Source organism: Akebia trifoliata, chromosome 8 (assembly GCF_017979445.1).
Source record: "Akebia trifoliata isolate Shusen 1 chromosome 8, ASM1797944v1, whole genome shotgun sequence".
Taxonomy (NCBI): Eukaryota; Viridiplantae; Streptophyta; class Magnoliopsida; order Ranunculales; family Lardizabalaceae; genus Akebia; species Akebia trifoliata.
Genome location: NC_141382.1, coordinates 47639273 through 47691665, shown reverse-complemented (window position 1 = coordinate 47691665; position 52393 = coordinate 47639273). Strand labels below are relative to the sequence as shown.

The 52393-nt window shown below is 33.2% G+C and overlaps 3 protein-coding genes and 2 pseudogenes across 4 annotated transcripts; 3 read left to right on the top strand and 2 right to left on the bottom strand.

Annotated features, from left to right (window-relative positions):
• Nucleotides 1-6953: 6953 nt before the first annotated feature.
• On the top strand, nt 6954-14903 carry LOC147397331 (two-component response regulator ORR24-like; annotated as a pseudogene). Its single transcript, XR_015181214.1, has 7 exons — nt 6954-7067; nt 7693-7843; nt 8162-8558; nt 8669-8745; nt 11180-12449; nt 14311-14540; nt 14683-14903. The product of XR_015181214.1 is annotated as a two-component response regulator ORR24-like (transcript).
• Nucleotides 14904-21913: 7010 nt separating this feature from the next.
• Nucleotides 21914-22054, bottom strand: LOC147397330 (U2 spliceosomal RNA; annotated as a pseudogene).
• A 3496-nt stretch (nt 22055-25550) lies between these two features.
• On the top strand, nt 25551-26429 carry LOC147397329 (zinc finger protein 1-like). The gene has a single exon (XM_086451410.1). It carries the CDS (start codon nt 25731-25733, stop codon nt 26427-26429), a length of 699 nt encoding a protein of 232 aa, XP_086307536.1. The 5' UTR covers nt 25551-25730.
• A 13164-nt stretch (nt 26430-39593) lies between these two features.
• LOC147397328 (deSI-like protein At4g17486) lies at nt 39594-41194 on the top strand. The gene is made up of 3 exons (XM_086452904.1): nt 39594-39960; nt 40224-40511; nt 40604-41194. Exons 1-3 carry the CDS (start codon nt 39828-39830, stop codon nt 40849-40851), a joined length of 669 nt encoding a protein of 222 aa, XP_086309030.1. The 5' UTR covers nt 39594-39827; the 3' UTR covers nt 40852-41194.
• Nucleotides 41195-50697: 9503 nt separating this feature from the next.
• Nucleotides 50698-52099, bottom strand: LOC147397327 (uncharacterized). The gene has a single exon (XM_086452903.1). It carries the CDS (start codon nt 51974-51976, stop codon nt 50942-50944), a length of 1035 nt encoding a protein of 344 aa, XP_086309029.1. The 5' UTR covers nt 51977-52099; the 3' UTR covers nt 50698-50941.
• Nucleotides 52100-52393: the final 294 nt, after the last annotated feature.

Here is a 52393-nt window from a genome sequence, read left to right as displayed (position 1 = left end):
TACAAGTTGAAAAATCGTGGACCGTCCATTTTTTGTAAACCATTTTTGATGGGTTAGAAGTTTTGGAATGGGCTGATTTTTGGTGAGGATGATCTCCTCACCGTAGAGATCATCCTCACCAAAAATCAGCCCATTCCAAAACCTCTAACCCATATTTTGAAAAATGTTTTGCCAAAATGTTTGTTGCTGAACATTTCCCATATATATATATGGGAAATGTTCAGCACCCTAAGTTTTACCACACACTTTAACAAACATTTTTTGTCCTACATGGGTTAGAAGTTTTGGAATGAGCTGATTTTTGGTGAGGATGATCTCTATGATTAGAAGATCATCCTCCCCAAAAATCAGCCCATTCCGAAATGTTTAGCCCCATGTTTACACGTTGAAAAATCGTGGACCGTCCATTTTTTGTAAATCAATTTTGATGGGGTTAGAAGTTTTGAAATGAGCTGATTTTTGGTGAGGATGATCTCCTCACCATAGAGATCATCCTCACCAAAAAACAGCTCATTCCGAAACTTCTAACCCATGTAAGACAAAACGCGTTTGTTAAAGTGTGTGGTAAAACTAAGGGTGGCGAACGGGACCCTATATATATATATATATATATATATATATATATATATATGGGTCCCTTTCAGCAACAAACATTTTAGCAAACATTTTGGCAAAACATTTTTCAAAACATGGGTTAGAGGTTTTGGAATGGGCTGATTTTTGGTGAGGATGATCTCTACGGTGAGGAGATCATCCTCACCAAAAATAAGCCCATTCCAAAACTTCTAACCCCATGTTTACAAGTTGAAAAATCATGGACCGTCCATTTTTTGTAAACCATTTTTGATAGGTTAGAGGTTTTGGAATGGGCTGATTTTTGGTGGGGATGATCTCCTAGAAGTTTTGGAATGGGCTGATTTTTGGTGATGATGATCTCCTCACCGTAGAGATCATCCCCACCAAAAATCAGCCCATTCCAAAACCTCTAACCCATATTTTGAAAAATGTTTTGCCAAAATGTTTGTTGTTGAACATTTCCCTATATATATATATGGGTCCCTTTCAGCAACAAACATTTTGACAAACATTTTGGCAAAACATTTTTCAAAACATGGGTTAGAGGTTTTGGAATGGGCTGATTTTTGGTGAGGATGATCTCTACGGTGAGGAGATCATCCTCATCAAAAATCAGCCCATTCCAAAACTTCTAGCCCCATGTTAACAGGTTGAAAAATTGTGAACCGTCCATTTTTTGTAAACCATTTTTGATGGGTTAGAAGTTTTGGAATGGGCTGATTTTTGGTGATGATGATCTATTCCCTGTAGAGATCATCCTCACCAAAAATCAGCCCATTCCAAAACCTGTAACCCATATTTTCAAAAATGTTTTGCCAAAATGTTTGTCAAAATGTTTGTTGCTGAACATTTCCCTATATATATATAGGTCCCGTTCCCCACCCTAAGCTTTACCCTACACTTTAACAAACGTGTTTTGTCCTACATGGGTTAGAAGTTTTGGAATGGACTGATTTTTGGTGAGGATGATCTTTATGGTAAGGAGATCATCCTCATAAAAAATCAGCTCATTCCAAAACTTCTAATCCCATAAAAATTAGTTTACAAAAAATGGACGATCCAAGATTTTTCAACTTGTAAACATGGGGCTAAAAATTTCGGAATGGGCTGATTTTTGGTGAGGATGATCTTCTAATCATAGAGATCATCCTCATCAAAAATCAGCCCATTCCAAAACTTCTAACCCATGTAGGACAAAACACGTTTATTAAAGTGTAGGGTAAAGCTTAGGGTGTTGAACATTTCCATATATATATATATATATATATGGGTCAGGTTCAAACAACAACCATTTCAACACACATATAGACAACGTGTTTGTCTTATATGGGAAAAAATGTTTGGAATGGGCTGATTTTTTGTGAGGATGATCTCTGTGGTGAGGAGATCATCCTTGCCAAAAATCAGTTCATTATGAAACTTCTAGACCGTCCAATTTTTGTTGAAAAATTATAGACCGTCCTATTTTTGTAAATCAATTTTGATGGGGTTGCAAGTTTTGGAATGGGATGATTTTTGCCAGGATGATCCCCTCATCACAAAGATCATCCTCACAAAAAATCAGCCCATTCCAAACATTTTTGCCCATATAAGACAAACACGTTGTCTATATGTGTGTTGCAGGAACACGTTGTCTATATATATATATATATGGGAAATGTTCAGCAACAAACATTTTGACAAACATTTTGGCAAAACATTTTTCAAAATATGGGTTAGAGGTTTTGGAATGGGCTGATTTTTGGTGAGGATGATCTCTACGGTGAGGAGATCATCATCACCAAAAATCAGCCCATTCCAAAACATCTAACCCATCAAAAATGATTTACAAAAAATGGACGGTCCACAATTTTTCAACTTGTAAACATGGGGCTAGAAGTTTTGGAATGGGCTGATATTTGATGAGGATGATCTCCTCACCATAGAGATCATCCTCACCAAAAATCAGCCCAATCCAAAACCTCTAACCCATGTTTTGAAAAATGTTTTGCCAAAATGTTTGCCAAAATGTTTGTTGCTGAAAGAGACCCTATATATATATATGGGGGGCGTTCAATGGCCAACTTTTTGGCAAAACATTTTTCAAAACATGAGTTAGAGGTTTTGGAATGGGCTGATTTTTGGTGAGAATGATCTCTACGGTGAGGAGATCATCCTCACCAAAAATCAGCCCATTCCAAAACTTCTAACCCATGTTTACAAGTTAAAAAATCGTGGACCGTCCATTTTTTGTAAACTGTTTTTGATGGGTTAGAAGTTTTGGAATGGGCTGATTTTTGGTGATGATGATCTCCTCACCATAAAGATCATCCTCACCAAAAATCAGCCCATTCCAAAACCTCTAACTCAAGTTTTGAAAAATGTTTTGCCAAAAAGTTTGCTAAAAAGTTTGCCCTTGAACGCTACCCTATATATATATATAGGGTCGGGTTCCTGCAACACACATTGCGACACACATATAGACAACGTGTTTGTCTTATATGGGCAAAAATGTTTGGAATGGGCTGATTTTTAGTGAGGATGATCTTTGTGATGAGGGGATCATCCTGGCAAAAAATCATCCCATTCCAAAACTTGCAACCCCATCAAAATTGATTTACAAAAATTGGACGATCTATAATTTTTCAACAAAAATTGGACGGTTTAGAAGTTTCATAATGAGCTGATTTTTGGCAAGGATGATCTCCTCACCACAGAGATCATCCTCACAAAAAATCATCCCATTCCAAACATTTTTGCCCATATAAGACAAAACACGTTGTCTATATGTGTGTTGAAATGGTTGTCGTTTGAACCAGACCCATATATATATATATATATATATATATGGAAATGTTCAGCACCCTAAGTTTTACCACACACTTTAACAAACGTTTTTTGTCCTACATGGGTTAGAAGTTTTGGAATGAGCTGATTTTTGGTGAGGATGATCTCTATGATTAGAAGATCATCCTCTCCAAAAATCAGCCCATTCCGAAATGTTTAGCCCCATGTTTACACGTTGAAAAATCGTGGACCGTCCATTTTTTGTAAATCAATTTTGATGGGGTTAGAAGTTTTGGAATGAGCTGATTTTTGGTGAGGATGATCTCCTCACCATAGAGATCATCCTCACCAAAAATCAGCTCATTCCGAAACTTCTAACCCCATCAAAATTGATTTACAAAAAATGGACGGTCCACGATTTTTCAACGTGTAAACATGGGTCCCGTTCGCCACCCTTAGTTTTACCACACACTTTAACAAACGCGTTTTGTCTTACATGGGTTAGAAGTTTCGGAATGAGCTGATTTTTGGTGAGGATGATCTCTATGGTGAGGAGATCATCCTCACCAAAAATCAGCTCATTCCAAAACTTCTAACCCCATCAAAATTGATTTACAAAAAATGGACGGTCCACGATTTTTCAACGTGTAAACATGGGGCTAAACATTTTGGAATGGGCTGATTTTTGGGGAGGATGATCTTCTAATCATAGAGATCATCCTCACCAAAAATCAGCTCATTCCAAAACTTCTAACCCATGTAGGACAAAAAACGTTTGTTAAAATGTGTGGTAAAACTTAGGGTGCTGAACATTTCCCTATATATATAGGGGGGCGTTCAATGGCCAACTTTTTAGCAAACTTTTTGGCAAAACATTTTTCAAAACATGAGTTAGAGGTTTTGGAATGGGTTGATTTTTGGTGAGGATGATCTCTATGGTGAGGAGATCATCATCACCAAAAATCAGCCCATTCCAAAACTTCTAACCCCATCAAAAACAGTTTACAAAAAATGGACAGTCCACGATTTTTCAGCTGGTAAACATGGTTTAGAAGTTTTGGAATGGGCTGATTTTTGGTGAGGATGATCTACTCACCATAGAGATTATCCTCACCAAAAATCAGCCCATTCCAAAACCTCTAACCCATGTTTTGAAAAATGTTTTGCCAAAAAGTTTGCCCTTGAACGCTATCCATATATATATATATAGGGTCCCGTTCGCCACCCTTAGTTTTACCACACACTTTAACAAACGCGTTTTGTCTTACATGGGTTAGAAGTTTCGGAATGAGCTGATTTTTGGTGAGGATGATCTCTATGGTGAGGAGATCATCCTCACCAAAAATCAGCCCATCCAAAACTTCTAACCCCATCAAAATTGATTTACAAAAAATGGACGGTCCACGATTTTTCAACGTGTAAACATGGGGCTAAACATTTCGGAATGGGCTGATTTTTGGGGAGGATGATCTTCTAATTATAAAGATCATCCTCACCAAAAATCAACTCATGCCAAAACTTCTAACCCATGTAGGAAAAAAAACGTTTGTTAAAGTGTGTGGTAAAACTTAGGGTGCTGAACATTTCCCATATATATATATATATATGGGTTCCTTTCAGCAACAAACATTTTGACAAACATTTTGGCAAAACATTTTTTAAAACATGGGTTAGAGGTTTTGGAATGGGCTGATTTTTGGTGAGGATGATCTCTATGGTGAGGAGATCATCCTCATCAAAAATCAGCCCATTCCAAAACTTCTAGCCCCATGTTTACAAGTTGGGAAATCGTGGACCGTCCATTTTTTGTAAGCCATTTTTGATGGGTAAGAGGTTTTGGAATGGGCTGATTTTTGGTGATGATGATCTCCTCACCGTAGAGATCATCCTCACCAAAAATCAGCCCATTCCAAAACCTCTAACCCATATTTTGAAAAATGTTTTGCCAAAATGTTTGTCAAAATGTTTGTTGCTGAACATTTCCCTATATATATATGGGTAGCGTTCAAGGGCAAACTTTTTAGCAAACTTTTTGGCAAAACATTTTTCAAAACATGGGTTAGATGTTTTGGAATGGGCTGATTTTTGGTGAGGATGATCTCTACGGTGAGTAGATCATCCTCACCAAAAATCAGCCCATCCAAAACTTCTAACCCATGTTTACCAATTGAAAAATCATGGACCGTCCATTTTTTGTAAACTGTTTTTGATGGGGTTAGAAGTTTTGGAATGGGCTGATTTTTGGTGATGATGATCTCCTCACCATAGAGATCATCCTCACCAAAAATCAGCCCATTCCAAAACCTCTAACTCATGTGTTTGAAAAATGTTTTGCCAAAAAGTTTGCTAAAAAGTTGGCCATTGAACGTCCCCCCCTATATATATATGGGTCCCGTTCGCCACCCTTAGTTTTACCACACACTTTAACAAACGCGTTTTGTCTTACATGGGTTAGAAGTTTCGGAATGAGCTGATTTTTGGTGAGGATGATCTCTATGGTGAGGAGATCATCCTCACCAAAAATCAGCTCATTCCAAAACTTCTAACCCCATCAAAATTGATTTACAAAAAATGGACGGTCCACGATTTTTCAACGTGTAAACATGGGGCTAAACATTTCGGAATGGGCTGATTTTTGGGGAGGATGATCTTCTAATCATAGAGATCATCCTCACCAAAAATCAGCTCATTCCAAAACTTCTAACCCATGTAGGACAAAAAACGTTTGTTAAAGTGTGTGGTAAAACTTAGGGTGCTGAACATTTCCCTATATATATATATATATATATATATATATATATGGGTCCCGTTCGCCACCCTTAGTTTTACCACACACTTTAACAAACGCGTTTTGTCTTACATGGGTTAGAAGTTTCAGAATGAGCTGATTTTTGGTGAGGATGATCTCTATGGTGAGGAGATCATCCTCACCAAAAATCAGCTCATTCCAAAACTTCTAACCCCATCAAAATTGATTTACAAAAAATAGACGGTCCACAATTTTTCAACGTGTAAACATGGGGCTAAACATTTCGGAATGGGCTGATTTTTGGGGAGGATGATCTTCTAATCATAGAGATCATCCTCACAAAAAATCAGCTCATTCCAAAACTTCTAACCCATGTAGGACAAAAAACGTTTTTTAAAGTGTGTGGTAAAACTTAGGGTGCTGAACATTTCCCTATATATATATATGGGTCCCGTTCGGCACCCTAAGTTTTACCACACACTTTAACAACGCGTTTTGTCTTACATGGGTTAGAAGTTTTGGAATGAGCTGATTTTTGGTGAGGATGATCTCTATGGTGAGGAGATCATCCTCACCAAAAATCAGTTCATTCCAAAACTTCTAACCCCATCAAAATTGATTTACAAAAAATGGACGGTCCACGATTTTTCAACATGTAAACATGGGGCTAAACATTTCGGAATGGGCTGATTTTTGGGGAGGATGATCTTCTAATCATAGAGATCATCCTCACCAAAAATCAGTTCATTCCAAAACATCTAACCCATGTAGGACAAAAAACGTTTGTTAAAGTGTGTGGTAAAACTTAGGGTGCTGAACATTTCCCTATATATATATATATATATGTGTGTGTGTGTTTTTTTTTTCCTCTCTGTTGGGTTGTTAATTATGGTAGGTATGCGTGTTCTAACAGTTGATGACGATCTCACTTGCTTGCGCGTGTTGGAGACTCTGCTCCGCCAGTGCAACTATCATGGTTTGTTTGATTCCTTCTACTCTTACTGGGTTTTGTTTGTGTTTTTTGGGAGATGGGTTTTTTATTTTTGTCATTTTAGATTTTTTAGATTCTCCCAATAATTTCTCCATATGGGTTATCATGTTTTCTTTATTTTCAACTCAGATAGTTTTATTTTTTTTATTATTTTTGATTGCATTTGTTTTTGTTGATTTGATTGGATTTTGTCTTAGTTTTTACCGTTTTAGATCAAAAGTAGAATTTCTCCAAAGGAGCTTTCTATGTTTCCTTCATTTTCAGCTCAGTTGCTCGTCTTAGTTTTTCTATTCTGGGGTTCTATTTTTGTTATTTCATAGCTAGAATTTATTTTCTATTTAATCAGATTAATTTTTTTTTTTAAATTATAGCATAGAAGATAATTTATCCAACTGGGGTTTTCATGATATCCTTATTCATAATTCAGGCAGATTTATCTTCATCTTTTCCATGAATTCATAGAGGTTAATTTCATACTGACTTTTACCTTTTATTGTTTCATGACCCCATATTAGGATTTTGATTTTGGGCTATGTTTTGATTTGATCCTTTTGGATCATGGAAAGATTTCAAAGTCGAGTTTTTGTCAATTTGATTATGTTTTTTGCAGTTACAACGACAACCCAAGCCGTTAATGCCCTAAACATGTTGAGAGAGAATAAACAAGTTCAACTGGGTCATCATCGATGTTCATATGCCCAACATGGATGGATTTAAGCTTCTTGAGCTTGTGGGGCTTGAGATGGACCTACCTGTCATAAGTGAGCAAGGAATCCTCTCTCAGATTTTCTATATGTAATAATGGTCTTTTTTTCTTCCTTTCTTTCTTTCTTGGGATGGTTAATTATATGATGATGTTTATTGCAGTTTATCCAATTTGTTACTCAAGATGAATTGTAGATTTACGCAGAAGTAATCCCAATTTAGCTTCAAGCCTATATTTCTTTGTGTCTAATTCTAGAAATTTTACTAAAGTAATTTGTAATTTTCTATAGAAACTAAGGAACGGATCAGCTTCTACGAAATGCAATTACTTGACGAGATGTAACGTTGGCTTTTAATCTTTTAAATGATCTTACTGTTGTCGGGAAATGGAGACGCAAAGCTTGAGATGAAGGGGATTACCCATGGTGCTTGTGACTATTTGCTGAAACCCGTTGGAATTGAGGAGCTCTGGAACATATGGCAACATGTAATCAGGAGAAGGAAGTTTGATTCAAAGGATTCGTATAATTCAGAGAAGCTTCATGAGGGTATGGGTGAAGGTGGACAAAGACCTGTTGTGGCTGGACAAGCCGATCAAAATGGGAAACTCAATTGGAAAAGAAAGTACCAGAATGAAGACGATGATGAGGAATTTGAGGAAAATGGGAAAGAAAATGAGGACCTGCTAGCACAGAAGAAGCCTAGGGTTGTTTGGTCTTGTAGAGCTACACTGCAAGTTTGTTGCAGCCATTAATCATTTGGGCGTCGACAGTGGGTCCTTCTCCCATCATCAGTAATGCATTTTTGGAGCTTTTCACGCCATAATTTCAATTGCTTTTTTTTTTTTTTTTGGGGGGGGGGGGGGGGGGGGTTCTTAACAGAGGCTTTACGTAAGAAGATACTAGATTTGATGAACGTAGACAATATTACTCGAGAAAATGTGGCAAGCCATCTTCAGGCACAAACCATTCTCTTTTCTTGCTTACATTCATACTTATGTTTCATTTTTTTTATTTCGTTAAAGCTTAGGGTCCATTTGGATTGACTTCTCTAAGTGCTTCTGACTCTTGCAGGGAGTCAGAAGCACTTACTCTATCGTTTGGACATCCGATGCTTTGAAAGAGCAACTTTTTAAAAGAGTCAAAATAGTACTTTATGAGAAGTATCGAAATTGGTACTTCTCAATTTCGTTTTTGCGGAGAACAGTTTTCCCATCAAAAATTTCTGCACGATTCCAATTTTACCCTCTCGTTTTTTATCCTAACCTAACGAAGCGTAAAAGAATGCGTAAAACAGATCATCGACTCCACACCACATCGCAAAGCAGATCAAGAGGAAACTCGTTTGACAGAGCCCTTGAGAGTGATCTATCTCCCTCCGACGATTACAGTGGCTGGTTCTCCATCAACGGAAACCCTCAAAGAAACCTCGATAGAACTCTCAAAGGTGGCGAGATCATTCTGATCCTTGAAACCCTCGATAGAACCCTCAACAGAGAGAAAGATAACCCTCGTCTGAAGTTCTTCTTATTCTCTTTTTGGTTTTTTAATTCCACTTTGAAATTCTTGACTGAAAACACAACAGAGAGAGGTAACCCTCGTCTGTTCTTCAATGGATTGAGTTCAATTTTCTTCTATAACCGATTTATTGACTGAACCTCGACAGAGAGAGGTAACTCTCATTTGAAATTTTTTGAAATTTTCGACTGAATCTCGACAGAGAGGGTAAACTTTCTGTTTTGTAAAAAGTTGAAAGATCTTGAAATCTATCTGTTCTTCAATGAATTGAGTCCAATTTTGTTGGGTTTTTCTTTTATAACTGTTTCTCTAACCATTCTTGAACACTTTTAAGGATCTGTGTTTTTTAGTTTGGAATCAGATTCATTGATCTGGTTTCTTTGATTTCCAATCCCTTTTTGTTGATGGAAATCTCCCTATTTCTGCTAAGTAATGCATGGTGATACTCACTCAATGAGCATTTAGGATTTGTTTTGTTTTCTTGTGAAGTGTTTTTGTTTTTTTAATGTTTTGATGTGAAGTAGGTTCCTGCTTTGTAGTTCATTACTTGCATGGTTTAGCTGATATGTTGTGTAACTAATTAGAGTGGTTGAATATTGCTTGCTCATGGATGAGATTGAATTTACTTGTTTAATTTTTGGTTGTTTTTGAGTCAATCTAAAGCCTCCTTTGGGAATTTCAGCAAGGGTTTTTGTTTTAAAGTTGAAATGCGAACGTCTATTTTGAGTGATTTGAATCTTCTATTGTAAGAGCATGTTTTCGAAAAAGGCACTTGTACAGAATTGAAGTTGCAACTCCCCATTTTGTTGTTCAATTACAGCCTCTCAAATATCTACAACTTTCAAATATAATTTTGGGTGATTTTTAATATCTTTATCTATCTATTTAGTAACTAAAATACCCCATACTTGAATTCTAGGTATATAGAAGAACCTCAAAATTAAATTTTGTGAGCAATGCTGGAGTTATATATAAGACTCGTGAGATCGGAGTTGTCCTTTCAAGTCCATAACCCTTGCAAATGCCCTTCAAACAAGAAATCTTGGTATGGAGACTTCTAAATCATATAGATTTAGAAGTTTTCCAATGATTCTCGATTCAATCCAATCCTTAATTGTCCTAAATGAAGATTGCTTGATGAATTGGGTTAAGATTCAATACCAAGCAATGGTTAGAATGCACCAAATTTAACCCTTGATCTCAAGGTTGCATTGCGATATATCAACAAACCAAGCTATGGCTCTAAGCCTATTATTATTTAGCCAAAGATTAGTGAAAAACAAACCAAAAATATGTATAAAATGGAGAAAAATGTTTTAAACTGTAATCTACCAGCATTAATATATAATCTTAGATGCATAATTGTGACATGAGATCCTATAATGGATGCATTCACCTCTATCATATATGCAAATAAAGCTAATTCAAAACGCAACTTGATAATCATTGATTGGAAGTCCAAGTACCTAAACATATATGAACATCTTTGTTTATTGGTATGATGATCACATATAAATTTTGTTTATGAATGTTTTCTTTTCATTTTACATATGTTGGTTTGATTATTACATATGGTTTTATGTATGATGATACAGGTTTTATTATATGATAGTTGTCATATTTTTATACAGATGTTATTTTTCATATGTCCAATATTTAGGGGAGGTTCTGTCGAATTTAAAAATAAAATAAGAATAAGTATATTTTGAGCAAGTGTTGTTGAGTTATAATGTTAAAGACAGTAATTATTACATATAAGGGTATTCTGGTCATTTTAACAGAATCCAAAATAGTTTCCAAACACAAAACTCTGTAAGAAGTACTTCTGGCTCCTGTATCCACACGGGCCCTTACTTTCCCACTTTTTTATTGCAGAAATATAGGCTTTACTTGAAAAGGATCAGCTGTGTGGCGAGCCAGCAAGCTAACTTGGTTGCTGCTTTGGGTAGTAGAGATCCGTCCTATTTGCGCATGCGTTCATTGGACGGACTTGGAGATTTTCATTCCTTGACAGGATCAGGGAACCTTTCAAATCTGTCACTGGCATCGTTCCCCCCAGGTGGGATGCTTGGTAGATTGAACACCCCTACTGCTTTGGGCCTGCACAGGGTTGATTCTCCCGGAATGATCCAATTGGGTTGTGCCCAAAACTCCATCAATAATCTCGGGTACCAAAATGGGAATTTACTTACTGCCCACATCATTTGAAATTGATCAATTGCAACAAAATAAGTGCATATCTCACATTGGAGAATTTTCTGTTCCCAATGATAACTTGACAATTTTTCCACTTACTAATGGCTTTCTGGACACCATGGTGAACATTGGTAGTTCAAGCAACTCTTTACTCAATGCGTCAAACAATCAATTCTTGTCACAAGGAAACCCACAACAGGCACGAAGTCAGGGAGGTTTGGGGAATCAATCTTCTGTTATAATGCCATCGTTTAACTTGGAAACTTTTGAGATTGGTGTTGGGGTTTCTTCTCATTTACCTAATCAGGGTCAATGCAATGACAACTGGCAAGGTGGGTTTCCATCAAACTCTTCGTTATTGAGCAACTCTTTTAATCATGTTGACCAGTCTCCTGGTAACTTGAGAGAGAATATTTCTTCAATGGCTCCACATATTGGGAGTCGCTCGCTTGATGTTCCCCCCACCAATGTGGTATCTTTGCCTCTCCAAGATTTAAGGAGAGATGCACATGGCCAAGGTGGCTCAATTGGCATTAGTTTTCAGCATAACTTGAAGATCTTGAACTTGGGTGGCAAGGTTGGCCAGGATGTGAGCTATGCTCCACGTCAAAAGGGGGGAGAGAATAAACAGAATTACACACACAATTCAAATCTTATCTTCAGTTCTTTTAACACATCACTGCCCGTCCATGGTGTTATGGGTTCCTTAGGCCAGAATTCAGGTCAAGAGAATGCAGTTTGCAGTAGAAAGATGGATTTGACTATTATTAGCCAGTCATATTGTAGTAATCCATTTCTCATGCAGCAGAATTGGGCTGAGAGGTCAGATACGGGGACGATGATAAGGTTGAAGGAAGATTATCTTTTGGAGCAAACCAAGTCAAAAGGTGGGTTCATGCCTAATAGTTGCGGTTCATTGGAAGATCTAATGAACACAATGATTAAACAGGTAAATTCACTATTTTGTTTTGCTATATGTATTTTCGTTAAGTATGTCTTTCGTATATATTTGAAATATCATATTTTGGTTATGATACACAGGCTCAAACCCATTAATGAAAAGAATCCGTGTTACTGATTTAATGGTCTGTAACTTTGTATGCTGAAAATATTATTAGGGGGAGTTGGTCTTGTAATGCGACCTAGTGGCATAAAGTTCGTCTTGTGTCTGATGATGTGTTGATCTTGCTTCAAGAAACCATAGATAGTCCGTTCAGTTTATTGATTTTAAGTTGGAACATTGTATGAGATGGTTATAAATGCTAGAAACAGGATGATTTTATTGATATGCATTTACTCCTGTCCTGCTTATCCTTGGTTCAAACACTTAGTTCTATAATCAGATAAACACAACTAAAAAATTCTAGAATTGGTGGATTCCCTAATATGGCTTAATGTTATATTATGATCTATGTTGCAGGTAGGCTTATGTCCTTACACCTTTGGTCTTCAATTACTAGTAGGGCTATTAATGGTACAAGTCTTGGTGGGGTAGGGTAGACGTGGACTTCATAATTCTTTACCATACTCAAATCATTAATGGTCAGACCTGTCCTGATTTTGAGTCAAAACCTTCTCACTTACTAAATGGGCTGAATTAAAATGAACTCTGTACATGTTGGAAAAACATGATTCTCTTTGATGAGCCAGTCAGTTTGGTGGGTATTGCATGAAACAAAAATATCCCTTTCCTAGGGATTAGCAAAATTACTAAATCAAGGCAATCATATCCGTTCTAATCCAACCCAATCTGTAAACCCGGTTCGAAATGTAAGCGGATCAGCTTCTTTAGCTGATCCACCCCTCTCTCTCTCTCTTGCTCCCTCAAAGTGGTTTGGCCACCTTGGCCTATCCCCTTTCTTTTTCATCCAAAGGAGGTTCAGCCTCCTCAAGGAGTTGACTCGTTACTATTTGCATCCAAATAGTTAGTTCATTTGTTATTTCTGTTACAAACAACCTGAAATAGTTAGTTGTTGGAGTTAGTTAATTAGTATTGTTAGTTTTTCTTTAGTTTTCTTTTGTTGTTTTATGTGTTCATGTAAGGGTAGTGTAATAATTTCATTTGGGTGGTTATGTTTCTGTTTTGCCTATAAATAGGCCATCGACTGTAGTTGTAAATCAGTTTTTTTAGTTGAATGAAATAGATTTAAAAGAGAGTTTTCTCTTCCAACTCAACTTCTCTTGAAGTTTTCACACAAATTAATCTAAATTTCCATATCTGATTGCATCACATTTACCCTTGTTTGCCTAACAAAAAATAAAAATGTAGAGCGCTGGTGAGGATTATTTTGGTGTAAGTTGATGGCTCTAAAAAAGCGAGAAAAAGGTTGAATATGACTTCTTTTTTTATGATGGGGGTGTCTGGACCTGTAGGCCAGACTAGTAGAGGCAAGGCAACTGGCCTCTTAGAGCCCCTTATCTCACCCAAATCTCCTAGGTACATGTAATACCCCACAAATCACACATACCAAGCAAGCCAGGATAAATCCTTGTGGGTCGCCAACATGGGGTGGGGGTTTGAACTCATGACTTCTCCCTTTTTGGAGGTAGGCCCTGGAGTGGCCACTACTCCCAACATTTGTTGGTTTAGGTTGAATATGACTTGGATTGAGATAGTAAGAACAAATTGAAGACAAGGGCCTTGATTGAAGATATTACTATGCATAGAGTTGAATGGTGAAGTACGATTCAAGTTTCCAACACCGATATTTGGCAAAAACTTTCTGCTAGTTTTATATGTTCTTGTGTTTCTACGTGTTTACAAAGTTTGATGCTGCAATCCTTTATTTGTTTTTCCTACTTGGGTGCAGGCAAGGATATACTTGAAGCACAGTTGGATGAGCAGATAAATTCATACCTTAAATTGGTTTCCACAAAAGTTGATGGTTCCTAAAAGGATCTTGAATCTGGGATAGAAAGACTACTTAAACAGCTACAGCAAGTAAATTCGCAGATGCAAGTGCAGTTATTGTCAGGCGGATCAGAAATTTTTTCTCACACTTTGTTTTGACATCAAGAAATTCTACAGGATCTTACTCAGGTATTAGTTTTCTAGTAACCACTACTGAAAATCTTACAGTGAAGATTAAATCAAGCTTCATTTTACCATAATTCTTCAGATGTTTTACAAGGAGATGATAACTGCCGAGTGCTAATCTAGTTTTAAAATGATTCAAGTGCAGGAATTTCACTGGCTTCGTTCTAGTCTTACGGCTAAACGAGAAGATGCTTCACTCCTTCAGGACTTCATGGAGTTCGATCGAACAAAATTAGACTTGGAAGATGGCAATGGTTCTGTATACCAGGCCCTCCTTAAGGAAAATGCTTCTATCAGCAGAAGCACATGACTGGTATGGAACATAGTGACAAATTTTGGGTTCAAGAATAATTCAGCAAAGAAAAACTTGGAAAAGGCCAGCAGAAATTGGATATATATATATATATATATATATATAAATTTCATATATTTAAACAAAATTTAAAACAAGTTTGGGCTTAGACCTATAGCTCAGTTAGACGCATTGCAAAAAACTTTGAGGTCGTGGGTTCAAGTCCAGCTGATCAGAGATTATTTATGGTCAAAATTTTGTCTAAAACCAAATCCATACAAAAGCCTCAACTCTCAACTCTAGCTGGGATATGTTTGACCTAAATAGACTCTAATCTAAGACACCAATTCTTCCCTAAGGTTTGGGGCGCAAATATCCCATCCAAGGTGGCGTTTCTTTTATGGATTGCTTACTTTGATAAGGTTATGACAGTGGATCACCCGATTTCAAAGAAAAAGCTAGTAGTCAACTGTTTTTTTGTTATGTTCTTTAGCAATTGGAGAACAAATTCTTTTTCTTCTGGGATCCTGGTTTTTTGGTCCATACTTCTTTTTGTGCTTGTTGGGTTATTTGAAAAGAAGAAAGGAAAAGCCACAAATTTTAGGGTAATGAAGAGGAATTTAAGAAGATCCATCCTTAAGATTAAAGCTACTCTCTTTCAGTGGTCCTCAACTATAAGGAATGTAGCTAGTGTTCTTTTTGGTAATCTTCATTTATTTGTTTATATGTTATTGTATAGCCTTTGAGGAACATATTTTCTTTCTAGGTTTGAGATTCATCACCTTTCAGTCATATTCTTACTTTGAGAAAAAGATCATAGACTTGGGTTGGGTACCTTTTTTCATTGTTGTGAAGAGGGGCTTATGAAGCTCAAAAAGGGTAGTCCTGTGAGATAAGAAATTAAACAGCTTTAGTTCATAACAACAAATAATACAAAATGAACAAAAAACAATGATTAATAACTCCTATGACCTAAATTTGTTATCTTTTATCTTCTTTTGAGAAATTTCTCAAACCTCATGAGAAAATGATTTGAACATTATTGTTTTATTCTTGGGGATTGGGGTATAAACTGAACCAAGGTACCCTATTTCTGCAGACACTTGTTAATGGGGGCTTATAACGCTAGTTCTATTTTCTTGGTTTGATACAATTTAAGTGTACCCAACCAACCAGAGTTCCTTCAACTACTTCCCTCAATCCTTGGGATTCGTTTTCAATGATAATAAATATGAACAACTTTCTTAAGATCAGACAAACGGCAAACAGGGCTGTACATGTACAACCTCAGGTAAGGACTTGGTTATAGTACATGTTCTGAGCCCAAACTCTTACCTTATAAATGGTTTCCAATCATCTGAACCATTTCGAGTGGGCAATAATCTAAATTAAAGTAAATCCATATGATTACACTTAGAAAATCACTCCATTTTTTTTTTTTTTTTTCAGAATTTATCAAGGACATGAATCATAGAGGGACGAGAGGTTGGCTCTCTCAATTGTGGAAAAAAATGCTACAGTAAAAGCACACTACATTGAATCTGCTCCCAAAAATTGATTTCTCTACTCTTTGTACATGTGGTATGTATGATGCCAGCTTAGCGTAACATTTTTTTATTATTTTAAATTGTAATTTCTATTTTAATTTAGTGGTTAACTTTTAGGGTTTTTAGTGATTCAGGTTTTTAATTTTCACAAGTTAGGAGTTTAGGCTTCATTTCTTTTGAATTGGGAGTTTACCCTCACATCTTACCAAAAGACCGAAACACCTTTCAACTTTGTCAGATTTATTTTTGGAGTTGTTACTCAGACCTGAAATTTAGTACGTCGCAGATGGTATGGATAGTTTTATATAAAAATACTCATTGAAGCTTGTTTCGTCATTTTTATATGCATCTTCCTCTATAAATTTTTAATATTTTTCTCTTTGTTTTATTTTTACACCTTTAAGCTATTGGTATATTGGTCGTTCTTCCATTTTACACGATTAACACCAATTAAATTTCATTATTAAGTAAAGAAATTTCATTTTTGTGTAACAAAATTTCTGGTATTAGCTTCAGTCTCTATATTTTACATCTATTTGTCTTATTTTTTTCATAATAAAAAAATATAAAAATAAATAAGATTATAGAATACATGACGTTTTAGTATGAATGATATACACATAACGCCTTTATAAAATTTGATATCATTAGATAATATGATGTGTTACAAATAAATTACGTCCCAATACAAAGGTAATACAATTTAGTATAAAGGTGTTTTTATGTTTTAATTACATCTTCTTTTTTGTATTTGTATTTTTCATCATCTTTTAAAATCTCTTCTCTACATAGATATTCTTTTTTTCAATGAAAATTTTAATAAAAATAATAAGAAAATAAAAAAAATATTATATTATTAACAAAGAACAACAGCAGCACGTTTAACGTAAGATCAGGATAAAGGATATTTTGAATCTGAAAAGAGACTTTTTCATAAGAGATGAGACCGACCAAGTTAGGAGTCGAATCACTTTAAAAAAAAAAAAAAAAAAAAAAACCTTATAACTATTCAAATTAACCCCGACGTGACGTGACGTGAAAGTGTAATTATCTTCCAAGCCTTGTCTTAAAAAGTGAAAATAAACAGAGATTCTGAAATGGCTTGATTAGATGATAACACACCCCATCCCATCCCATCACAGATGCTGTGCATGTGTACGTGTACGTGTCTGACACAACATTCATACATCATCCTTTGCTTCTCTCTCTCTCTGCAGGTAAAATTTGTTCTTATTTATGGTAGAGAATGATTGATAGTATGTCAACTTCAAAACACTTTATGCCGAAAGGTATAAAGGTGTAGGCGATAGGAATCATCAGGCGTAAGCTTAGTCATTGATTGGTTCTTATTGTGCCGCATGACATTTTCGACTATGTCTCATGGGCAAAAATCATGCACACTTGAGAGTAACTGCATTGTTTGACCCTACCACCCTCATAATGCTACTTATTAAGCACGATTGTTGAGTCAAATATGATTATTTGATTGCCCTTCATCTATTAACATACTGAGTGAAAAATATTGGAGGGATGAATGATATATGACATAATATTTAATATATTGGCCTTAACTCATTGAACCTATTGGCCTAAATATTATGTCATATTTCATTCTATTTTTTTTTATTTTTATAACAAGGGTGTTTGGACTTATATCCAATTAGGCATATGGGTCCTTCTCCTAGGCATGTGCAACACCCACACCCAATACCCAGTATGAGCAATATTTCCTCGGGGGGCCACCTGCGAGGGCATTCCCTTACTTGTATGCCTTGACTCATTTGGACACCCTCATGTATTCCATCAAATTAAAAATAATTTACTTTTTTTTTTCTAGTCAAAATTAAAAATAATTGTTCATATTTCAAAGCAGTCCAGAACTTCTTGTTTCAGAGGGTGAATCCATCAAGCTTGATCAACCATTAACGAGTAATCCCAATGTGGGTGGATTTGGTCAGGGAGATGCAGAAATAGTACTTCAAGATCCATTACGTGTCCAAGGCCTTTTTTTCTTCTTGGCATAAATTTTTTTGATTTATAAAAATAAATAATTTGAGAAGGTTCAATTGTCCGAAATAAATTTCTAGATTCATGGATTTATAAATATCAAGTTGGTAAAAAGGCCAAATTCTTGTTGTGTTTATTGATGCAATTATGTATGGGTATGGTAAAAAATAATAACAATGAAAAGCCTTTTGTTTATTTTGTTTATATTATTTTTCTGCAAGATATAATAATAATAGTAATAATAATAATAAAGTCAATGCAAAATTAGAAGTGTAGTACAAAATTAGGCTTTCCTACCTCTCCTCTCTATTTCTTTTAAGAGAACTAAGCAAACTTGAAAAACTTTATTGGATTGCTTAGCTAAGAACCTTAGGAGTGCTCAACCTCGGTGTTTTGGGGGTTTGGATTGGCTTAGGTTGCATCCAAACCAACCTCGACCCTTCCCTAAAAAGAAAGTTTCACCAGTTGATAAGATACAAAGCTTGGAGGGAAGAATAGTCACAAAAGCTTTTATAATAAGATCAAGAAATATAATAATGGCCCCTCTCGTCTTCTCTAAAAGTGCAATTGTGAATCAAAATTCAAAAGAGAATGATCCCAAGAGATAGTGAAAACCCTGAGAGTTGTATCATTAGAGGAAAATCATACAAAATACATATTTGCATTTTATTTCATGTTAGGACCAAGAACAATTTTTGTTTGTTTCTCATCCAAAAGTATTTTGGAGGTTGTTTTTTTTAGTTATTTCACACTTTTAAAATATTGTAAATTTTTATGAATATATATTAATAACCTATGATACCATGTTTTTCCCAAAAAATTCTTAAAATGTCCCATTTTTTGTTTTCTAACAGTGAAAAAATGATTATTTTTTTTATAATGTCATCTTTTTAAATAAATTTTTGAGGCTTTGCGATATTTACGAAAAATTCCATTATATAATGAATAATGGGTTTATGTCTCCCCCCCCCCCCACAGGACATACTCAAAATACTCTCCTGACGTGGCATGTGCTAGAATCATAGATCTTTTCGCCTTGGGATACACACAACTACACATATTTACAGGGATGTGCATAAGTGTGTATCAGGCAAAATCTATGATTCTAGCACATGCCATGTCTGGAGAGTATTTTGAGTATGTCATGTGGGGGAGTCAGATTATCACAACTCTTATATAATAACAATGACAAAACTCTAACGTTTTCCACTAAAAGATTTAAAAAAAAAAAAAAAATTGTTTTGAGAATTTTTATGGAACAACGGCTATTAAAGATGTTAAAAGGGCATCACAAAGAACAAAAAAACGTGGCTCTCAAGACATAATTGAACAGAAGTGCTAACATTGGACGTTAGTATTCCCCCTTTATTTATGTACCTAAAAATTATAAAAATTCAAATCTCAAACAAATGTATGGCTGAGATTGAAAGATATTCTAAATAGATCTCTAGAAAAAAAAAAATCTGTACCATCTCCTACACGTTTGGTTGGAGAGATTCCAAAAGAAAATCATGTTGTGGTCTTTGTTTGTGGGAGTGGTGAACCAAAAAAAAAAAAAAGGGGTCCAGAAACCAAAATATTAAATATGTGAGTGCTCCACGGCTCCAGCATGATTCGAAGCAAACATAACTTTTTAATATTTAAGATAAATAATTGGTCTAACATGTGTCGCATGTGCAACTTGCATTACTAAAAAAATATTGGACATAAAAGGCTGGAGTTTGATTTTGGAGGAAGTAAGTTGTCCTCTTTTGAGAAGTTACTTTATGTTTATGTCAAAGAGTGGGAGCCCATGGAAGCCTCTTTTAGCTTTTCATACATGGTTTTACTTTTTGCATAGACAGAGATATCTGATGAAGGATTTGGTCCAATTTGATTAGACAAGCAAAGACAATTACTAGACATAGTGCACTTATATCCAATTATTTGTTGGGTATGAAACTTTCTTTTCAATTTATTTTTTTATTTTTATTTTTGTGATTTAAAAATACCCCCTCATGGTTTTAATTTGATAAATATTTGAGATGCTTCCATGTGTTTTCAAATTGATGATATGCGTGCACTCTTAATTTTGTAATTGAGAGACTATCATATATCATAAAATGACTTAAATATCATTTTCTTCATACTTCTTGCCAAAACCATTGGGTTAAGGAATTTAGAGTTTGATTGCATATTGGAAAATGTTAAAAAGAGAATTAATTTTTAATTCTAAGTACAGACGTAACCAAGGGTGGAGTCAGGATTTTCTTGTAGTAGGGGCAAACTACTTTGGTTTTTTATTAAAAGTCGAAGAAAATGATAGTTAATTTATTTTCAATTAATCTATGAGATAAGGTCCGATCAAGAGGCAATGTCATCATCAAAAAAGTTGAGAGGGGGGGGGGGGGGGCAAATGGGCAGGGAAGTGACGGAGTAGGGACAAATGGGACTTGTAATTAGTTGAAAGTATAGGGGTTTCTTAAAGTTCTATGAGGGCAATTTCTTAAACTCCTTACTAGCTCCACCCTTGGATGTAATCCTGAGAAAATGGCATCAGGAAATGGAAAAAATCATTTTCCTAAGGGATCATAGGGAAATATATTTTGTAAAAAAAGAAAATTATTTTTTAAGAAAAGGACTTTCAATTCCTGTGAAATACATAATTATAAATCTACAAATTGCATTTCACGGGAAAACCATTGTTTAATCGATTTTCCTCTTCAATCATACAACATATCGTTAGTCTTCTTCAATCTTAGTTTTTGGTGACATGCTTATTTCTTGTTCAAGGTACAATTTGATTAATTACTCATTTTTCTCTATTATTTTTTCTTTTAAATCAATGAGAAGAAAAATAAATCTAAGTTTTCATCTAAAAGGACTTTGTCAAATAAATTAAGGGTTGAAGAAATGGATTTTAGGGAAAAAAAAAAAAAATTTTAAGGGGGTAGAAGATCTAGTGTTGCTAAATGAATCTAAGAATTTAGGCTAAAGGTTGAAGAGTTTGAAGAGGATTGTTCTTGGAAAGAGATTGAAGATGAGGGTATTTCAGCCATTTTTGTAGTCTCTTTTAGAAGACCACAGTCAAGAGGAAGCCCATTAAAATAAAATAAAAATACCAAAACCTAAAGAAATAATCACTTTTAAAATTTTTCAAACTGTGGGCCTGACTTTGTGTTAAACTAAATCATACTCATCTCAAGAGCTTACTTTGAGGATGTGACATTGTTATGCTAATAATTCATAAAGTTATGTAGCATAATACAGCACCAAAGAAGCATGGGTGGACCACCTCCACATCAGCATCCCCATCTACATGTCGGCTATACGTCATTGGCCCGACCCCTCGACAACCCATTTCTCATATCGACACGTAAGCGAACCCCATTGGATTTCACTTTGCAGTTTGTGTTGCTTTTTTTCTTTTTTTTAAGTCTGCCATATTAAATTCATTAAACTTAAAGCTTAGGACGCTTTTGATTTGGATTCTAGGAACCGATTCTTGCACATAATCCAATCGTAGAATCTAATAATAAATATATAAATAATAGGGGTGCACCTGCCCAAGCAATAGGACAATGCATGGGTCATACTTAAAGGACCCGATAGCAAGCTATTTTGAGACCCTCTCTCAAAAATAATAAGAGCATATATATAATACACAGATCTCAGCTAAAAGGCCAAGAAATTTCTATGTTCGCTTAGGGTTATAAAATCATTTCCCCCAGAATTAGAATCAGAAATCGACTAAAAGAAAAGATCCATTATTATTTTATTTTTATTTTTTGTAATTTTTAGTTCTCAAGTGACTTTTTTTCGTCCTATGGATTTATCATTTTATATCACAACTGTGGAATAAGACCAACAAATTTAGATTCTCAAATCAATTTCCAAAAAATAGTGTATAGTGTAGACAGATGAGGTTCAGAGATATTCTGATGACCACACCAACTTTTACTAATAGTACACCAATTCATAGGATAGTATCAAAGAATTAGCACACATCTTGGGGTACTCTTAGTAAAATTTGGTGTGGCAATAGAAACTCTTTTGAAAATGTTTTTTTTTTTTTTTTTTTGACAAGTTTGTTAGTCAGCTAATTGACCATGATGATTTGATAAAATAAATAAAAGGTTGCCAAAACTAATTATATAGCTAGTGTTGAGAAAATTGACTCGGTCAAGTTCTAATCTGACTCGATTAATTTACCAATGAGTCAGGACAAATTAAGCCAAACGAGTTTTAGTGTTGAGCCAGCATGAAATTCAATCAAATTGTGTTGACTTTGGCAAGTTTTGAGTTGACTCAGGTGAGTTTTGAATCATAGATCTTGGTAAAAGTGCAGGGGAAATCATGGCTTTCTATTACTCATTATTTTTCGTTTTTTTCGTTTAGTTGATGTCATGAGTGTGTCTGATGGTCTTGAGACTTATGAGACACCAAAAACACTATTTTCCTAATAATTGTAATAAAAAAGCATCATCAAAGGATGATGTTAAGAAGATATACTTCATTTTGCCAAATCTTTTCAAAGTGGAAGCCTACCTAACTTCACCATCACATATTCAACCTTATTTAAATGAATTATGAACTACATGTCACTGTTGGAGAGAGAGTTGAATTAATCAATTTTCTTTTCTAAATGATTAAGGATATTTTAGGAATTAGAGATTTCAACAGGTTTGCAAATTGGGACTGCCTAGTTGCACACCACCCATTACCAATTGCAATCCATCACTTAAAATTTTCCTTTACACTTCATTTTGAATGATTGCACTCCAAGAATAATATAAAAAAAAATACACTTCTTTTCTTTTTTTTCCCCAATCATGCCCACCTAAATTATTGTTAGTTCAATTATTTTTTGTAGTTTAATCTATGTGCAAAATGCCACAAATCCCTAGTAATCATCATGTATTCAGATTGATAAACCAAAGACTGATTTTGACGATTTTAAACTGATTGTAAAGCTTAAGAAATCCATTGGAATCAATGCCGATATTTCAAATTACTCAATGATCATGGAATTCCAAGAGATAAGCATAGACTCTTATCAATTTGTAAACAGAATCCAAAAAGAGATTGGAAGACCAATACCTTCAATTGGTGCCAAAGAGAATTTAAGTAAAACCCAATCACCAAAAAAAAATACGACGTAAACATAAAAGAAGCCCCTAAATCATAAGATTACCATAATGAAGTGTAACTAGTAGGTTGAAATCGAGTATTATTATTTTTTTTTTTTAATGTATTTTTTTAAGGTTAGAGCGCAACTAACAATTAGTAGTGTGAAACTAGTCTGTCCCTTGCAAATTTTAAATTTAATGTGTGATGTCATTTTAAATGAGTCAATAAAGCTCACCATAAATGGATAGATAACTTACTAAAAAAATTATAGCAAATTTAGATTGCAAAAGCCAAGGGATTTGGTTTTAAAAGTTAAATACTTACTAAAAATAGAGTTTAGATTTATGAGGAATCATTCATAGCCTGAAAAGAAACCATTGTACATATTTTTTTAAATATTTTTAAAAAATCACTATAATGTTGTATATAGAGTTGTAGATAGATGCCCTAAACAAAAATAAATGATTTTTGAACCTAATCATACAAATGTTAATATAACTTTTTTGATGTGTTGAAGCCACACAAAAAAAAAAAAAATGAAGACAACATTCTTGTTCTTATTGGAGAACTACATCCTGACCACTTTTGTAATTATGTGCGATACATGTCGTACACTGTGTTACTATTGATAGTGATAATAATTGGCGTTTAAATTATGACATAATTCTCGTTTGTACGAATTAATGTTCGATGCACAACACAACTCTAACTTGTACGAATTAACATTCAGAGTGTAAATCAACTCTAGCTTACATGAACTAATATTAGAGTATAAGAACATTGAAATTAAGCCAAAAAAGGAATAGCTAGTTGTTACCTTGGATTTAGTGTTATTATTGATAGAGATACGTCTGCACTTAACGGGAGTAGATTCTCTATAGTACTTTTTTTTTTCCCCTGTAGTACTCTTTCAATAGTGGACGTAGAAAAATAAAATCTAACTCATCATCCATGTAATGATCATGACTTGGATCTAATTTAATTTTTTTTTTTTTTAAGTTTTAATAAAACTTCTTTTTAAGCCTGGTCAAATGGATTGAAAATAAACGGTCACTGAACTTCAAATTTTCAATGAAGGAGTCTTGCTCTCTATACCACAAGACATTCTATTAACCGTCTAACTAAACTACCAGAAACTATAGGAAAAAAGTACCACGGAGGATCAGCTCCCGCAGCCAACACCTCAAGAAAAAATCCATTTATTATTTAAGATCTCATTCAAGCACAAGAAGTAATATATCTTTGGATAAAAGTAGCAAGAGAGGTTAAAATTTTGAAAATATTTCATGCCATGTGAAAGATGGGCCCATATTAAGTTAGGTAAATTAGATAGATAGATGTACATGGGTGTTTCTCAATTATAAGCTTGACAAATATGTGGAAGTTTCTGACTCGTTTCTTTTAATGTCCTTTCTATATCTAGACCTCATTTTACTTCCAAAGTTTTAGGTAGTGTTTGGGAGCGTGTTTGCTCATTGCTTTTCCTACTTTTTGTCCCTACTCTCAAAATAATGAATTTTACAATTGCAATTCTTATAGGGCTTTCCACAACCCGACAATGACTACGACCCATGGCGCACATTAAATGACATATAGAGAAAATGGATCATATGTCCGCCCTAAAGGAAGCACCAAATCTCACCCTTCACACATCTATTTGACCTTATATCATATTCCATGGTCGTGATTAAGAAAAAAAAAGTAATTTTTAGAACATGTCCCCACAACGTGATCCTTCAAAATGAAAATTATCACCACATGTACAACAAATATAGTAAGTTTAATGTGATATCAATCAACCATTGCATAAGTTATTTGCCATGTCACTACCCCTGAAACTTAATTATAAAATAGTTATCGAGAAAAATTCAATTTATTTAAAATCTCTTTCACCTAAGATATTATTCTGTGAAATTGAAAATTGACTAATTGTAAAAATTTAATCGATAAATACATTATCAAAATAAAATAAATGATTAAAGATGAAGATAAGAAGTTGGTGTCCGAGGACTTTTTATTTGCTAGAGTAATTCAAAGAGAAGTGCTTCTATGCTCTTAATAACATTCCAAATGAAGCCTTACCATTCTTAGACATTGTAACAGTAAAAACACAGGACATCTTTCCATATGTAGGGGATAACATTTATTCTTTGTTAATAAATATTCACCTCTCTTTCTATCAAACCCAATTTCAAACCACCACCAACAAGTAGACTCTCCATATCTTCTCTCCTTCCAATGGAAACACTTAAGATTGAACAGTCTATCTCAGAGACCTCAACCATCATCTCAGTCTCAGAAGAGAAACAACAACAACAACAACAACAACAATCCAATTCTGATTTCTTATTGGATCTGAATATCTCTAGTACAGATTCTGACGATGGGTCAAAGCAAGAACTCAATCTTATTGACTGTTTGACCATGGGTTCATCTCAAACACCTTCAGAGAGTCTCCAAGCTTCTGATCCAGAGCCAAGAATCTTCTCTTGCAACTATTGTCAAAGAAAATTCTACAGTTCTCAAGCACTAGGGGGACACCAAAACGCACACAAGCGAGAGCGTACGTTAGCGAAAAGAGGTCATCGAATGACGGAAGCCGCGGCTGGTTTTGGGCATCGGTATCAAAGCATGTCTTCTCTACCACTTCATGGTTGTTTCAATAGATCACTTGGCGTTCAGGTGCACTCAATGATCCATAAGCCATGTTACACAGAATCATCTGGTATTGGTTATCTCTATGGACATCGAAGTTGCTGGCCAAGGCCTGTTATTGATCAACAACCTGCAGTGGGAAGACTAACTATGGAGAGATATCAAGGAGGATTGATGGTAGGATCTGTATCAAGAAGTGGGGCTTCTGCTTATGAGGGTGGTGTTCATTTGAAGACTAATCAAGAAGAGTTGCAGAAGCTTGATTTATCTCTCAAGCTATAAGTAGTTTTTTTTTATAAATTTTATTTCATCTTTTATTTTCTGATTTTTATCTCTTTTTTTTTTTTAAATACTATTTTTTGACTTGGAATATCTAACATATTTGTAGATTTGATTGGTATTTCGAACTTTTCTTTGATGTTTATTAGGTGAGATTTTTGTTTTTCTTCTCTAAATATAGTGTAAGGTGGAGCTAAATTTAGTAGATAAGATATCATGTCTATAAAAGCTTCAAACTTTCCCTAAATGTAGAGACAATTCTTCAAAGTTTGATTTTTTTTTATATGTGCTACCTTAAGAGATTGAAATTATCCTCTCACCACTTTTTAAGAAGGTCTATGTGATGGGTAAAAAACAAAAAACCAGTTATCACCTCGAGATACGTATTGCACAATTTGTCTGACTTTGAGAGGTGAGATAGATCCCTCCAAGTTGATTTTTAGGGATGACCACGAAGATTCCATGCCCAAAAAAGATAAATAACCATTGATTAATTTTTTAATAAAGATGGATTCCTTAGCAATATAAAGGTTACAAAGTTAAATTGAAGAAGATGAACTCCAATATGGAGAATCATGAATTTTTCGTCAAAGTCAAGAATACGATTTCTCTGTGAAGATTGACTCTATCATATAGCCAAGAAGGGAATTTGTCTAAAACAACGGAAGATACTAGTAAAAATGTATCATGTAAGTGTGAATGTGAATACTTGCTAAAGAAGATTTCTACTCGTTCTTTTTATGTTATTTTTGACTTGAACATCAGAGTAGAAATCACGTCAATCTAAAATACTGATTGGGGTCGAAATAATATAGATCAAATCTCAAGGTATTTGAAAATAAAAAAGAAAATTCCCCTCCATTTCCTTTAAGAGTTTGCATTTTTTTTTAATGAATTGGATTGGGTTCGATCCATCCTTCAATATTATGTTTTATTATCAGCATTAGTCCAAATTAATTTTCCCTTAATATACTAAAAGCTCATATAAAACTTAGAGAAATTCTAAATTAAGAGAAGGTTTGTTGGTCTTAGGAACCCAAAGAGACCTATTAGATGGAACCCTCTTGGATGAAAGTCGCAATCCATTCGATGTGTCATTTTGAATATAAAATTAACACACACCTTGCAACAATATATATAATACACATAAAGGAAATCTAGTAATAATAAATTTAATTTAATATGTTGAGATTGAGACAGAAGCTTAGGATCCCCTGCTTTTTTTAATACAGTTTTTATATCCCTTTTATACCCGTGTTTTACATCTTGGAAAACTGAGTCGGCTCAGATACCCATTGAGTCAATTTAAGTGACTCATGAGTCAATGTATACAAGTAAAGAGTCAATTAGAGGAATTGGTCCAATTCTAAAAATTCAGAAAAATTGAGTCAACTAGGCCAACTTTTGAGTTGGGGGAGCTTTAAGCAATAGTTTTTATTTTAAAGTAAGGGTAACTAGTAAATAGTTGAGCTACTCCTGGTATTTTCAAAATGATGACATATCCCCTAACCATAATCTTCTATGAAAGAATTTGCCATTGATTTTTTTATCCTCTAATTCTTCCCAAAAATCCAATTTCTTCAATATTCAGGATTTTTACTTGATTTATTTGGCAACCTCAGATTTTTTTATTTTTCTCTAAAAACTCTTCTTTCCTCCCAAACAACATTTAAACCCTTGTTTAATTTCTTAATTTCATCTACCGTAAAAATTTCTTTTACTTTTTCTCTTTCCAATGATTTAGTAGAAGACGAAACATTAAAAACAATAATAATAATAATAATACTGAAGTGACCTCAAGATTGTATCTCAATCGGACATCCTTAGACGTGTAAGTGTACAGGAGCCGTAGATATTTTTCATCGAGATACAAGTGAAAAAGTATCTAAGATTTATGCACACTTCCCCATCAAGGATGTGCAATATGAAATACAACCCTGAAATCACTCCAACACGACTCTTAAAAAAAAAAAAAAAAATTAGTAACCAAATTACATTGAGAACAAGTGGGGGCCTTGTCAATTATAACCGACCAAGGTTGAATAAGGGTTTGGGGGAAAAAAAAATTTAAGGTTTTGTGGCAAGGGGTCTAACTAAGAAGAGGGCAGGTTGCTTTCTATTAGTCTACACTGAAAGACCACAGTCAAGGGATATGTCATCAGTTTGGAAACACGGGGGGTTAACCCAATTATTTTCTAAAAATTAGAGGGGTGAAAATAAATTAGTAAATTACCCCTTAAAATATGATTTGGTGGGGGCGCGTGTTTGTCTTCTTTTGATGGGTTGTTCTTATATTAAAGGGTCAGCAGATCTTAGATGGATTCGATCGTATATTTCTATGTAATAAAATATATAGTCTTCGACTCTACCTATATGCTTTGATAATAATGCTGCTGTCACCTTTATTACCCGCAGTGCATCTCATTTTACCCCAATTTCTTAATAATAAAGAAATGTCCATTTGAACCAATCTTACCCCTTAATAGTGAGTAGTTTTCAGTGCTAGTCCTTGAAAAACAGATCCAATTAATACTACCCCCTTGATAAGAAGACCAATTGACCTTTATTTAATGGCAAACTCCCTTAATGATGCAATGGTTTCGGTTTGTTAAAACGAATTGACTTAAAATATCCAGCAATCTTGGTTGAAGTCGATACGAGACAAAGGCCGAGTCCAATCCTAATCAAAGCTTAGTTATGTTGATTCAGTACAAATCAAATAATATGCCAAGTCAAAGTTGAGTCTTAAAGAGTAATTATATTACATTCCCGATTCTAATTCTCATTCATAATCTAATGTAATATTTGATTATAGAAACAATTCTCTCGTGATGAGACTCTTTTTTTTTTGTATTCTTGGAAATACAATGATAATTTGACATTTTTTTTTTTTTTTTTTTTTTTTTTTTTTTTTTTTAATAATTTTGAGACTCCCCTTCATGCTCCTTGGCATGGAATTTACATAACCATAAATATTTTCTTATGTATCCCAAAGCAAAGGATCTATGATTTTGAGATAGTGCATATAGGGGCGTCTGAAAAAAAGGGCTTCAGATTATCACAACTTTTCATGGAATACATTTTTTATAATTTTTATTCTAAAATGACATTATTGTGCTTAGATAAATGTGGAGAGATAAAATCCACTCCCATTTGGACTGTTCATTTAGCATCAATCAATGAGGATCTTGAGATGGACATATGGTATTATTTGAGTGAAATTCTATTTAATCAGTAAAGAATTCTTTCAAAAATCTCAATTTAAAAAGATTCTTTCCTTTTAAATAATTATTTATTTAGATAAAGATAAATATAAAAATTTAAATCTAAGTAGGATTAGATTTTCTTTTTCTAATAGTAAGATTTTTCTGTTTAAAAGATTAAAAAGACATTGTAAAGAGGAAGAGAAAAGAAGAAGAAAAGAGAGATACCAAATAGGAAAATTTCGGGGTTTTCATGTAAAAGGGATACGAATAATAGTGGAATAACTCCCTAAACTTGTGGATACCTACTTTTGTCAAATCATGTAAAAAATCTCTTATGTGTTTTTTTGTATTATTTGTTGGGTGTGTTCTAGATCTAGATTGTGGAGATCTTGAGGATCATCGATGAATTTCTAGTTTCTCGAGATAAATCACAAAAGTTACCTGTACAATAAATATGATATGAGAGATTATTTTGGCTCACCAATCTTTTGAATTTAAATGGTTGTTTACCTATAAATTAGTGTGTTATAAGTAAAAGCTAGTATTAAAATTTTAATAGAAGCTCTTACAAAATATTCCATATCGCAAATATATAAACATGATCAGCTAAATGAGCTTATAATGCGAGATTTTGATATCAGTTTTAAAAGAAAGTTGGTAGTTAAAAGGGATTCCGATTTTGGAAATCAGTTTCCATGAATCTAATTCTGCAATCCAAAATCATAATCAAGAATCAAAATACAAAATCAAATGCCAGTGAAAATGGTACTGTTCCTAGAAGATCTCAAGTTGACTAGAACAAATTTGATCATATCAGACTTCAAACCTAAAAGTCGTTAAAGATAATGTTTCTGCGGATTCCATCAACCAACCATCAAGGAGTCGATGGTTAGGTCGGGACATAAATGGCTTGTCAATCGTCCTTAATTGGGTCTCATAATTCTAACCCAAGCCCGACCTGAATACTTTCTAGATCAGGCAAAATGAAGACTACCTATGTCTAAACTCGTCCCAACCCGCAAGTATTTGGGCTTAATTATGGGACTCGATTTCAAATATGTTTACATTAAAGTAGTAATAATGTGTTATAAATAAAATTATAGTACGTTATCGGTCTGGCCGCCCGATGGGCCTAGCTCCCGAGTTTAGTCCTAAATATGAATTACTCCTAGTCCGACCTGACGACTAAATGGGCCTATTAACACTAACCATATACTAGATGGGCAAAACCCACCAAGTAACTTGTCGAGTCTATAAACACAACTAAACTTTCATCATGGGTCAGGTTCAACCACCAAAGTTTTATTTTTTATATGGTCTAAAAGTTTCGGATTCAACTCACCATAGAGATCATCCTCACAAAAAGTCAGCTCAGTCTGAAACTTTAAACCCATATGGGAGAAAACACTTTGACTAGGACTTTGGCAGCGAACGATGTCCTTCTTGATTATATATGAAAAACCAAGAAAGCCTGCATCAGTCCTCTCTATCTCTTACTCTCAAACTCTAACAACATGAGTTATAAGATATGATATTTTTGTTTTCTTATAAAATTTTAAGCTTTTCCAACATGTTTATATGCACTTTTACTTATGAATTTCAATAATAGTCTAAGTCATGCTTAGAAGTTATTTCTAAAATTGGATTCATCACCAACCACAACTTCAGAGTTGGGATGGTTATGAGAAGTGACACACTCCATAATATATATATATATATTCTCATAATAATCATATGATAATCCATGTGCATTTTACGAATTTATTTAAAACCTCATTATTTAGTGTGCATCATTTTTAGCGATTGAAAGTAAATAATTAGGACCATAGTCACAAAGACGGAGTACGGATTTTAAAAAGCAAGGGAAATTTTTGAAAAAATGTAGAAAACATGGGGAAAAATGATGAAAATAAAAGATAATATATATATTAAAAGTTGTGAAAAATGTATATATCTAATAATACATAAGAAAATTATTTTAATTTATTTATGTTTTCAATATAACATGTTCTCAAACATAATTATACATGTTATGATGCCAAAAAAAAAAAAGTTTACTCATCAACATATCTTTTGTTCAAAATAATACACTATTGAAAAAAAAAAATGAAAATTTATAAAATCAAGATGTTTTCATCAAATCCCATATTTTTTTTCACATTTAAGAATCACCAAATTCTATAATGTATCAAATCCCACATTTAAAAAAACAAGAAAAAAAGCATTTAGTTTAGTTTATTATTATTTATTTTTTTAAGAAAAGAAAATGGAAAAAAACATCACCTTTTGTTACATTTTAAAAAGACTTGTTTTCTTATTGTTTTAATCATCAGAGGTACAAGATGTATTTTAAATGCATTTTTTTCAACAAAAAGTAAAAATGCCGTTTTTTGTTACTATGATTAGGACATGAATTTTCTTCCTGGTTATGACAATATTAAAAATATAACCCCATATATTAGCCCAAGCCCATATAGGTCAGGCTGTGTTGGGGAAAGGTCAGGCCCATTAAGGGAAAAAAAACCTTTGAAGCGGACCAAGGAGGTATTCCAAATATTAATGAAAAAGTAAGGGTGTGAAATAAATATAGAAAACTCATGTAACGTTGCGAAAAGGAGTGCATTTTCCCTGCAGTAGTACCCTGAAGTGATATTTGAAGATTGAAGGACAGCCACGTCACATATCGTAAAAACATTAGAAGCCATGGACCGTCCATTTTCAAAACCTTCATCGGATTCAAAGAATTCAATTTTTTTTTCTTTTTAATCTGATCAAACGTTTGAAAATGGACGGTCAATATTGAACTCTCAAATTTAAACAAATAGATATCGTTTGCTTGATGACACGAAATGCATTCTTGACAAACGCAGTAATACAGAGAATCAATTCTCACAAATCACTTGGTTGAGCATGACATGGCTATGCCAACTTTCCCATTATGATGCTATTTTAGCATCAATGTGGGAACAGGTATGTATCAGTGTCTAATACCATATATTCCCCAACAATCCATTTTGCATGTCGACTCATCTCACACCACCTACATTGATTAAAGTGGAGATATATATACACTTTAAATGCTTCATCATCCTTAAATAGTACTAATCCTTCCAAAAAGAAAAAGTATAACATTGTAACACAATGAGCCCAACCATGTTCTACTCACCAAAATGCAATTCAACCAACAAGAGATATAAAACATAAAGTGCAAGAATCTAATGAGGCATTATTATTCGAGTCACTGATTTTCGGACGCCCATTTTGACATACACTCCCTAATGTGGCATTGGCTAGAACCATAGATCTTTTTCTTTGGGATACACAACTGCACATCTCCATAAATATGTGCAGTTGTATATCCTAAGGAAAAAAGATCAATGGTTCTAGCACATGCCATGTCAGGGGATGTATAGGAGCATATGTCAGAGGGAGGCGTCAGAAAATCATTATTCTTATTATTAACCTTTAAAACTATAATATTTTTCCTAAATTTCTTTAAAGAGCACTTAAAAATAAAAATACAAAACCTATGGATGTCGGGTTCATTGTAGAATAATATTTTTGTTATTATTATAAATTCTCAAAAGGTCATTTATTAAAAAGAACCACACAATAACAATAAAATCTTTGTTTGTTTTATTTGTATTTTTTTTTTTCCATGAAAAAGACAAAATAAAAATAATTTCTAGAAAATTTTACTAAAAACACATGATCTGAAAATTGCTATTGTCCTATATTGAAGTCTCGAAAATTAGCACTCCATTAATAAAATTTAGCAATGCGAGTTCAGTATGGTCCAATTCAAATTGGATTGATTTTATTTTTATTTTTTTATAATTGAATCTCAATCTTAGGATCCAATTTAATCCGATAAAATTTGATTTAATATATAAAATAAATAAATAAATTGATATTTTTATAAAGGAATGATAACAAGCAAACTCCCAATGCTTCTCCTTTGGCAGACAAACAAGGTAAATGGTACCCTTTTAAATATTTCGTTTGAAAAATGGAAAGTAAAACTTCATTCTCACTCCACCCCTGGCCCCCACCGACATCAACTTGGAGTACGGAAAAGTTTTGATATAATTATATAGTGTGTCTATAATCCGGACTCCATGTTCAAAAAACACTTAAATTAAAAAGAAATGATTAGCTTTGGACTTTGGAACTTTTTAGATTCACATTCAACTATTCCATATTTTGAAAGAAAAAAAAAATTACTTGTACGAAAGTTCAATTGAAGGAGTGAGAATAACGATCTACATTTTGATAATGTAATTTTATTGTACAAAACAAGATAATTTAGTATCAAGAGTGCTATGACTGGTGAATGAGTTAAGTGTTAGGTTTCAATGCCATGAAGAATGACTCGTGGAAAAAACACGTTATCAATGTTTAGGATTTATTTTGTGAATAAGCATTTTTAAGATGTTTGTTATTGAGATATGTATAAATCACGATTATTGGATTTCATGTTTACATTATGGGGACTTTGGATCATACCTTTTTTTTTTTATCATGAGTCATCATCATGCTCTGACCCATTAAGTAATGAAGTTAGGTAGAATTAGATCGCTCATGAATTTCATATATAGATTAGGATTAATGCATAGCTTTAGATATAATTAAATTGAGGAATAAGATTTATAACTCGAAGGGGTTGATTCAAGAGCAACTTCGGATTGATAAGTGGTTAATACGTATAGGTATTTAGTTCAATATCCAGTATGAGCATTAATTTCTCAGAGGCCACTCGCGAGGGCGCACCCGCACTTACCTTGTGTGTGTATGATGTACGAGTGTTGCTCGTGCCCCAAGACTAGTCCTTGGACAAAATCATGATCTATGGACTAAGCAAAAAATGAGATATGAATCCCAATTCGTTGTCAACAGGGATATCCCTCGATTATGAGAATAGGATTTATTCATTTTACCTCAATTTTTTGGAAAAAATTTAATGATGGTGTTATAAATAATTCCTTTGTATATATAAATTTATTATTTCACTAGTTATTGATTTGAATTTTGCATTACTTATTTTCTCACTTATTCTTTTGGTCCACATATAATTTGCAAAGAAGAGGAGAGGTAGAAGGAGTATAAGATATGGACAGTAAAGAAATTATATATTCACCAAGTTGAGATGGCAAAGAAAACAAGTATTTCTTTGATCCATCTTCATGTTTGTTGGATACTCAGTAGGGGTGCACATGGTTCGGATTTTGGCAAAATTGGAACCGAACCAAACATGATCGGTTCTACAACTTTGGAACCGAACCAATCCAATTACCCTATAGAACCGAATCAATCCAATCCAATCTTGGTTCAGATCGGTTCTCGGTTCTCATACTTAATATTTTCAATAGTAATAAAAATCATTAAAAAATAATGAACTAATCTAATAGTAATAAAAATCATGAATCAATCAAAAATACTTATTATTTTTAACACATTAAAAATAAAAATCATGAAAACAATTAGAAAATAAAAATCATTAAACACTTACCTTGTAAGGGATGATCGAAGATCAAAGGCATGCTTAAAATCAAATGTTGCTTGTTGCTTATTTAAAGTCGAATCCATCATCAATCAAGAAAATATATCAATCTACAACAACATAAAGAACACAATTATGCCTTTATGCTAATTAATATTAAATATCATAAAGTAAAAACATTAAATAAATAAATAAATTCACAATCATCAATGATTTTAATCAAAAGGCATAACAAAAACAAATATAATATGAAAATAATATAGAAATCAAGCAAATAAATAATAGAAAATGAATAAGTGAATAAATACTTAACCACAATTCATGTTTATGCCAATCCAACTTGAATTCCAAAAATAAATTCAAAGAAGAATCATTCATCAAACAAAACAAATGCCTCACTCACAAAAATAAATACACCAATGAACATATGTCTTATAATATAATATAAGTCAATACAAAATAGAACTTATAACTAAAATCAAGTGAGTCCATTCCATGTCTTCTTTCATGCTCCAATCCATAAGACCTAAAAATAGAAAAATAAACATCATAATTAATTCATTATTAAATATGTATTTAAAAAGCAATTTACTTTATTACTATAATTTTAGAAAAGTAATTTACCTATAATCGCAAGTGAAGAGACATTTGAAAATCAACTAATCACTAAACAGATGGAAAGATTTCATCATCTATAATGACTGTGAAAAAAAATGAAATGAATTTTCATTAAATAGAAGTATTATAATTTTATAAATGAGTAAAATGACAAAATAACAAAAATAAAAGGTTACCTGACTCAACTTCTTCAAGTTCCTCTAGCATTTCTTCAACATCAATTGGAAGAGGTGAATCATGTAATCAATCTTGTCCACAAATTAAGCATTCCACTAATTTTGGAGTTAGGGAGCTTTGAAATTGATCTAGTATACGACCTCCAGTGCTAAAAGCACTCTCAGAAGCAACAGTGGAAACATGAATGGATAATAAATCTCGTGCCACCTTAGAAAGTATGGGATATTTGAAAGAATTCATTTTTCACCAATTCAAAAGCAAGATGATTTAGTATCGCAAGAATGCTATGACCGGTGAATGAGTTAAGTGTTAGGTTTCAAAGACCATGAAGAATGACTCGTGGAAAAAACATGTTATCAATGTTTAGGATTTATTTTGTGAATAAGCATTTTTAAGATATTTGTTATTAAGATATGTATAAATCACGACTATTGGATTTCATATTTACATTATGGGGACTTTGGATCATATTTTTTTTATCATGAGTCATCATCATGCTCGGACCCATTAAGTAATGAAGTTAGGTAGAATTAGATCGCTCATGAATTTTATAAATAGATTAGGATTAATGCATAGCTCTAGATATAATTAAATTGAGGAATAAGATTTATAACTCGGAGGGGTTGGTTCAAGAGCAACTTCGGATTGATAAGTGGTTAATACCTATAGGTATTGAGTTCAATATCTAGTATGAGTATTAATTTTTTAGAGGCCACTTGCAAGGGCGCACCCTCACTTACCTTGTGTGTGTGTGTGATGTACGGGTGTTGCTCGTTCCCCAAGACTAGTCCTTGGACAAAATCATGATCTATGGACTAAGCAAAAAATGAGATATGAATCCCAATTCATTGTCAACAGGGATATCCCTCGAATATGAGAATAGGATTTATTCATTTTACCTCAATTTTTTGGAAAAAATTTAATGATGGTGTTATAAATAATTCCTTTGTACATATAAATTTATTATTTCACTAGTTATTGATTTGAATTTTGCATTACTTATTTTCTCACTTATTCTTTTGGTCCACATATAATTTGCAAAGAAGAGGAGAGGTAGAAGGAGTATAAGATATGGACAGTAAAGAAATTATATATTCACCAAGTTGAGATGGCAAAGAAAACAAGTATTTCTTTGATCCATCTCCATGTTTGTTGGATACTCAATAGGGGTGCACATGGTTCGGATTTTGGCAAAATTGGAACCGAACCAAACATGATCGGTTCTACAATTTTGGAAACGAACCAATCCAATTACCTTATAGAACCGAATCAATCCAATCCAATCTTGGTTCGGATCGGTTCTCATACTTAATATTTTCAATAGTAATAAAAATCATTAAAAAATAATGAACTAATCTAATAATAATAAAAATCATGAATCAATCCAAAATACTTATTATTTTTAACACATTAAAAATAAAAATCATGAAAACAATTAGAAAATAAAAATCATTAAACACTTACCTTGTAAGGGATGATCGAAGATCAAAGGCATGCTTAAAATCAAATGTTGCTTGTTGCTTATTTAAAGTCGAATCCATCATCAATCAAGAAAATATATCAATCTACAACAACATAAAGAACACAATTATGCCTTTATGCTAATTAATATTAAATATCATAAAGTAAAAATATTAAATAAATAAATAAATTCACAATCATCAATGATTTTAATCAAAAGGCATAACAAAAACAAATATAATATGAATATAATATGAAAATAATATAGAAATCAAGCAAATAAATAATAGAAAATGAATAAGTGAATAAATACTTAACCACAATTCATGTTTATATCAATCCAACTTGAATTCCAAAAATAAATTCAAATAAGAATCATTCATCAAACAAAACAAATGTCTCACTCACAAAAATAAATACACCATGAACATATGTCTTATAATATAATATAAGTCAATACAAAATAGAAATTATAACTAAAATCAAGTGAGTCCATTCCATGTCTTCTTTCATGCTCCAATCCATAAGACCTAAAAATAGAAAAATAAACATCATAATTAATTCATTATTAAATATGTATTTAAAAAGTAATTTACTTTATTACTATAATTTTAGAAAAGTAATTTACCTATAATCGCAAGTGAAGAGGCATTTGAAAATCAACTAATCACTAAACAGATGGAAAGATTTCATCATCTATAATGACTGTAAAAAAAAATGAAATGAATTTTCATTAAATAGAAGTATTATAATTTTATCAATGAATAAAATGACAAAATAACAAAAATAAAAGGTTACCTGACTCAACTTCTTCAAGTTCCTCTAGCATCTCTTCAACATCAATTGGAAGAGGTGAAGCACGTAATCAATCTTGTCCACAAATTAATCATTCAACTAATTTTGGAGTTAGGGAGCTTTGAAATTGATCTAGTATACGACCTCCAGTGCTAAAAGCACTCTCAGAAGCAACAGTGGAAACATGAATGGGTAATAAATCTCGTGCCACCTTAGAAAGTATGGGATATTTGAAAGAATTCATTTTCCACCAATTCAAAAGCAAGATGATTTAGTATCGCAAGAATGCTATGACCGGTGAATGAATTAAGTGTTAGGTTTCAATAACCATGAAGAATGACTCGTGGAAAAAACACGTTATCAATGTTTAGGATTTATTTTGTGAATAAGCATTTTTAAGATGTTTGTTATTAAGATATGTATAAATCACGACTATTGGATTTCATGTTTACATTATGGGGACTTTGGATCATATTTTTTTTATCATGAGTCATCATCATGCTCGGACCCATTAAGTAATGAAGTTAGGTAGAATTAGATCGCTCATGAATTTTATAAATAGATTAGGATTAATGCATAGCTCTAGATATAATTAAATTGAGGAATAAGATTTATAACTCGGAGGGGTTGGTTCAAGAGCAACTTCGGATTGATAAGTGGTTAATACCTATAGGTATTGAGTTCAATATCCAGTATGAGTATTAATTTTTTAGAGGCCACTTGCAAGGGCGCACCCTCACTTACCTTGTGTGTGTGTGATGTACGGGTGTTGTTCGTTCCCCAAGACTAGTCCTTGGACAAAATCATGATCTATGGACTAAGCAAAAAATGAGATATGAATCCCAATTCGTTGTCAACAGGGATATCCCTCAATTATGAGAATAGGATTTATTCATTTTACCTCAATTTTTTGGAAAAAATTTAATGATGGTTTTATAAATAATTTCTTTGTATATATAAATTTATTATTTCACTAATTATTGATTTGAATTTTGCATTACTTATTTTCTCAATTATTCTTTTGGTCTACATATAATTTGCAAAGAAGGGGAGAGGTAGAAGGAGTATAAGATATGGACAGTAAAGAAATTATATATTCACCAAGTTGAGATGGCAAAGAAAACAAGTATTTCTTTGGTCCATCTCCATGTTTGTTGGATACTCAGTGTCCAACGTCATTGTACATTATTGTTATTAAATTGAATGATTTGGGCAACCGCCACGAATTTCAGGATAAGCCAGAAATTTTTTAAAAAAATAAGAGACTAGGTATTTTCGTAGTTTTTATTTTAGTAAAAAAAAAAAAGCTGAAAGCTTCGTCCACATTAATAATTCATATAAAAGATGGGGCGGGCCTGGAAGATGAGGGAAGAGAGGGCGCTTTCGGGTGCCGGAAGAATCAGAGAAAGAGAAAGAGAGATTCTTCTAAGATAAAAAAAAAAAAAAAAAAAAAAGAAACATTAAACAAACGAAAACAGACAAGAAGACAAATCACATCGAAATATCTTCTTCTTCTTCTTCTTTTCTCTCTTTTTCTTTCTCTTCGATCGAGTGATCTGGTTTTTATTCTAGAGACATTTTGAATGAATCTGTCTTCGAGATCGCGCTTCATGTGAAGCATTTCTCTTCTCAAATCTTCGAAAAATGTTGAGAAGAGTCTTCTCCAGCAAGAGAAAAACTGGATCAGTTCCTGTATATCTCAATGTCTACGATCTCACTCCCATTAATGGCTACGCGTATTGGCTCGGCCTTGGAGTCTATCATTCCGGCGTTCAAGGTTAGAATTATCTTCAATTTTTTTTATTATTTGTGTGAATAAATTTCGCTTATATTCTTCTTCAATCTAGTCGATTAGGCACCAGATCTACCGTTTGATTGCTGTACAAACCCTAAGGAAAACTTATTAGAAATTAGAGAGTTTCATTAGAGGATCAATTTTACATTTTTATTAACGATTCTCTTGTTAATCTGTGTTTAAGATTCAGATCCGGTAAAGCAGGTGTCTGATTTATTTCTTTTTTGGTTTTTTTTTTCTCCTAGTTTATGGCGTTGAATACGCTTTCGGTGCGCATGATCTCCCTACGACAGGGATCTTCGAAGGAGAACCGAAACAATGCACTGGATTCTCGTTTCGGAAATCGATTTTGATTGGAAGAACAGATCTAAGTCCCAAAGAGGTCAGATCGTTCATGGAGAAGCTCGCGGAAGAATATACAGGGAACACTTACAATCTCATAACTAAGAACTGTAACCATTTCTGCAAGGACGCGTGTCTCAGAATGACAGGGAAACGGATTCCTCGTTGGGTTAATCGACTCGCCAAAATCGGTAAGAATCCGATCCATCGATTTCATGTTCGAATCTCTCCAACTGTTTGATAATTTGTGTTTGATTGTTTGTTTTGGGGGATTGGATTCAAGGTTTGTTGTGTTTTTGTGTTCTTCCGGAGGAGCTACATGAGACGAAGATTCAGAATCGTAGATTGCAAGATAGGGTTCGCGAAGAAGAAAAGAAGAAATTGAGGAGCCATTCAAGTAGGTTCATCTCTTCTTCTTCATCATCATCATCTTCTGCTGATTGTTGTCGAATTAGAAGTAATAATAGACACAAACGTCCTCCTCCTCCTTCGCCTTTGCTATTCGCTTCACCTTCGTGCTTGGAGCTTTAATGGCGGTCGAGACTCGAGATCGATTGATTGTTAGGGTTTTTAAGATTCCCAAAAATAGAAGAAGAAACGAACAATGCCCTCTCTGTCCCTTCTAGTTTTTCTTCAATTCTAAATCTTTAAATGCTAACAGTTGGCCAACTCTCCTGCTTGATAAATTTTGCAGTTGTATTTATCTTGATTAGAATTCTTTTTCTCTGAAATCTTTCATGTTTTCTGATGATCTAATTGATCTTCATCTCATCTACACAAGAGAAAGACTGTGATAGACTTTTACATTGGAGTTGTAATTCTTAAACTCTTATCATACTTTTAATATTTCATGTAAAATTTCTGTATTCTTTTACCATTTCTTTTCTCGTATTAAAATAATATCATCTTCTCTTTTGCAATTTTAAAATAATACTATCTCTAAGAAAGTGAATCAAATTTTATTAAATTAAGTTGTACTTTTAAGAAGAGAATCATGTTGTTCACTATTGTTTTTTAATCTATATTATTTTTCAACTGTCACATATCCATGGTTTGATTAGTAACACACAAAGTTTGCTAATCTATCAATATCTCAAGCACCAATTAGCTGAAAATTCATTGTAATCATAAAGGTTTTGATCAATATTATTATTTTTCAATAATAAATATTTAATATATTTTTAACCTTTGAATTTTTTTAATATCTATGAAGCTTTTTGATGAATTTGATAAGTATAATTTTTTATTCAATTTGACAATTTTAATGTTTTACTCTACACTGCACCATTTTTCCCTTTTAATTTGCAGTAACACAAATATTTTATTATTATCATTTTTTTTTTAATAAATGAATATCGCTGTAGACAGTGGATCAAGCTCGAATCTGGGTTTTACCCAATCCATAAATCATGATTTTGTCCAAGAATTAATCTTGGGGCACATGCAATGCCCGCAACTCACATGCACTAGGTACGTGAGGGTGTGCCCTTGAGGAAGTAATGCATATCAAAATTGTCATTGAGTCAATTGGGATTTATAATCATTGGCTTTGAACATGTGAGGATTTTTGAGGAAAAAAATGTATTTAGCAAGATGAATGGAAAAGGGTTCTTAGTGGAGAGAATTTTTAATTTTTGAGAGCAGAAATCCAATAATTTGGGAATCTAACTTTGAAAAGGATCAACTCTCAAAGCATTAGAATATGGTTTGATAACGAGAGCAATTCCGCCACAAGGGTTATGAGTAAGATTTAATAATGCAGGTTTGACTCTACATCTACTCATTGTCTAGGGCACGTAATCAAGGTCTCATTTAGCGGCGTCCTGCTTTCAATTTGAAGTGCTTTTAAAGTGTAGGGTAAAGCTTAGGGTGTTGAACATTTCCCATATATATATATATATATAATCTAAGTTGGATGCATGTCCTGCCAGATACATCCTCTCAAAATTCAGTCCAAGGTCTAAACATCGTTATCCTGGTCATATTTCTAAAGTAGGATGTTTACCTAGACTTCAAGGGGCATCCTAATTTTAGTCCTTGAGTGTTATTCTTTAAGAGTGGTTTTTCGCTCTCAGTCCAATACCGTTTTGACACGTGGTTTTGATGATATAAACAATAATAAGATATTTTCTTTCTTGTCCACCGTAAAAAAGTCAAAATTTTCTTATAAGATCATTTTATCACATTCAAAAATATGATCCAATAGTAGAGAATGAAATTCTATGAATTTCAAAACATAAAAATCAAAATCAAAATATTTTTCACTGTTGTATTTTAATTTTAAATTTAGGTGCTTGGTAGCCGTTCAATTTCAATACCATTGATCAAGTTTGAAAAAATTATTACCATGATTTTTTTCTTAAAATCTAAAAGGTTGTGATGTTTGATTGCTAATATAATAACTCAGGTGGATCTCACAATACTTTTTAAGGTTTGAAATCTAAAAATAAAGATTTATGGACAGGATGTGTGGGCAAGAAAGAAATTTCCTTCTTATTACTTACATCATCAACGTCACATGCCAAAACGGTGTTGGTCTGTGAGCAAACAATCTAGTCTCTAATGAAAGGCATAGAGTCGAGATTTGAGAGTATGCTCACGGATATATTAAATTCCCTGATTAGAAGGCATCTCGTATGCTTAGGGCATAAGATGAGAGGTAGGGAAATTTTTTTATATAAAAAATACACTGTAATCAGGTAAATTGACAACAACTTACCAAAAAGAGGTCTATGGAAAGGCCTGTCATTGCAAGTCCCAGCTAGTTAGCTGGTAAAATCTTTAGGGGAAGATACAAGAGTCCAGGCTTCAAATCCCGTTACTACTAAGATACTCAACTCATTAAAAACAAGCTCACCAGCAATAAATAAGAAGAAAAATAAATAAGGTAAAGGTTTCTCATTTCAATTTGAAAATATGTTTATGATAAGACATTGATTTCATATTCTGTCGGCACCAAATTAAAAATAGGCCTCCTGATAAAAAAAACAAGAAATAAGGATGTATATTTGAAGTGAATTGACTATAAGAAGAGCAGGGACAGATTACTCAATTCAAGAGTTGAACCTTGAAAATTTCCAAACCTACCTTGTAATTTCTCTCTACTCTCTTTGAAGTCTATACATGTGCAAGCATTATGACTGTGGAGGGGTTGAGTTTGGAGGCAACAATGACAACCTAAATGTTTACCCAACTTCTATAGGAATTATGATTGCAACGCATGGATTGTTGGGCATGACTGTGACATGCGTTGAGCTCATGAGAATAACTTTTGTGCCCTTATTACTCATTCATTTAAAATTCTAAAAAACATTGAGTGGTATGAAGAGTTAAGTTGGAATTCAAAATTGGTCCAGGCAACTTCACCTTATGGCTTGCTTTTTATACTATAACTTCTACAAGAACCCGAAAGTTGACTGTGCACCAAATGATATTTCAAATTCAAAAAATATTTTTGAGAAGTGAAGCTAGCAATCAAGGCAGAGCTAGAAAGGAGTTTGTGGGGGGCAATTGCCCCCTCCCCCCACACACACTTTGAGACAATCTTGTATTTTCAATTAAATACATACCTCATTTGCCGCCACTCACTCATCTCCCTCCTTATTTACCCCCACCCCATCACCCCCTTCCAATTTTTCCCCACTAGCCCCCCTATAATTTTTCAAGATGACATTGTCTCTTGATTGGACCTTCTTATGGACTAATTTGAAAAGATTTAAATAGTCTTTTCTTCAATTTCCTATCAAAAATCTTTGAATTTCTCCCTAAAACTATTTATTTCCAAGTTTTTCAAGTGTACCATTAATTATAGTTTGCCCCCACTATAATAAAATCCTAATTCCACCCCTGCAAGAAGTCATCCCTTGACTTATTTCCTAAAGATACCTACCTCTTAAGTAATGGACTTTTCTAATGTCCTACAAAGACTTCAAGAAGTCATTCCGTGGGGAATCCCTTGTTCACTTTTACCATTCTGGACATTGGTTCCTTGGACAATAGAATGTAACTTAAGTAATTCCTAGTGATGATCATGGATCTGTGTTTGTCACGGCGAATATGCTTAGCTTGCTAAGTTTTTTAAGTCTGTACGTGGTAATACCATAGAGTTGGGGTGCATCGGATACATTTATTCTATATAAGAATATATAGATTGATTAAGAAATCTAACTTCTCATGTGGCAACAATTCTTATTACCTGAACTCTATTATACACCCTTGTAACATTGGGCGTCTTGGCTTTCTATGAATTTAAGGAAGGAAATAGGACCTTAAGATGTACCTAAAAACTAATAGCAAACTCCCAAGGGCAAAGAAATCTGGGTGCTTGGGATATTTTAATTGAAGGGTATAATGTTTTGAGTTATCACGAAGGCACTATACACAACCATGTCCAAATTCCAATGAAGATACGTGTAGAATGAATTTCATTCTAAGGCGTGAGGCAAGACATTCAACTGGCCAATGCCTCAAGATGTAAAACGTAAGCCTCACATGTACGATATTTTTAAATAAATAATATAATATTAAATACTAAAATTAAGACAGTCCTTGCATATTTATAATCTTCAAATCCACACAATCAAATTTCAAGTTTTAACCTATTACAATAGATAATAATATAGAATATATATATATATATATATATATATAATATATATATATAAGTCTCTACAATAAATAATTGGTTTATATTTATTGTACAAAACTAACTAAATAATAATTTTTTCAATAGCTTCACATGTATAATACTAAATACTATAAACCAACTTAACTCAACGATTTTCTTTGAATACATTACTATTTTATTTTCAAATTCATTTCTAAGTGTTTCGATTATGATGCATATTATATTAACAAAGAAATATAAGTACATTTTTTTATTATATAAAATATTTCTTAGATAACCAAAAAGAAATAAAGAAGCGAGTTAGTAATAAAAGAATTAAGAAGAATGGGGAATAAATGGATTGAGTCATAGGATGTGGGAAACATCCTTCTACACCACATCGCCCTTGAGTGCCAAGGCACAAACCACATCAACTTTGAAGGATGTTAGAAAGCTAGGAGCACGAAAGGGATAGGAGTATTGGAACAAACCTCACCCTATAAAAGCAAGAGGAAAATAGAGAAAAGGGACTTCTTCTCTCAACAATGGTAAATGAATGGTCACAATGCGTGGATTAGAAAATTATCATAATCATTTGATCAAATAAACTTTTAAACAAAAACTAATTGATCCTCTTCATTTATTTATTTCTTTTCTTTTTTTAACAACTTTAACGCACTCAGGCTTTGGTTCTATATCATCTCCCAACTACAACTTTACAGAGGTAGAGTAATTCAAAATCATTCCAATGCACTTGGATTGGGGTTCGCTACTTCAAAATATTCTGGAGAGAAAAAGTTAGAGAGGCAAAAGAAGAGAATGAGTCTCCCTCTAATTGTTGACAGTAAAAAAAAATGAGACAGTTGTAAAATATTTTACTGTAACTAAATTTGTGGAGAATCATTTTGGATCCTATAGTTGAAATGGAGACCCTTTAATTTGATTAGGCAAAATTACTCTTCACAATAAAATACTTAATAGATATGCTTATTTGCGTTGGAATTATTTTTATTAAGTTGAAATCTTAAATTAATATTTATTCAGACTTATACTTATCTCAAAGTGACACATAATCGTGTCAGAAAAGAAAAATTATCATTCTCATGATGCCGTATGACTTTATAAATATCAATATTAAGTTCCTCAAATGTACATCTTGATGTGGGGAAAGTTCTGCACTAGTTCAAAAAGTTGCTTTTCGCTTTCTTCATGATTGAGACATTTGTGAAATATCTACAAAAGATATTCCAATATTCAAGTGAGAATCTTATTAAAATTATTTATTGTAACAGATAAAAATAGAGAATATGCTTTAAGATCCATCAAATGATAGGTCCCACTCCCACTGCATTTGTTGTGTGTCCCCCCACAGAGTTGGTGTGCTTGATAGACAATATCGTTATGCCCACTTTAATTTGGTGCTTAACAAATTAACCCCTATAAAAGTCATATGTGCCGGCCTGACCTGACTAAGTACACCCTAAATAACCACGAATACTATTTCTCTGAACCTTACGAACAACCCACCTTTCAAACATTTAATAGGCTTCATTCATTCAATCTTAGCAAGAGAGCATGATAAACCCTAGAAAAAGAAAAAAGACCTATTAAAAGAGACACCACTAATATCTTTCTTGAAGATTTCCTTTGTTGACTCACCTAAGCATGCCTTATCCATTTTTTTTTTTCTCTTTAAAAAAAAAAAAAAAAAGTTTTGAACTATTTCACTATGAAAGGCATAGATCTAAAACTCAGATTAATCATTAAGTCCTCCATTGAGCTTGTATAGACCAAAGGTCATATTAGAAAAAGATTTCGTCGAATTCTAATTATATAAAAATTGAAGGAATATTTATGAAAAAGTGATAAACTTTTGATGAATTTACAATTCTAACTTATTATTCATTTTATTTATCAAAATGTGAACGATAACGAATTCAAAGGTTTTTAAAATGACTATTTTGTAATTTTAAAGTGACTAATTGGAAATAGTAACTTTAAACTTGCGAAATAGTCACTTTAAAATAGTTGAATTTATAATCATTTTGAATTATTATTATTATTTTTTAACGAAAATGTGATTATTCATATTTTAATAATTAAAATGAACAATTAGTCGGAATCATAAATAACTCATTTTCAACTCACCAAATAGTAATTCACCCAAAATTGAATTCTTGTCATTTTATTTGGTCCAAATATTTATTTGACTTAGACTTGATAGGTGTATAGGATTAGTATAGGTGGAAGTCCACTTCTCTAGGGCTCGGTTAAAGCTCAATCGAGCCCAGTCTGAATCCACTCATCGACAACCCTAGTCATATTTAAAGGAATGATCTATTGATATCTAACTCTGCAACATTAAAGGAAAAACATTCCACTAAAATATTAATTGTGATATAGTAGTCCATTTGATCTCGCACACAACATTGTTGTACAAGTTTGAAAAGTTAAATATATCTAGTTGAATGGAAAAGTCATAGAAGCAGTGTGGAAAATCTGCCCATTTGAATTGGAAAATTGGCCGACCTATATCTCTTATGTTTCATGTTCTTTTAGGTAGTAAAACAGTAAATAAATATAAGTTTTAATATTAAAGTTTTAAAATATCTTTAAAATAATAGGTAGTTTAATATATTTTATTGAATTATTGAGTCAACTCGTAATACAGCAAGTTGACTGATTAATGGTTGAATAGGTAAAAAATAATTTATTGAAGAAGTTGAAGATGATTGATTTTTAGTAGTGGACAAGACAGGTCCATTTAGGTCATTTTATGTTAATCATCTGAGACTAAGGGAGGTAACTCTAATTTTTATCAATCTAAGGAGGGATTTCTAATATATCACATTAATAAGGAAGCTGAGTGATAAAAACCCATGTTTTCAGATTTGAGTGAGAATGATTAAATATTTCCTAACCTACCATGAATAATTTGGTATGGGTAGCTCAACTTTGTCAACTAAACAAACAAAAGCAGTTAGTGTACTACTGATCACTCTCCTAAAATAAGAGATGTGCTATTGGCACCCCAACTATTACTTATTACACCCCATTAAAAATAAAGAAAATAAGAAAATTGTTGAGAATAAGTAAAAGTTGGTTACCAATAGAAACTCTATTTTTTTTTTTTTTTTTTTTTCGGATTTCTACTTTTTGGGTTTAAGATTTTATATGAATCAAATCATAATTATAAAACTTATAGAAATTGTTTTTTATATTTTTGGAAGGTAATGGGAGGGGGGGTAAAGGCACACCCGCAGACCAGATTGATTCGAACCAAAGGGTTACAACCTTAAGTACAAGACCTAGAGGCATCCTCCTTTACAATTTACTAATCTTTTGGGGAAGAGCATCAACAAACAAGGATATCTCGTGAGGGGAATTGAAATTGTTTGAACGAGTATTATGATGTTTTGACATATTGAGATAATAATTTCATCCAAAACCTTGTAATGTTTGAATGGTGTGTTTTAATCTTTAATTTTTGGGGGTGTGATAAATAATTTTAGAAATTGGGGTGTAATAAGTGAAAGTTAGGGTGCTAATAGCAACTCTCTAAAATAATTACTAGTAATTTTAAGAGAATGATCAGATGCTATAGTAGTAACTTATTATGATACTACGATTCAACGATGTGCTAGCTAGTTTATTGATCTATATGTACCTGTCAATCACTAGGTGATATCGTAGAACACAGCTTAAGTCAATCAGATGAGCTTATTTATATGAAATGAATGGAAACCGTTTGGAAATTTATTATTTGATTTTGTTTCGAAACATTTCCTGAGGTGGGAAAAAGTTAGGGTTTAGGGTTTTGCGCAATGTTTCGATACAATATTTTGGTCAAGAGAAAATACTTTGATACATTCTAAGATTATTCAAAATATTCAATTTCCTAAGATCAATGTTTCACCGAAACATTTTCAACCAGCACGAAACTTTGAAGATAAGATTTGAAGGATCCAATCTTAAATTTTTTGGTTAAGATTTTGATGATGAGAAGGATCCAATTAAGTATGGATAAATGTCTCATATGATTTTGATACAAATAGGATCATTTAGGGTCATAAAGTATCCAAACATTGGAATTTATTCTCATTATATATATAAATTTAATTAATTAATTAATTAATTAGATACTAAAATCCAACCTGAAACATTTATTATAAAATTTAAGCCTTTTAAGACACTTTTAGCTAAGAGAGGGATAAAGATGAACTGTCACCTTCCTACCACCCCATCCTCATAATATTTTGGGTGATTTAGATATACCTCTCCACATTTTGATTGATATTTGAGATACCCATATGTTTTCAAATTGATGTCATACACCTTGACTTTGGTATACTCTAGAAGATTAATGAAAAAGACTTAACTATCCTCATGTTCAACATCTGGTCAAGAACCCTTTCTCTTTCTCCCAATATCTATCATCTTCAAGCTTGTCATTATCTAAGATAAAATATTATTTTTTTACTTATTCAACCTTATCCTAACCTCTTATAGAAAATCTTGATATATCTACTTAATATCAAGGGTTTATGAATAAATGTTGAAGGTTAGGAGGGTATTTGGATAATTTTCAATAGTATAATGAGAGAGACCGAGTCAATGGGATATACATCAGATTGAAAAGATAGGGTATCTCAATGACTATCTCACCTAATAATTTTATTTATTTAATTACAAGGGTATCATGGTCATTTAAGAGACCAAGGCACATTGGGGTTCTGATTGCTTCCAGTTTAAGTAAGACAAGCCTAGGCCTGGGCCTGGTCCAAGATTCTAGCTGAATTCACAGCACCAGCTAAGCTAAGAGTGGGTTCATTTCATCACTTTCCGTGCCAAATAAATGGAGAACAATAACGAGATCCAAAGTACATCCAACTATTCCCAAAAACATCTGCCCCACTCTTCTCCATGTACCGAGACAGATATCAACACCTATCAATCTTCTTCTTTTTTCAGGCCCACCAATCTGACGGTATCTATTCATTTTTTAGACTTTCTTCTATATTTTTAAAAGTGCCCCCCCATCTCACATCACATGCCTCTCTCTCTCTCTCTCTCTTATTGGTCAACATTTCTGAAATTAAAATATAGAATCACGAGTCTACAATCACTCTGGATTCCAATCAAATCAAAACAAAACTAATAGGGCAATACAATCAAAACCCTTGAAAGTAAAACTCAAATTCACAAACAAGTTTTTCTTTTATATTTGACAAATTCAATTTCATGTGTTAAATATGGGAAAATTCTCATTCCAACACACTGTTCATTTTAATTTTCAAAAAAATACTGATCATAACTTTAAAAATAAATAACAATGATCTCTCAATTTTCAAAAAATACTGATCGTAACTTTAATTTTTTTTATCAACAAGATCGTCACTTATGATCTCCCTACTTCATGTTTTAATTTTTATCAAGATGAACATCTCTTTAAAATTAGAATAAATACTTGTGATCTCGTTACCTCATGTTCAGGCATGTTTTGAGAATTAAAATGAACAATAGTATTGAAATGGAAATTTTAACAATATTTGTGCATGTTTTTTAAAAATTTCTGTCTCTTTTTCCCTCTAAATTAAACCCACAATATCTTAAGAAAAAAAACTACTTCTCTTAGGTTTTTCTTTTCTCACACCAATTATTTAATCTAAAACTCAAATACAATAGAATTGAAGAAGAAGAAGAAATGCTTATTTTCTAATAACACCAATTATTCAAAATCCAACACTATAATCCACGAGAACTCAAGAACAAGAATCAATGATTCTCTTTGTTTTTTATACCAATTATTCAATCCATAACAACGTAACTCAACTAATAGAACACAGTACTCAAAATCAAAATCAAGAAGAACAAAAAAGAAAATTTCATAAGAGAACGAAGTGTTGGATAATTTATCTATCAATCAAATATTTATTGGAATCTATATTCATGAAAAAATGGGTTAGTGTTGTGTAAAATAAAGGACACAAAACATAATCATAAATCTATTAATCTTTAGCACCTCCAAGCATAAACCAGTAAAGAAAACCCAGACTGGTTCTGCAACTCAGTCTCCTCCATACTCTCCCACTCCATCACTGAAGAACTACAAGCAGACGAAGCAGACGACATCGATGAAGACGAGGAACTCCTTGTCTTAAACGAACTCTTCTTCAATTTCTTCCTCTCAAACCCATTCATCCCAAAGTACCCACCACATACATTCTTCTTCTCATTCAACTCCACCTCCCCTGCTTTATCTTCAAACCCAATTTTCTCAAATTTGAACATAAACAGGGCGTGTCCATCTTCCACATCGTCAAACAACCAATTAAACACATCCCATGAGACCTGAATCGGGATCCCATCAACTTCAATCCTCTCATTCCCTCTAAATTTCCACTTCAATTGCTTAATCTGCAAAACCCTTTTACTATCCACACTAAAACAGAGTCTAGGTTCATCATCGACACTACAATCAATCGAAATATCCCTAATTTTACCTCCAAAATTCGCTTTTGTGTTATAAACTTTGGTACCAAACACATGTTCTCTCCTCAAAATCAAATCTTGGATTCTCTTCAGCTTCCGAGTTTTCGTTCGATTGTAAGCTTCGTTGTGAGAATCACCAACTAAAAGTACCATCTCTCCATCAACAACTACGGCGACGTAAAAATCAGATTTGGGTTCAGGACCTGAGACGAATTTAGCTTTGGTGAGATCCCAATACACTTCGATCTTTGTTTTGGTGTTCTTGAGATGGAATTTCTTGGAGCCCTGTTTCCTCCAAAAGAGAAAGGGTTTCATGTGAAGAGCAAAAGAGGAAGAAACGTTGTCGTTTTCATCGAAGCGAAGATCTATGTAGAGAGAGCGACCGATGACGTGGCGGCACCATGTGAGAGTGGCGAGACCGAGCTGTGTGTGGTAGAGACAGGTGGTTAGATTTGGGTTGTTGGAGATGGGCGGCGCCACCGCTTCTCGTGGTTGGAGATCGGTGGAGATAGAGCGAGTGGGATGAAAGCAAGAGGTGAAAGAGGAGTGATCTGTCATTTCTGTATTTGTTTATGGTTTTTGTGAGAGACTTTAGTGTTTTAGAGGAGAAGGTGTAGAGGGTTTTAAAAGGAGAAGAAATGGAGGAAGAGATGAAAGATGTGTGGGGAAGAAGGAGCGAACGGAGTCTGAGTTGGAACTTGGAACTTTGAAATTGAGAAACTATTTGCTGTCTTATAGAAACTTCATAGTTTTGAAGTACACACTCAATGCTCCACGTGGCATATATTTAGTGCACTAGATTCCTTAATGCTGAATCAAAAATCTTTGGTGACTTCTAAGATAAATGGCCAAATTAATGATTTCTATCCATCATATTAATATCAACTTGATTAATCTTTTCATGATCAAGGCAATCGATGATCGGATCAAACCCGAAACTCTGAAATCAATTCCAGTACAACAAGTTTGGATCTC

Coding starts and splice junctions, on each gene's coding strand:
- LOC147397329 (XM_086451410.1), top strand. CDS start 25,731: ATGGAAACACTTAAGATTGAACAGTCTATCTCAGAGACCTCAACCATC.
- LOC147397328 (XM_086452904.1), top strand. CDS start 39,828: ATGTTGAGAAGAGTCTTCTCCAGCAAGAGAAAAACTGGATCAGTTCCT. Junction 39,961..40,223: donor CTATCATTCCGGCGTTCAAG/GTTAGAATTATC, acceptor TTTTTCTCCTAG/TTTATGGCGTTGAATACGCT. Junction 40,512..40,603: donor TAATCGACTCGCCAAAATCG/GTAAGAATCCGA, acceptor ATTGGATTCAAG/GTTTGTTGTGTTTTTGTGTT.
- LOC147397327 (XM_086452903.1), bottom strand. CDS start 51,976: ATGACAGATCACTCCTCTTTCACCTCTTGCTTTCATCCCACTCGCTCT.